The following is a 69,503-nucleotide window of genomic DNA, read 5'->3' on the forward strand; positions in this document are numbered from 1 at the left end:
AGAACCACAGAAGGTCAGATCAGAAGGCAGCTTCTCGTCTTGATAAATCTTTATAGGCCTCGCACGACAATCACAAATCATCCGGATCTTGCTCTTCAGGAAAAGGAATCTAGCAGCCTGGGGAATATCTGTAGCTGGATAATGCAGGCCTTGGTAAGACTCAATCCCGGCTTTTGTGATTTCTCGAAAGACCTCTCCATGGTCATCTTCATGGAACCTATAAACCATTACCCTGTCATAGCCAGTGAGTTCAAAGACTTCTTCAATCACTGTTTCACAAAGTCTCTCTATACTACCACCAGGCAATGATTGCAACCGGGCTATTGCTTTAGCAGCGAGCTTATATGATTGAAGGGCCCCCGCAGCGGTCATGGGCAACTCAGAAGGCTTCACTGGCTCAAAATCAACAATCAAACAAGCAGTCACCCGATGTATGATTGCATAGAAGGGCTTACCAGATGTTTTACAGTGGACTAAAATAGGATTGAGAAGAGAGACCTCCGGGTAACCTAAGGCCTTCTGCAGTGCTGCAGTACTAGGAGAAGTAAAAATGCTCCTCACATCAGTTCCGATACCAAGCGTAAGGTGTTCTCCTACGCTTGGCACAGCATGGCTGACCATGGTGAGCATCTCCGGGGAATTCTCAGAGTAAGCTATGACCTTAAATGTCTTCTCATCAAGGGCTAACAAGCAGCCAAACGGCTGGATTAGCTTCCCTTTCTGAATGTGCTGTAGGTATGCAGTGACTTTCTCCGACTTCTTGGGGTCAGGAGATGATCCCTTGTGTGCCACAATTGACTGGGAATAATCAAACGAGGTGCCGAACTCTTCAAACTCTGCATCAAGTTTGGCATCTACCGTTGTCTGGGCTATGATTCTAGCGCTGTGTCTACTTCTGTTGGAACTAGCAGAAGAATTTGCAGGTCGAGAGGAAGACATTGTTTGTTGAGGACAATCAAAGAAAACTGAAATACTGGAACTAGGAAAGAGATGATGTTTTGAAACAAGTTTTATTTCACACTAAGAAGAAGTGGCAACAGCCGGGATAAACAATAGAATCAGAAAGCTAATGAAGGAAGTTAGCAAGGAGACAATTTGAACAAAAGGCCAAAAGAGGAAGGCTGCAGCTCGAGGAATAGAATAAAAGGAGCAGCAAAGTTAGAATTCATATATTTCACAGGATCAGAGTGCACTGACACAACCAAGCATCATCAACTGCGAATGGTGTACATGAAAATCAGAAATGTTAAGAAGTATACTGAAGCAGAAATTGCAAACATATGATCAATCAAAGGGCTGGCATATAAAAGAAAAAAAAGAGAAGCATGATTAAAAAAACAACAACAACAACTCACCGGTCAGGCAAGATAACGCTCGATCAACGACTGTGGAAGAGCTAATCACAGAAAGGTTAGAGCTTTTTGATGCAAGGGTGTAAGGAACTTCAATCGTTGGAAGACCTGTGCGTCAAAAACCACCTTTTTTTCATCAACAGCGCAAGTACAAGAATGAAAAAGTAGTCTAAATCCCCTAAAACGCAGAAGAAAGCCAAGATGAGAAGAAACACAAATACCTCAAAAAGAGTCCAGTAGAGGCAGAACCGAAGAACGACACAACCCACCACAAGTTCGAAGAGCTTTTTCAAAGGGCAAACAATCTTAAAGAGCCACCTGAAATTCCATTCTAGAAAAAACAAACACTGGTTTTTGCAGCAAAGGCCAAAACAAAGATAGACGGAATGGAGTGGTGGATCAAAGAAAGAGAAAGAGCAGGTGCAAAGCTACGAAACTCTAGTGTATGAGAAAGAGAGTAAAAGAGACAGTTTAGAATGAATCCCGACCCCACTCTTGCCTCCTTGAGAAAATTAAATTAAAAGGGAAATAGGAACCGTGATACTAAGGAAAACAAGATCAAACACCGTCAAAGCCCTCGCAAAGCATTCGATCGGCGAAAAAGGATGTCGGGACCACGGGTATGGCCTGGCGAATTGTGGAAGGTGTGGGTGAGGGGCGCTGGCGCTGGCGCTGGCGCAGAGGAGTGGGCAAACAGGCACCTCCTCCTCCGATGCCCGATGAATTCACTGCCCAGCCGACAAAAATCCATCACAAAACAGCAGTTTTTTATGCCAGCACCACCACCAACACCAACACCAACAATATAATACTCTGCACCAATTAAAAAACAAAGCCCACTTGAGATGCGATTTATTTTCCCAGGCCCTCGCCCTCGATTGATTGATTTTTTAATTATAAATTAATCCACCCACTTCAATTCTTCCGCTATTGCTTCTTTGTACTTGTTGGAGCTGTTGATGACAGCTTGAGAGGGAGAACGGAGAGCTGAAACAAAAGAGAAAGACAGGAGATGAAAGTGAGATCATTGGACATGGTAGCCACACACACACACACACACACACACACACACACAGAGCATACAAGGACGACTGCCATGTTTTTTTTTAATATTTTTACGAACGAAAAAAAGATGGGCCAACGAGACCGACAGGTAGTTCCGAAAAGAAAATCAGGATAACAAGATTAATCCGTTGAGCAACAGTAGTATCCAGGAAACAAAGTTTTTTTTTTTTTAAATATAAAAACAACAATCAAATTGTTAGTATTTCTATTTCGTGTGAATTAATGTATCGAATGAACCTGTCAAGAGAGGTGAATATAATTACTTATGAGTTAATTTTTTTAACAATAATTTGAACCTTCATTATTCTGCATGTACACGAGAAATTCATATTAGTATTTTTAATTAATTATTTATTTATTTATTTATTTTTTTGTCTTTTGATAGGAGAGATTATTAACTGACTGAGAAATTCAGCATGATGCAGGAAAAGGAAGAGGGCCTGGAGGAGGCCCATAAAGGTTAATGATAAAAAGGAACAGGTAGACAGTAGCAGCAGATGGGATCACAAGCATGCCAGGCCATTTAGGGAAAAAAAATAAAAAGGACTGCTGTTCACGTGCAAACCATATGCCCCGTCAGCTCTCTACTCCCATCACTATCATTTCCATCACGACCCCTCCCAAGTACACTACACACATCATCAGACCACCGACTCACACCGCGACACCACTTCCATCTCCATTTTCATTTTCATTTTCATTTTATCTTTCTGCTTAATTATTCTGTTTTCCAAAAACATTTATATTTTTACTGACCTGATGAACATATCACCGCCGTGTCTCCCGCTCATACAATATTGATATATATATATATATATATATATATATATATATATTATCAAGCTTGCGTCCTTTGTATTTACTACCTTTTATATATATATATATATATTGGCAGGAAGATAAGCGCATGTTATCACATTATTATTCCATTAATCCGTCCAAGGTCTCGATTAGACAGCCACCAATTTGAGACTTTCTGTAGGCACTGCCATGAAAGTAGCTGCAAATCCAATCACATGTGGGGTTATCCTTTCCCAAGACCTTTGTTATAGTAAATAAAAATACTACTATATATGGTTGGGAACACCAAAGATGGTCCCCAGCACTTGCAGTAACTGTTCATACTTTATCCAGCACTGAGCACAAACCACCATGCATGATTTTTTTTTTTACTCAAACTAATGACCTGGATTCACTAATAAGACTTAATTTATGAATACTGATATTTAAAAAATAATAATAAAATCATGAATATATTAAAGAAACATCATGCAACACCACTAAAGAAATTTTATTAAACAAAAGAAAAGAAAAGAAAAAACCAGTATTAACTACTAAAAGTTATTAGTTGTAGTTAATTACAGCAGTCACCTTGGTAACAGTTAAGTGGTCAAGACGCTTAACTATAAGGGGGCGTTTGGTTCACAGTAATGATATATTACCATGGTAATGAGATTACCATAGTAATATGATCGGGAATGTTATATGTCTGGGAATGTTATGGTAATGTGAGATTACCATGTTTGGTTGAGAATTTATATTACTCAGTAATCTTTCATTACTTATGTTTGGTTAGTCATAGTAATCACCTCGAGTAATATGTCAAATTTACTAAAAATACCCTTTACATATAAAAATTTTTGAAAAAAATATAATTTAAAAGTATTTAGATAAATAAATAATTAAATTATAATATTAAAAAAATTATTTTTTTCCACATTTTTTTAAAAATACCTTTGTATTTATCAAAAATACCCCTATGTATAAAAATTTTTAAAAAAATATAATTTAAAAGTATTTAAAATAAATAAATAATTTAAATTACAATATCAAAAATTAGTTTTTACAATTTTTTTAAATACCTTTGTATTTACCAAAATACCCCTATGTATAAAAATTTGAACAACTTAATTTCAAGTATTTAGATAAATAAATAATTAAATTATAATATCAAAAAAATTATTTTTTTACAATTTTTTAAAAATACCTTTGTATTTACCAAAAATACCTCTACATATAAAAAAATTTGAAAAACTTAATTTAAAGTATTTAGATAAATAAATAATTAAATTATAATATAAAAAGATAATTTTTCACAATTTTTAAAAATATATTTGTATTTATCAAAATATCCCCTACGTATAAAAAAATTTGAAAAAAACTTAATTTAAAAAGTATTTAGATAAATAAATAATTAAATTATAATATTAAAAAAATAATAAAAGGAAAAATAAAAAAACTATGAGAGTGTAATAAAGGAATTAGATTAAATGAGTGGGGGTATAATTGGAAAATACATGTCGATTACCACCAACTCTGTAATCCTGGATGGACACTGCTTTTAGTGGTAATGCTGATTACTCACCTTACTTTGTAATAATATTTCACTATTGGTAATTTTACATTACTATCAACATTACTACTCGCTACTGATAGCAAACACTAGTATCCGAGCAGATTCTGCAGATTCCGTAATGTTTGCGACATTCACGTGAACCAAACGCCCCCTAAGTTTTTTTTTTTTAATACATGATTTAAACGTAATAATAAAAAATATTTGTGTTGGGGGTAGTTTATCTACATTGTAAAAAACAATATTGAAAGTTACAAATAACAGAGCTTACATGAAAGAATAGTTTAATAAAATCATCTTTCATATCATGGTCATGAACAAATTTCAAATGCTTTCCAATTGGTTACATGATATTTTATTTGTGATTTCAGTGACATTTCACCCACATCAGAACAATAACACTATAAATTTAAACTCTGATATCCATACAAAATCCATTACCTTATTTTTTTATTTTTTTCATATAGCAGCTTAATTAATTATATTAAGCTGAGAGTGGGGAAGGTCACTAGCGATCATTAGGATCATTCTGAGTGATTTGACCAGTAAAATTTACTGCCTTGAACTGCTGTTGCTAGCAAAGACGAAACCTGATTGTTTACAACATAAAAGGAGCCATTAGTTTAATATTTTATTTTTAAAGGATGATTCCAAATAACACTTCATTTGCTTCTGGAGTTTATTGGGAGACAGCTCAATTGAATGAATTAGCCCTCATCACAAATATCTTGTAAACAGGGATGAAAAGAAGAAGAAAAAAGTTCCTGATGGGAATGGTGGTTGCCTGGTTGGTAGGCCTTTCCAGACCCTTGATGAGTGTATTATTAATTATACGTACGGCGTAACATGCATAGAGAGATATTATAATTTGGGCAACAGCATAGCATGGTTTTGAGAGGGTTAATTAAGAAGCGTGCGTGCATGCATGGGGATGGGGAAGTGATGATTGATGGAGGAATTCTCGGATCTGTGTGTGTGTGTGTGTGTATTTATATATTTAATGCTGAATTGGTTCTCGTTCAAAGTTTCAAACTCAATTGATGCGCAGGACAACATGGGTGTCGCTCTTTTGTTGCCTCGGCCAATTTGAAATAGATTCAAGAGAGAGTGACCCCCCGCGGCCCTGAATTGTTGTGCATCTTTTTATGGAGCCCACTGCATGCCTGCTGAGCCCATACATGGCGTCCCCTGCCTGCCGTACACAGCACATATGCTTTAACAAATTAACAAGTCACGCCACGATCAATCAAGTTGCGAATGGCTACTTAAAATAATATATAAATATTTTATTATTATTATTATTAATTTTTTTTTAAAAAAAAAAGTATTAGAAGTAGTGGCCCGGTTTATTCTTTTTTTATTTTTCTTTACATACTATCCTGTCACCAAATATAGTAAGCGGAAGTGACTGAGGGTGTGTCATTGTACTCGCACTTGCAACTGTTCGCCTCTGATGATGCCATTAACAGAAAAATCAAAGTGGGTCTGATAACAAGTGACAAAGATTCTCCTTCAGACATATCATGAATGAATGAATGAATGATGCAGTAGAGCATAACAATTAAGCAACACGCACGATAACATGGGGAATTAAATCTTATCTTTTAATTATAAAAATTACAAAAAATTAGATAATCCTGAATCCTCTGTCGTCCTCCAACGGAACGATGTGATTTGTCAGCATGTATTTAATTATCCCATCATTTCCGTATCACAGCACTGGGTGAAGGATATTTTTAACAAGAAGCAATGACATTAGTACTACAATAAGAGAGAGTTCAGAGTTTGGGTGGGAGATTTGACATCTAGCAAATACTAATTAACCAGCTAGCTAGTGGAGTGGCCCATTTAAAAGACTGTAATGCCTAACCTTTGAAGAAAATGAAAAACCATTTCTCTAATTCATGATGACATACACATGACATGAGATAGTATTTAATGAAATGACGTGGAGATAAAATTGACTAGTTATAAAATGAACAACCCAACCCAACCCAACCCAACCCAACCCGTAGGCAGCACAATAAAACAAAAGGAAGTCTGCATGCACATGAGTGACAAAGCTTCTCCTCGGCTCATGTTTGTTCATTGATACTAAACGTTATAGAGCAGCATTTATTTAGTAAGGTGGAAGTAAGGTGCCAATATATTATATATATATAACATTATATTGATTTTATTTCCATGAAGAAGCTCCTTCCGAGAACCAGAGAGCAGCGATCGTCGAAGTTGGATCATTATTGGTAGGGTAGGCTTTGTTGTATCTATTAAATTAAGATCCAACAGAATTATGGATCACAGGTGGGCTTGGCCCATGACAATAAATGTAGGCGTACAAATAAATAAAAAGAAGTAAACGACGGGCCAACGCCGTACTAGTGGGCCTTTTGAATATGATAGATAAAAAAAGGCCCTGAGTAATCCCAAGTCCACCAAGTCCAAGGGAAGGCGCCTGAAGAGAAGAGAAGATGGCATCGGCGACGTCGGCGTCGTTCCCTCCGCCACCGCCGTACTACCGGCTCTACAAAGACTATATCGACGATCCCAAGTCCGCCCCGGAGCCTCCTCCACCTCTCCAAGAGAGCTTCCCCCTTTTCGGCCAGCACTTCACCGTACGCATCTCTCTCTCTCTCTCACACACATCACACATGCCTCAAATTCTTAGGGTTTTCGTTTGTCTTTGTCTTCTTGATCGCTTCAACTGCATATGGTAATGGTAAACCAGATTGATTTGGTGCTGCCGAGCCTCGAGGATCAAGGGGTTCGCCAGCTCTACCCCAAGAGTCCCATCATCGGTGCGTTGCGTACCCATTCCCTATCACTTCGTCATTTATTTACCTCTTAATGCAAAAAAAAAAAAAAAAACAACTTTTTGGAGGGTCTCATTAATTTGTTGTTTCTTCCTCATAGTCGTTGAAATGAAAACCACAGTGATTTATGGAATGAGGAATTGAGGAATATACAAGTAATAATTATTTTGGCATGCTTTAATCTTGAGATATTGATGATGATTTCTGTACAATTTCAGAACTATCCCTACACCCTGACTTGAACTTTTGCTTTGTATCTTTAAATCAACTGGAAAGATGACATATCCAAATAGAGCATTTAAGTGAGCCTTGCATTGTCCTGCCATTTTCGCAATCTATTTGGTTAGCTATTCCTTTTGTCGAATGGTAACTGCTTATGATTATTATTACTTATTAGTGTACACTGTGCAGCCATAAGTTCAGTTTCTTGTAGTAATAGTGACAAGTTCCTTGTATATATAATGTTCCTGTGTAGATTTCAAGAAGGAGTTGACCTCACTTAATAGGGAGCTACAACTACACATCTTAGAGCTTGCTGATGTCCTTGTGGAAAGACCTTCTCAATATGCTCGAAGAGTGGAAGACATATCTCTTATCTTTAAGAACTTGCATCATCTCCTCAATTCCCTGCGTCCTCACCAGGTTTACAGCATTCTCATCTTTATTGAGTTTCCTCCTATTCCTAAATTTTTTTTTCTTTTATTGAAATGCTTTTGATATTCTTTGTACTCAGGCTAGAGCGACACTTATTCACATACTTGAACGTCAAATTCAGCGTCGAAAAGAGGCTGTTGATGACGTAAAAAGGTACATTCATCATTCAAGTTTCCCTTGAAAAATAGTGGATTATGATGGATTTTAATCAGAACATTTTGAGAGCAATGTGCTATCTGATGAGTAGGCTTTAACTTTTAACAAGTTATATTGCAAAATTTTGGACCAAAGGAACTCGTCTTAACTATGCCCAAAATAATTGCTTCTTAAAGCACCAAAAGATTGGTGTGCTTCTTTTGTAAACCCAAACAGAGTGCCAGGATGCCAAATTATGATCATAGATTATTGCTCCTCCTTAGTTACGTATAGCAAAGTTTATCATTCCGATATCAACTTTTCATTTTCTGCATTAAATGGTTTGATGCATGGCTGTAAACGCTGTAAGCAAATCATGGCCGTTGCTTCGAATTTTCCTGCATTTTTTTTATTTTCTTTTTGGCTATGTGGTGATATTTTGAGTGTGGTCATGGTATATTTTTCTGCTTCAGGAGGAGAGCAGAGGCACAGAGACTTCTGAAGGAATCTCTTTTAGTCTTGGACGGTCAGCTGCCTTGAAGCGTTGTAATTAGTTTCCTGTATCAATGTCGTAAAAGAGAAGAAATTATGTATGAACTTCTATCTGAGCATTAAGCTAGGTATTGATTTATTAGCTAAGAAGTGCCATGTCCTTTGTTGCCTTTTCCTCTATTTCCCTCTGTTGCCTTGTCCTCTATTGCCCTCTGTTGCTCTCAGAATACACGGTAATTATCACCTAAAAAGCGCATCCGCAGGTGGGGTGGAAAATGAATCCTGTACAAGAGTAGGTGCAATTACATTTGGATTATCTTGATTTTGAAGCCAGTGTTAATTATAATTTTCAATATATTTCTGTTTGCATTGTGTGTGAACTAGAGCAGAATCATCTGATTCATAGTGAACGTTGTCACTACATATTTTGCATGCTTGATGGAATTTTTTCTTTGTAATAATCAATATGGGAGTATTTTTGCTTGTCTGCATCTATGCCATGGTAATATGTCCAGTCAATCTTTTATGGGGATGAGGTAGATTTTAGAGCGGTTGGTAAGAAAATTGAGACGTATCTGACATATGACATATTGCTTGTGATGAACATTTTACATGTATCAAGTATAAAATGAAATGAGTGGTGGTGGATTTGTGATTAACATGCATGTATCAGGCATCAAGTGAAATTGAGTAGCAGATGGATGAATCTTGAAGCGACAATATAACAAAGCAGGGAGAGGGAGATAAGAGGCTGGGGTGACTTATATAGTTATTTGGGGTGGAGGCGGTCCTTGATCTTGTCCACCTCATTGGACCCAATCTGAAAGGCCTTCTCCAGCACGTCCTCCGGAACCGCTGGAGAAGCTGTGAAGAGTGTGAGTGCCAGAGACTGGGTCCCAGGGAGCTGGCTGTTGAAAGCCGCCAATGCCGCAGCTGGTGTGGTGCCAGTGTTCCTCTGGAAGTGGACAAGACCTCGAGGGAAGACAAAGACCTCACCTGCAGAGATGGTTTTGGAGATGAGCTTGTTGGCCGTGGTGATGAAGCCTACTTCCAAGGTGCCCTCCAGGACAAATGCAATCCCGGTGGCTCGGGAGTGAGTGTGGGGTGGGTTCACACCCCCGGGGGCGTAGTCCACCCGGGCCATTGAGATTCCGAGCGTGTTGAGACCTGGGATCTTCTCCACTGTGGCTGCGCTTGCCTTGGACCCAACCACGGTGCTGTTGGTGTCCCCTGCTGTTGCTAGTCCTGCGTAGCTGAAGTCAGCTTCGCTCACTGTTGCTGTCGGCTTGCATGCAAACCCATTAACCCTCAGAGCTATGACAAAGTCATGCATGCATGACAAGAGACAAGAGCAGAGTTAGTTAAACAGCCACGATGCATTGTCGTCTTAACGAGATTACAGCCATTTAAAATAAATTAAATATGCATGAATATGAACACACACGCACACACACACAGAGAGGTAATCATATGACGATACTGCTATTGAGATCGGCAACGCAGAGATCTTGGAGCAAGTTAGGATCAGCGGCCACAGAGGCGGTGTCAGAGAAGAGTAGGAAGATGGAAAAGAGGCTTTGGATGAAAGAAGCGTCCTTCATGCTGCTTCTGCTTCTTGTTTTGTTTTCTTTAGTTTTGTTTACACCGGAATAGGAAAATTTTAAAATATATATATATATATGTTTGATGGATGGACGGCGAGGGTGGAGGATGTTATTTATTTATAGGAAGCAGAGGAAGCCTTTCAACACTCTTAAGGTGGTCATGACAATGAGGGAGTGTTTGTTGCTGATGTTTAGGAAACTTGATACGTGAGTGTGCGTCCTTGTCTTTGCCCAACTAACTCTTAAGGTAGGGAAGAGGGCAAGAGAAACTGGCAAGCTAAGCTATGTTCAATTGCATACTTTGACAGGTTCCTTTTACCTTCTTATTTCTTAAGGGCATTTAAAAAAGAAACTTTAGGAAAAATATATAAATATATTAAATAATTCTTTATGAAATCTATTGCCAAGCAGATGCTATGGGATTAGTTTGGTAACTTGCATGACAAGAAGGCAATGCTGAGTCATTTATTTTTAAAAATAAAAATTAAAAACATCAGCTTCATCTTTTTTTTCTTTTTTTCTTTTTTTTTTTGAAAAAATCTCATTATTATTATTTTTTTAAAATCAACCTTTTCCAGTGGTTATTTAAAAAATAAAAATATAATGCGCATTTTAAACACTCGCTTTAGGTTTTATTTTCTAAAAAATATTCCAATAAAAAAAATTAAAATCTACAAATCAAAGACCGGCTCAGACTTAAATAAATAAATAAATAAAAAGCGCCTGTTTGGGTCGGCTCTCAAAAAGACTTTTTTTAAGTTTTAATGAAAGTGCTTCGGAAAAAGTCTTTCCAGGAGTAAATTAAAGACTTTTTTTATATTTTTGTCAGATTAGATAGTTTTTTCGTAGAAAGCGATGTTTAAAAATAGCTTTTTCGTGTTCGTCATCACTACTTCCGAAAAAACTGCTTTTTCACCTTTTTTACACTGCCAGTAAAGCTCAATACAAACAATCTGAACCCGTAGTGCTTAACTTATAAAAAAAGACTTCCGTGTTTCCCAAAAGTTTCATCCAAATGTTCTCAAAAATAAGTAAAAGACCGCATTTCAGGTGGCAGACTTTCTTGTTAATCGTTTCAAAAGAAACTTTTATCATAAAAAAAAAGGGAGATAAACTTTGTTTTTGGGGAAAAGACAAGCCTGCACTCTAACCAACAGATATTAGTGTTGTGTCGGTTTTAAGAAGAAAAAAAAAAAAACAACTTACAACATAAAGCTGGTTTAAGATAACAAAGACAAATCAGACAAGAAACAAAGAAATCCAAGACACTCTTCAGAAGCATCATCTTGACAAATACATTCATGAAAAGGAAATACCATACGGAAGTAGAGAAGTTGAACTTGAAAGGTGGTCACTAAAAACTTTAGCAGCAGCACCTCCACAAGCTTTACAAAAGACTTGAAATAGAATCACAAGGCTGGGACATCAGAATTGTACATAGAGAGGGCCAACTAGCATACAACACCTTGAATGAAGATGGGTGGATTTATATCGAAAAGCAGTTAATAATATCCTTCATCTCCATCTCCAAACTCATAGCGGCTGAAGTGCTTGACCCTGAATTTCCATTCTCCTTTAACAGGGTCGTATGAAACAAACTCGGCACCTTGCTCCTCAGCTTTCTTCTTAAGCATTTCTCTGTATTTCTCAACTTTGGGTCCTTCTGTGTACAGCAGTCCAGTCTTTTTGTTCATACACTTGATGTTGAGGAGTGTCACCTCTGCAGACTTGTTAAGACCCTGACCAACCGGCGGCTTCTTGCTCTCATCCTTGTATACAATCACCTCCCGATTATTGAACTGAATTAATGACTCAAGATCGAGCCTCCTCACATCTGTCTCCCCATCGAAACTTAATGCTACCATACCCATGCCTCCCGACCACAAAGTCCTTAACATGACGGCAAAAACCTGGTTCGGCTCGCTCTTTCGCAGCCAACTCCTGGATCCGTGGTTCCGTGTAGTAATCAGCGTGTCGAAGTTTGGGCATTAGGGCTTCAATATCCGCACCATGCTCATATACAATTGCAGCCTCACCAGCCCTGTGTCCAGATAGTGTGATATAGGATGAGTCCTTCTGGGCATGGTTTTCATGGACCCCATTTGACTTCAGCGAGGGTTTAGGTTGTGTTGAAGGTACCTTATCATGGTTTCCCATGTAAGTGTTCTCTGTTGAATTCTCTGTATCATAGCAACAACAACAGAAGAATTAAATAATAGAAAAACTACTATAACAGATCCCATCAATAATGAATCAGATGAATTTCGAAGTATTTTCATGCAATTTGTTTCTAGGGACATCATTCCATTAGTAATAAAAAAATTTCTAATCCATGTACCATTTAGAACCAGAGGTTATAGCTTTTCCTGCATGGGTGCTGATGAAAAAATAACATAAAATAAAAGTACCTGAAGCACTACACTTAACCCACAATATAATCCTAAGACTAACTCATGAAGATTTAAACAAACGAGTAAGAGTAGCAACAAAAATCATTTAAAACCAAACTAATTCGACTCATGATGATAAATAACTGCCATCCATAGCAAATTATTTAGACCTAGAGAATTTTGCTTTCAATTTGGGAAAAAACCAGTCGATTTTCACTGCATAAGAGTGAGTCTCAAATATAAACCAACCTAAAGAAAAGCATACTTACCAACATGCTTATCATTTCTTGATCCATTGAAAACTGGAGCAGAAGGCATTCCTGAAGAACTACCTGGATAATGAAGGAAAAGGAAGTATAAGAAGCAATCAACAAGCGCTTCCAGACAAACAGAGCAAAAGACGAAGAAAGATTTTAATTTCACAAAAACGCATCCAGAGCTTTTAACAATAAAGATGTAATAGATTTCACGATCGACTCAGCTAGAAAAGGACCATGGCAGGACTTCTAGGTCCTAAAATGCTAACAAAACCAGAAAACAAAATGATATGCCCAAGTTAATTGAGCGACAACAGTTAACAACTACAACATCAAGAAATTCACAAGAGAAGAATGCTTAAGAAAGAAGAGTGACTGCGCCTTAAAAAAGTAGCATGTAATAAAAGGTAAAGGCAAACAAATTAGATGATCACATTACTGCATAACATACCGTTTTCATTAACTGGTGCTGAACTATCTTTTACCACATTTTCACGTTCTGAAATTGTTCTAGGGGGCCACTGTTCAATCGGCCGAATAACCAGTGCCCTTGGGTTTTCCCTAGGGATGAAAAGGGCATCAGCTTTTGGTGTTGATGGTGTTTCTTCATCATCCATAAAAAATGGAACCTGAACATAACCGATTCTTATCAAGTAAATTTTCACTGAAATTTTTGTCTCAATTGGCAAATGGGAAAAAGGGAAAAACAAATTGACCATCAGGATGCTAAAAGACTAGTTAATTTAGTTGCCTCAAAGAAAATGTCACCTTTGGACCATCATTTTTTGGATGATATTTCCTAGCTGGTAACCTTATTCTTCTTTGAGATAAGTGTCTGGGAACCACCAGTGATGAAAGTCTAGTCTGAAGAGGTTTTTCAGCAACCTGCTATGGCAAAAATAATCAGATAGCTATAACAAAGTTCATGCACACAACATATAAAATGGAAGCTTTATATATAATTGACTCCAAATAAAAAACTCAAAAAACGGAATTCATTGATCAATCTATGAAAAAAATGCAGAGAGGCAAAGACAAAAACATAATGACCTAAATTAAAAACCTTCATATATTCATTATTCATAAAAAAAAACCTTCATATATTCAGAGGCTAAATGAAGGTAAGACTTACAGGCATGGTAGAAATTCCGTACTGAACAGAAGGGGAAGAACCAGCACGGCCAATAGACATTTGAGGCATTGCTGGTAGTGTTCCAAATGGATTTGTAACAGGAGCTGGTTGCATGACCATACTGGAGTGAGTGGCAGAACCGCTGCATGAAAATTATGGTGGACAGAAAAACAGAGAAATTTAAAGATAGGAATCCATGACTGCACAAGGACGAGATAATAGAAGCCATTATTCATCAAAGCTATGAGACACCCAGAAAAGTTAATAATCTTATGTAGAGAACTAAATTCTGCAACACTTTCGAATAGAAGAAAGATGAAAATTTTAAACAATGACAAAGAAATATTCAGTGAAGATGAAGTCAAATTTCCAGATTACAACATATTGGTTTAATCTTCATGATAAAGGGGGAAAAGCATCTATTAACTATTTCTGGTAAAGAAAACATAAATCTACAGATAAATACAATTGCATCTTCCTAGATCAAAAGATTTACACCAACTCAATTTTCATAATTTAGAGCCACATGAAAAGAGATAATTAGAAATTCTAGTTCAATAAATTGTAATTTGTGACTCTACTATATTGTTTGAAATCAGAATATAGTCATCTACATAGTTTTAACTTTTGAGACACTTGTCAACTGCTGTTGTTCTTTACACTATAGAATTAACCTCACAAAAATAAAGAGCTAACAGGAAAGGTTACTCACGACTGCCCAAATGCTCCCTGACTGAACATATTTGACATGCTGCCAAAACCACTGGATGGTGCTGAAAGGCAACGATCAAATAACAAACATGACAAATGCACTTTTTGAGGTGCAGGAGTAAGTAGGAAAAATGCAACATAATTAACACTTACCAGGTTGTGGCTGGGCAAAGTTGCCAAAGGAGAAGGTACTTGATGAAGCAGGAGCCACAGGTTGAAAAGCAGAAGAAAGAGAAGGCTGCAGATAATAGGCAGAAAAAGATCATTGCTAAAGAAAAAAAAAATTAAATGAAAGAACCAGGTGACCATTGAACTAATGGAGACTTACAGTTGTTTGACCAAAGATTGAAGGATTGCTCATCGGAAGAAGTGAAGGAGTTGAGCTGCCGAACAAAATCCCCCCAAACCCAGTGGATGGTGTGCTAAGCAAGCTCGAACCAAATGCAGGTGTAGATTGCTGAAAACCTGCTGTTGGCTGTCCAAAAGGGGATGGTGTCTGGGCAAGTGATGGAGTTGATTGAAATAGGCCAGATGATTGAGTGTTACCAAAGTTCAGGCTAGAACCAAATGAGGAACTTGACCCAGATGCAGGAGTGCCAAAAATAGAGGGTGAAGAACCAAAAGCAGGTGTGGTAGTTCCGCCAAGGATTGAAGGTGAAGTACTCGAACCAAATCCAGGGACACTAGAGCCCCCAAAGAGTGAAGTGGAAGTGGTAGTTGAACCAAAGGGGCTTGATGACGCCGCGCTAAATGGTGGGTTGAAAATTGTAGATGAAGAACCAAAGCCAGACGAACCAAAAGAAGGAGTTTTAGGAGCAAATGGATTTGACGCTGAAGAGGAAGAGAAGGGATTTGAAGCAGTCTGGCCAAATGTGCTAGTTGAACCAAAAGGGTTTGGTTGGGTGGTAGAAAAGTTGACGCCAGGAGCAGTCTGTCCAGCAGCATTTGGTCCCCCTGGAATTAGATGTTACAAGTACAAACAAAGAAATCAGTAATATAGAAAACTAGTAGAAAAAAATCAGCAGCTATCTGACATAATGGTTGCCAATACAGTGCAAAACAGCAAACAACATGGGAAGCTTGTTTGTCTAAAGCATTCAATATATAATTTACAAGGACCATAAGTGAAATCCATAAATGTTAGGCAACTGAGGATAAAATTGAAAACTATTGCACAGAAAGGCATCAATTCTTCCAAGCCCCACAAATTATGTTCACCTTCAATTTGGACCCTAGAAATATTCATTCAAGTTGAAATATGGTCTATTTCACGGGAGCATAATTTACTTGCCATATTCTGACATCAATCCATCAAATGATCATACAAGTAATCCCCCCGTTTCAAGAATACCAATTAAACATTTAGTTAAAAAAAAAAAAATCTCCAAAGCTTTGCAAGCCTAGAAACCATATAATCTCTTATCTCGATGCTTCAAATAATAATGACAGGTTTAATACAAACAAAAAAACATGTAGCATCCCCCAAAACTGGTCCTTACCTTTATCTCCAAGTTGATAGTCCTCCCACCTCAACTCCTCATGACTCTTATCTTTGTACACAGGCATAGCTGATATTGACTCCAGTTTTCCAGCAGGCTGTGTGCCAGTTCCGCCATCAACCTCAGGTGTTGGGGTAAAAGATGCAAATCTAGTTCCCCCACGTTGAGCCCCAAATGCTTGTTGTCCAAAACCCGGGCTACCAAATGTAGGTGTTGTTGCCTGAGCACCTGCATGACATTGAAATTTACAAATTAATATACAAAAGGAACAACAAGAGCTAGAGCAGGAGAGGGGCTACTCTATACATAACAAATCCCATGAAACATTATCTTCTACCAAAATCAAGCTTCAATGTGTCCATGTCCTTGTAACGAAATAGCATTGTCATCTAGACATATAAGAATTGATGACAATCAACTGGCCTTCTTATAAGAATGAAAAGAAATACTAACCAAATGGGGAGCTCTGAGCACCAAATGGTGATGGTGTTGAGCCAAAAGGCGTGCTACCAAATGTTGATGTTGACTGGCCAAAGGAAGGAGTGGAGCCAAAGCTGAATGATGGTGTGCTTGAGGCACCAAAGGCAGGGGCTGAAGAAGAACCAAATGTTGGAGTGCTGGCAGCACCAAATGCTGGAGTGCTTGAAGATCCAAATAGGGATGTGCTTGGAGCGCCAAAAGCGGTTGTAGATGATGCACCAAATGCTGGAGTGCTTGAGGCCCCAAAAGCTGTTCCTGTGCTACCAAATAATGGACTTGCTGCTGATCCAAATGCTGGAGTAGTTGATGAGCCAAATGATGGTGCACTTGTGGCACCAAAGGCAGGGGCATTTGTTGCACCAAAAGCTGGAGTACTTGAAGCACCAAAAGCAGGAGTGGTAGAAGAGCCAAATGTTAATGTGCTTGTAGCTCCAAATGCTGGTTGACTGGATGCACCAAAAGTGGGGGTAGAACCAAAAGGATTGCTACCAAATGCAGGTTGCGTTTGTTGAAAGCCACCACCAAATGGATTAGTCTGACCAGGAGTTGACCCAAATCCTCCAAAGGGGGGTTTCTGCCCAAATAAAGACGATCCTGAACATGATAGAGCCAACTCAGTGCAAGCAATATTAAAGATAAATGGATGACAGTTCAAATAATCATCGCAGAACCAAGGAACCAATGCAAGGAACATTTTAGATATTCCTCATTGAAGTGAAGGCAGCTCTTTTCAAATTTGAGGCACAAAAAACAAATGTAGGATGGGACTAACACAAGCATTGAAGATACGGCTCAAGCTTCCGAATCTTTGTCTACAATTCTAGTTTTGGCCAATTGAATTAGTTCCATTTTAGTCAAAATTTTATTTCTACAAATTTGAAACCGCTGAAGTTTCAAAAGCCTATGAATGTAAGCAACGGGCGCTATTATTTCCACCGTGACGCATTTCATTATGAAAAGTGTACCAAGGTGGATTTTATGCATCCAATATTCCAGTAAAGACAATTCCCTTCCAGTTTTTTTTGCAAACAACCAATACAGTGTGCGACTAAGTAACACAGGCATTGAGGATAATGTTCAAGACTCAGATTTTTGTTTACAAATCTAGTTTTGGTCCATCAAGCTTGTTCTACTTGAATAAATATTTAATTTACAGAATTCAAAAAAACAGAGAAATTTTTAAAGCCTGCGAATGTAAGCACTGAATAGCATTTCCAAAATGATATTTTTCATTGACCAAAGGGTTTCAAGGTGAGGATTATTGTGGCAAGAAACAAGGACTGAAGTTCACAAAATCATGAGACTTAATTGAAATGAATTCATAAATAGAAACCAAATGGCAATAGCATGCCTCTTATTGACATCAATGATCATTGATTCTTACCACCAAAAGAGGATGAAGAACTACCAAACGCAGGAGTTGATGATGCTCCAAATGCAGGTGTGGAGCTTCCAAAAGCTGGTGAGGATGAAGCACCAAATGCTGGAGTTGAAGGCTGCCCAAAGACACCAGTGGACGTACCACCGAATAATGAGCTCCCTGTCTGAGAACCAAAAGGATTTGGGCTTCCAAAGGGCTTAGGAGCAAAGGGATTATTGTTAGGACTGCTTGTTTGCCCAAACACAGAGGATCCGAATGGGCTACTTGAGGACTGGCCAAAGGCTGCATTCGAAAAGGGAATTCATCAGAAACGGGAATAATAAAACTGCATATCAAGGAAAAATCAACAGCCAAATAACAAGAAAACGTTCCCTTGGTGTCCATCAAAAGATCACACCTTGCCCGAAGATGCAAACTTGAACATCAAAAAAGTAAGTTCCTAATCGAATAACATGCCTTCTTAAAATGCCATAGAGAGCAAACCATCATAAACAGTGAAAAAGTTCATCTACTGTTCACAAAGCGGAAGATTGACGAGCTGGATATAGATTCCGATTTGCGTGATTACAGGGGAAAAAACAACGATAAGAATAGATCATACTAACACAAAAGAAAAAGATCCAAAAGAGCGAAGGACATTGAAGAGCAAGGAAGCTATCAATCGGAAGAAGTCGACAGTACAACATCGCAATGCGAAACAAACAAATGAAAAACAACAACCAAGACGGGAAGAAGAATGGGAATGATTCAAGGAAACGAAATTTAGGATCCCCAGGAGAGGAATCCATCGAGAAAAGCTGAAAAAGAAAATATAATATTCCGCGAATCAAAATCATGAAGCGACGAATCGAGGGATGAGGCTTACGGTTAGTGGAGCCGAACATGGCTGCAGGTTTGTCTCTGATCGGAGATCAGCAGGAGGGACGGAGTGATCGAATAGAAGCGATTCGGCGACGAGACGAGGGTTTTTCTCTCCCTCTCTCTCTCTCTCTCTCTCCGCCGTTAACTGGCTGTGGAGCCTGGAGGGAGAAAAGGCTTGGCTTGATAAGAACGCTGATAGACTGCCCTTAGGCTTATATAATGTTTTAATGTTTACGGGGTTGTTTGGATTAACTTCTAAGAAGCCCAAAAAAAACATTTTTCTTTTATAAATTAAATATTTTTGGATAAATAAAAGTGTTTTTTTGATGCTTTTCGTAGAAAAAAAGTTAAGCATTTTTTTATTTTTTGTGTTAAATTAGTTTTTCTCAAAAAGCAAGTTCGTAAAAAAATAACCTAAAAATAGCTTTTTTCATAAGTTAATCATGACTAACTCGAAAGAAAAAAAGCTATTTTTTTAGTTTTTTTATAAACTCGCTTTTATAAAAACTAATACAAACAACTTTTTTTAAATTCAGAAGTGTTTAATTTATAAAAAAAGTATTTCTGGGCTTTTCCAAAAACTAATCCAAACAAGTCCACATCGATTGAGGCCTGGCCCGATCCCATTTATGAATAACAAGTATTCATTGGTTTTTAGGGCAGCATTACCCCATAAATTCATCATTTTTATAGAGAATTTTATACTATGCCAGACACACTAATAATCAATTATTATAATTATATCTATTTGAAATCAATAAATTAATAATAGTAATAATTAATTTAATAAAAATTTATTTATATATTGACATATTTTTTTGCATATATATATATATATATATATAACCAGAAGAGTTGTAGGCTTGAACTGGAAAGGAAGTATATTTATCTTATGGTATGTTATGCTAGGCATATTATTTAAAACAAAATGGTATTATCCAGTTTGGCGCTGTTAGCTTTTGATACCATTATCAATTGTAATACTGAAATCCTTTGGTTATTGTTTGCTTTTAATATGATTTGCACCAAAGACAAAATTTTTTTTTTAAAAAAAAAAGGAAATATAATCTGCTGATTACTGACAATCAAGTGAGTCCCGAATATGGCAACAGACTCAAGCTTTAATTGAACTTGAATATGCGCTTTATTCCCAGAATAACACAAGTGCTTCAAATTCCAAAGAGAAGTGGAATTTTCTTCAAGAGACGAGGTTCATCTCCTTGGTTGGGGGTATGGCATGAGTTTGTTGCATAATAATAATAATAATAATAATAATAATAATAATAAAGTGGATTGGCGCAGACAAGTTAGTTGATAATAGAGGATGAAATCATCATCACAGTAACTTCCAACTATACATTCAAGATTTCAACATGATGCAATCTAATAGATCAGAGAAAAGCTGTGTCCTTCTAGATACGGGCCAGGCCAGAAGAAATGCCAATGGAAAACATCTACAAGCTCCAAAAAAAAAAACCAAACATCTCATTCCTTCGTTCATATTCATTCATAGGCAACGCAAACATTGACAAATAACAAGACTAACTGTTCAACTTCAAGAAGACACAGCCTGACTCATTAACATGTATTGCACAAAGAGAAGGCCTGAACTAGAATCACATTCTAACTGGTCAGCATATGTCACGCGCACCTTGACATCTATTTTTTCTTCCCACCACCGGTCTTTGGCTTCTTGTTTGCACCCTTACCATTGTGTGCAGTTCCTTTTGCTGCCTTGTCTTCTGTTTCCTGATTCAAACATAGCATAAGCCCATAAAAGTCAGTGCTGAGTAAGAGGCTCACTTACAGAATAATGATTCAGGATTTTCTCATCATTATGCCATTTACAGCATATTATAAGGAATGGCGGATACCTTCACAACATCCACTAAGCAGGAAAAAACAATGACCAATTCAGACACATCAAAGCGAACTATATGCCTGCCTCCAATAATATTTAGCAAGCAACTTATGTTAAAAGCACAACTTCTTACACTTTCTCACCCAGATAAATCAATTTCATTTTATACATTACATTTAATATCCACTAATTAGTGCAAAAACCAGTGTCTAAACCTCTCTGGGTGATTAGGAATTTAGCCACACCATCATCACAATTAAATGTAAATGTAACGCAAGGCAAACAATAAGCAACTCTACTTTGGCAACTACAGGCTTGTGGATGATATTCACTACAATTAACAAACTCACAAAATGACCTGTCATGTCCATAAAATTTCACTACAATTTTTGGCTTAACACAGAGCAAATTAGACAATGAAGAGTCATGACAGGTACTCAAAAACTCCTTGCATACATCTGGTGGGATCTGATGTCCATTACTGGCGAAGGTAATTTTAAGTTGCCTACTCTGGAACTTTGGCAAAGACAAACTTGCAGAGTGAACGCCTTAGGCCCAAGTACTGATCTGGGACTGCCTAAAATGCATTTACTTTCCTGCCATTCAGTGATTACAAAATTGATGGAGAGGATCAGGATCCTGATGGGATTTCATTTAACAAATTCTATTTCATAAAGTAAAGAAATTCTTTTATTATTATAATTTGTTAAATGTTATGATGAAACTCCTTTGTCAAGCCAAACTAATTAGTTATAAGGACCTCCAGTAATCTACGCATATCAATGACCCATCACTCAAAAAAAAAAAAGTATTTCTAAAAGAAAAGAAAAAAAAAAATCCACATTGGTGATAAAAATGCAGGCAGACAAAAGTGAAAATGATGAAAGATTGCATTCAAGTCTGGTTTATTGCCTGAAAATTTCAGCTATCCTGCATATTGTTGTCATTCTCCTTTCAATACAAGTGTCAAAATTTTTGAGAAATGTTTATAATTCTCTAATCAACATAAAGATACTTTCCCGCATAAATGTAAGATGACTTCTCCCTTGTGGCCTAAAAAATGGCGACCAGATAAGCACATGTGAGCATTAAGCTATAGTACTCATACAGCAAGTTAACACAATTTTCTCAAATTGGAAGTGGTAGTAGTCTTCTGTGGTAAATAGCAAGCGAATGGTACAAGAAAATCATGGCCAGAATTGATGGTCATACCTTCCGTTTAATAGGCATAGAGGAACTCGCCGATGGTTTGAAAAAGGACTCCAATCTATAATATGCAAGAGGAAATCAAGCTCCCATAAAAAGTAATACTACATACCTAAAGACTTAGTACTTACCGGCCTTGGGAGGATTTATTCTTGGCTGCTTTGATCTTTTCTATTGCCTATATGATAACCACAAAAAATGAATTCTAATTTTGAGTCCAGAAGACTAAACAAATGAGAAAATGCAACGGCAGAATTCATTGCATTGATTAAGAACATACCTTTGTCACTCGATCATTGTTAAAACCATTCTCATTCACTAGAAAGTTCACAATGCCCTAAAAGATAGAATTCAATCAGTATGCATAGTTAAAGCAATACCAGTAACAGAAATTAATAAGATAGTAATGGCTACCTCTTCTTCAGGTGCAGACCACTTGAGTTCTGGTGGTTCTGTAGACACAAGAGGTTCTTTAAATAATCGCCTTGCCTCTTGATATGGCCAATCCTCAGGTATTGGGTATCTGTTTTGGATAGAGGATTTATCTCATAATTAGAAATACAAAGAATAATGTGTGAACTGCCTTCGGTACATAGCTTTGCAAAATATTTTCAAGTTACCTTTCTTTGTTTATGTTCTCCAACATAGTTTCTATAGAACCATGCTGGCGAATAAGCTTCAGTGCTGTTTGTCCACCGATACCTATTTGCAACAACAAAAAGATAAGACAAATGCAGTTGATGAATAAACCCACTTGCATTCTGTATAATGTTGTGGAACCTTTATAAACAAAAATAAAGCATGGAAACACACACATATTGGCAGGCATTGATATATCATATCCTTTTTACAAAATGAAGCTTCCTTGAATGTAATTTAATACATTAACAAATCATATCCATTGAAACCTTTTCACCATCATTCACATTTTGTTACGGAATGGCAGAAGGCCAACTTCTATAGGCAAACACATCAATCTGAGAGAGAAATTAATCATGACAAAATTATCATACATCTTAAATCACAATTTGATATAATGCAAAGACAAGGTAACCCTACCAAAACTAGGAACCATAAAAAACTGATTGTCTGGGTGGAACAATATGATACAAATCCACTTATCCTAGTCACTCATTAAGCGCTAAAAGCATCTTTGTCAGCACATGAGTTTGAATCCAGGAACTTGTGCACATTAACATTTGTCTTTAGCAAGCCACCATAATAAGGTTAGCGTACCTTTAATACTGTCACAGTAGTCACATCCAGAAAGAATGCACAAGTCAATAAATTGATCCATGGTGAGATTTAGCTCCTCCAGCACCTAAACCCAAACAAGAATTAAACAATCACTGAATGTAATAATAATTACAAGTAGCACAGTCAACATTGAGACAAGAGCAATAATACAAACTTTCAAAACTTCGAATTCCATAACAGGGATTTTTCTTGAGCTTGGATCCATTAAATGACGAAGAAATTTTGGGGCTCCAAAGGTTAGTGAATCCATATCTTCTGACGCAACAGCATATACCTAAGCAATTAAAAAAGTATAAATATTCACATACTTCATGCCCTTGATGAAAAAACATAATGGAATTCAAACAAATTTGAACAATAAAACATAGTAAGATGGAAAGCACATTGATCACCATGCCTTTTCATTTTTACATAATGCTGCACACTCTGCTTCTGCTTCACCAGGAGCCTATGTGTCCAAAAAAAAAACACATTGTTGATGAGATAAGCACATCAAGAGATAAGACATCAACTCCGATGTGGATAAAAGATAATCTTATCTTAATTTTGGCAGTAAACCACACAACCTAAGAATTATTGTGATGAGCAATCATAATATTATTGAGGAATGGGATATGCTAGTATGTCATCAATAAGATAGACAATTCAATCATACTAACAAAAAAAGCATGCACACTGCTAAAAACAGTAGAGTAATGAAATGAAACCACATTATTGGCCAACCTCAATTACAGGCACACCCATTAGTCTTAGAAGTCGTTTGCAGTCTTCATTATGTTGCCTTGTGACCTGGGAGAAATATGACGTGAAGCGAAAGTAATATTTTACCATCAGAGCAGTGTAATAGAAAGTGGTGTTGTCATTAAATAAGTCATTGGTTTCAAGATGCACTAGAGGAAGAAAATAAACCTTCACAGTCCTTTTGCTGTACTTCTCAATACCCTCCTTATCTCCATCCTGCAATATCAGAGTTACATATCTTAAATTAACAAACAACCGACAGGATTGTGAAAACCAAGGGCATAGCACATTTGCTCTACTTTAGAAAGCTACCTCTATAGCTGCTGTCAACTCCTTGCTAGCATCTTCCCTCTTTGAGTACCTAAAGGATGAAAAAGTGATAGGATGAAAATACTGCACTTATTGGTTTATTCTGAGCTTGGACAAATCAAATTAAACTTTCATAAAGAGAGTCACTTAGGGAGAACCTCTTTGCTAGTTCTTGCTTCTTAAGATCAGGTGGCTGACCATCAAAAACATACCTGAATCAAAACAGAAACCTTAAGATTAAGAAGAAGAATAGAAAACAACAGAAGATAATAAGAATAGAAGTGTTGTCAAGGTTAAGTTTACACTGGTTTGATTCCAGCCTCTAACAATCTTATTGTCCTGTTGAACATACCCTGCAGATGACTATACAGTAAACAGCAATGAGAGATAAATGACAACAGAGAAAACACAATCACATAGAATTACAACAGCTTAGTTAGTTTGGCAAGTATAAAAGGAGTTCTTTATAAACCTTGTGACTTCGCCAGCCTCGTTGGTGAGTGTTTCAGTGCCAATTCTCCCCACTACAATCTACATAACAAAAAAAAGGCCAAAAAAGAAAAGAAAAGATGATTATACAAAAGGAAGTTCCTGATGTCATAAAGATGAGAGTTGGAGACTCTAATAGATTGATCAAAACAAAAACAAGAACCCTTTCCCACATTAAGCAGGGACAAAGACAGGTTCTTCTATCAAAAAAACCCTGACTCTACTGAGAAATATGGAGCCGCCAGATTCTAGTAAAAGAACTTTTCAACAGTAAATGAGACAGGGAAAAAAAATTTGTTAATTGGGCGGCATAATCTAAAATCCTTTAAGAGATTAGCTGCTTCGAGAAACAAACAATGGTTCTTAAGGGAAAAAAAAAAGGAGCAAGATATATACGAGAAACTGGTAGATGCTCATGCTGGCATCAATGGCGATCTTGCGACCGAAATAACTTTCGAACTTCTGCTCCTTCATGGCTTTGGGCGCATTATCCGCCAACAGCTTCGTCAAACCCTAGCATTAAAGAGAATCCAGTTAAAAGAGTAAGAAAAGCGGAAGAAATCAAGAAGAAAAAAAAAATCAGAAGGTCCAAAACCCTAACCTTGATACCCATGCTGACACAGAGATGAAACTCAGAAACAGAGAAAAGAGAGCGCGAGAATGGCCGAGAAAGAGAGAGGGAATCAATACTCAATAGAGAAAAACTTGGTTATGGGCTGGGCCACATAGACATACAGAAGCAACCCGAACCCGTATTAGCGTTGGTACTGTTTACATAGACTCATCCGGGTTTGGGGTCGGAATGGAGTAGTTGCTTTCTTTCTATAGTGTATTTGATTAAGGAGATATTTAGAATGTCAAAACTGTCATGATATTCATTCTTTAATTTATGCATATATAAAAGAATATCTATTTATAAAAATTATAAATAATATATAATTAAGAAATAAAGCATTTCAAAGTTATAAATAAAATCAGGGTAATCAATTTTTTTATGTTGTTTTTTAATCAATAATTAATTAATATGGATGAATCACATGAAATGAAATGATGGTTTCCTAAGTGTAAAATCCTCCATTGCTCAAATATAATAGTCCCTATAAATGATGTTTTTTTTTTTACTTCAATTAACTAACCGGAATATTAGGGTTTTTTTTTATATATTGGTTTTCTATATCAATATCTTCAATAGTCAAAAACCAAACCATAAGATTAATGTCTTCAACTGGCTAGCGTGGAATGATCGAATTCTCACCCTTGAGAATTTAGAAAAGCGTAGATGCAACAAACTCCCTACGGCTACTTGCGTTTTATGTCATGCTGGCGTGGAAACGGTTGATCATCTCTTCCTGCATTGTGAATTTACAAAGCAAGTGTGGAGTCATTATGTGGAGATTCTGCGACTCCCGGAACCCCCCAGTTCCATGAGTTTGGTCTGGGGTTCTTGGAGGTATTCAATTAGACCTGCATGTAGGGATATGGGGGATCTTGTGGTTAAGGCTGTTGTGTGGAATATTTGGATTGCTAAAAATGATTGCATTTTCAATTCTACTTGCTTGTCTGCACATGCTCTTATGCTTAAAATTGATCGTATCTCTGTTGGCGTGGTTCTCTGCATTGCAGGAGGGACCTAGAGCGAAGTTGATGGAGTCTTGTGATGCCATCAGTCGCGATCTGGACTTTCTTTCGGCTCGCGGTGAGGTAGCTAGCAGGATTCTTCCCCCTAACGAGAATGGAGGAGATATTCCTTCTGAGGAGACACAGATGCAATCCACGGGCTAGTTGGCTGCTCTCTCCAGGCGCGTTGTGTCGGCCTGTTTTTTTCGTTGTGTTGTCCTGATTTCTCTTTTGGTTCTGTCCTATATTGGTTTCTTGTGCCACTTCTTGTGGTTTGTTCGGTTTCGTTTTTGTCCTACAGTTGTATGTATGACGCTGTGGGGTGCTTTTTTTGTACTTGCTTCTGCTTCTTTTTAATTGAAGTGGTTTATCCACCTTTTCAAAAACCAAACCATAATCTCACTTGTGTGTGTATATGTATACATAGAGGATGTTTGGATAATTTCCGTCTTGTATGGGACGCATTTAGTTAGCATATTAGTCTTTATTAATTTAAATAATTATAATAATAGCTATCAATAAATTATAATTTTAATATAAAAATTAAAAATTATTTATATGTAAGATCTTATGGGATAATAAACATATTTGTCATGCGCTACAGTATCCACTCCATGTGCATTACCTTCTAGGTTTTTATAATTGCAATAAACATTACCTCACAAAGAGATGTCAAAAGATTAAGGATTTAATAACCGGATCGATCGGTGAACCGATTCGCAGTTCAATCGCCGCCCGGTTCAATAATTTTTATTATTTTTTATTTTTTAAAATAAATAAAAATTATAAAAAATCATTAAATTATAAGGTAGTATTTGTTTCAAAGGATTTGGAGTTACATGTAACTCCAAATCCCTTACCTTTTTAAAATCCGGTGTTTGTTTTGATGTATTTCATTTTTCATGTGTTTTTGAAATCACATCATTAAGGGATTTTGGTTTACGGCCAAAATGACCGTAAAACTAAATCCCAGGAGTTCAAAACCATTATATATGCATATGTATATATACATACATATATATACATATACAAAAATCTATACATATACACATACACATATATACACATACACATATACATATACACATACACATACATATATATATATTTATATATACATACATGTATATACATTCCCTAGATATATCTATATATAGTATGTTTACATGTATAAATACACATACATATACATACATGTATGTATATACATTCCCTAGATATACCTATATATTGTATGTTTACATATATAAAAACACATATATAGGTATATATATAAATATATATGTATATACACACAAATATACACATATACTTATACTTATACATGTATATATACTCATATACATATATGTATATATATGCATATATGCATATACACAGACATATACATACACTTATACACATGTTTTCCAATTTCAGATTTACAAATTCTTCCAAACAAACATAAAATCTTATAATACAGTAATTCCAGTTACATCCAACCAAACACAAGATTTAACTGCACTGTATTTTGAAAGCGAAGTATTTCCAGTTACATTGTAACTAGAAATCCACTGCATTTAGAATTACATCCAACCAAACGCTACCTAAGAAAAATTCAGAAAAATAAGAAAAAATGGGAAAATAAATATAAATTTAATAAATGTATCTATGAAATTATAATTTTATTATTTTTAAAAACTCATTTGCCAAGTATTTTTGTTTCCAAAAAAAATTCTAGAGCATTGTTTTATCTCTTGATTTATGTTTATGTAGAAAAAAAGAGAAAAATTTTAATTTTAATAAAAGCTTGATCCTATTCTACTCGGATTAAAAATTTAAATTTAAGTTTAAATAAAATTTGATTTTTTATGGATAATGATCCCTGTTTATCTATATATAAAAAAAAGTTAATTAAAAGTTAGAGCTTATCCCTCGGATAAAAATGTTGGGTATTGGGCTCCCGTCCTATGTGGAGAAAAGCCCAAATGGTCCAAGCCCATTAGGGTTCACTTTATTAAGTGTTTTCCATCATATTAGGGTTAAGAGAGTGAAGAATCGGGGATATAGCCGCAGCAGATAAAACAGCGATTTTCGCAGGGGTTCGGATTTGGCGAGGCGAAAGAAATTCAAGTCTGGTGTTTGGAGGGTCAAACGATGTCCGATTGAGCTGAAATTTGGTGGGCACGTTCGGGACTTGCAGAGCTTGATTTCCACCGAGACGGTTTTGTGATTTGGCTTCTCCTAGCTCAAGATATGAGGGTCGAATGAAGGCTATAAAATATTGCTTTTGTTTCTAATATAAACTTGTTTTAGCTATTGTTTTGGTCAAGTTGTATTTTTTTATTTATGCTCATTCTTGAGACTCTCTTGTACTCGAATTTGATCATAGTGGAGCTTTGGATTGGTCAAGATTGACCCGTGGTTTTTCACCCTTGATTAAAGGGTTTTTCACGTAAAATTTGGTGTCTTGTGTGATTGCAATTTTGAGTCTTCTTAGGTTGCTCTCCTTCATCTACAGAAAGCTTGGGGATTGTTTATTTGTTTACAATCTATTGAGATTGTTGCTTAATTCCCATAAAAAAAAATATTAAAATTGAGTTTTATATAAAAATTTGATTCTATTCTAATTGATAATGATGCTGAAAGAAAAAAATATTTTTAAAAAATATGTATATAAAAGCCCTGTACCGGATATAAAGATAAAAAAAATATATATTTTAAATTTTTAAATAAAAATCATGAGAAAAAAAGCTGGATCATAAGAAGAAAAAAAACAAAAGGCTGGAGAATAAAGGGATCTATGTGCATCTTGTTCTTTGATGGTGGGACCGGGGGGAGAGAATGGATGCTCGTGATTTATCCTTCATGTGCATCTCTGCATCTCCTTTCCTTGATGGTGGGACCCGGAAATTTTTTTTCATATAAAAAAATCATGATAAATAGGCCGGTCAAACCGGTTCAAATTATATGAGTGAATCGGACTGGCGGCAGATTCTCGATTGAACCGGTCGGTCCGATCCAATTTTTAAAACCTTGCAAAAGACATAAATATGATGGTGCTCTAGTTAGTATGGATTAACGACCATTAAAATTTTATTAACATTGTTTTATTATATTAAATATAAATATAATAATTTATGCTTTATATTATAAAAATACTTTTAAAATTCACTAGCGGAATTCTATCCAAAAACATATGAAACACAATCCAGAAATTTTATCTTCTAAAAAAAAGTGATTCTACAAAAGTGATAGATGACAACCACAAACCTTTGTCTATGCATTATATAATCCAACATATTCATATAAGTAATATAACTCCTATCAAGCATCATTAGTTAACAACATTAAAATAATATAGTTATGTGTTACACATAAATTTAATAACACATTATATAATAAGAGCCTTTCGTAGCAAAATAAAAAATTTCAATTATATATACTTGGAATAAGAGTTTAGTAGTGGTCCATTCAATAATTACCAACTACAAATACCCATCACCAAGGGTGTGTATGATATACAAACAAGATTGGATTATAGTATAAATTGGTTTTTTTTATTGAAAGCAATAGAAAAACCATATGTTCAGTGCAAAACAGGTAAACCAAGTACAAAAAACCAAAACAAACAACTAACAAAAATACAACAAAGAAAGGGATCGGGTCATCAGAAACAGAGTTGTTTATCCTAAATGGGCACCATCAAGGGAAGGGACGTCTAGCTCACTTGCCGAAACTAGCAGTCCATGGGGATCGAGAATCCTTGAACACACAAAAACAAGACTGTGCTTCATCTTAGGGAGGGGCTCCTCGAGATGGGATCTGACCGATTCAGAGGCTGCAATAAACTAAGTAATGAGCATGTGGTCAATTTTACAAATAATAGAGAGCTCATCTAAATATTCAAAAAAAAAAATGTGTCTATTGCGCTCAGCCCAAATAGCCCAACAAATAGCTCTAATAAGGAGAAACCCTAGGAGTTTAGAAGTAAGAGCCCCTTTCACTCCCCAAGAAGTCCAAGCCTCCATCAAGGAGTTAGGAATCGCTCACAGAAAAAAAGTGCTACATAGTGTGCCCAGATCTAAGGGTGGTAATGAGGCGGGGTCCACGATCCCCACGGGGACCCAACCGGACAAGGATGGGGATTCCCCGAATCCTTCCCCCATGGGGGCGGGGACCAATCCATCCCCGTTTCCTAAATGGGGATGGGGACGGGGAATGCTCTCCTCGCCCCGTGGGGATCCCGACCCGATTAATATATATATATATATATATATATATATATATATATATATTGTGTGTATGCATGTATAATTTTTCCAACATTAAAAAATTCAATGGCCTAGGTAATAATATAAAAAACTCTAATTTTAATTTAATTGTACTAATCACATAAACTATTTAATTTTAACTAATAACAATTAAAATTAGATATAATAGCCCTATGTTAAGTAGTTTTGATCTTATCATAATTTTATGTATATATTTATGTAAAGTTGTTTTTATGTTCCAATATGTAATAATTTTTTTACAAAATCCCCGTGGGGATCTCCGCAGGGAGGGAATCCCCGCGGGGATGTGGTTGGGGATGGGGAAGAGAATTCCCCTCGTTAGGGAATTGGGGACGGGGACGGGGAGGGGCATCCCCGCCTCCGCCCTGCCCCGTTACCACCCCTACCCAGATCCTACCAGAAAATAGATAACTCAATAAGAGATGTATTGTCCCTTCCTCAACATCATTGCAGATAGAGATGGGCACGGGCCGGTTAGCAGGCCCGACGAGCCCGACCAGCCCGGGTTGCGGTTCACCCGACCCATCGACCCGGACCCGGCCCGGTGGGTATAGAACCCGTCGGGCCGGGTGGCCCTTTCCGACCCGGCGGGTCCAGGTCACGAAAGCCGGGCCCGGAACGGCCCGGCTTCCATGTTCGACCCGACGGGCTGGCCCACTCAATAAAAATTTAAAAAAATTCGAGAAAAAATAAAAATTCAAAAAGGGTTGGGCCGTGGCACGGGCCGGATCTAGCTCGGGTCACGAGTTGGGCTACCCAGTGATCGGCCCGTCTCTATGACAGGGCGGGAGTTACGGGTTGTTGGCTCGGCCCTCCGGGTCAGTGACCCGGCGGGCCTGGTTGCCGGACGGCCCGTGCCCACCTCTAATTGCAGAGGGCGTAGGTGCTAGTGGAGATTCTATTACATCTTCGCCTAGCCAAGTTTTTGTGAGTTAAAATCTTATTGTGTAGGGCCAGCTAGACTTTCACTTTGAGAGGATAGGGCCATTCCATAGGGTTTTACCGATGGCGCAACAAGTCCAACTATCTTTGAGAAAAGAGTAAAAATTTAACAGAGAAACCCTTGTGATTCCATCTCCAGGTCTTGACATCCCTACCTTGTGATAATTCATTAAACAAAGATAACCACAACGGTAAAAGCTATGAGAGGATCGAGTTAGAAGTAGATTGTAAAAAATTCTCTACCTATCTAAGAGGATCATGACGTCTAGCTTAGAGGTCAGGCCATTTATCTTTTAACATGCAACCTTCCAACCAACGGTCTGACCAAAACGAGATATCTTCCCCATCCTTGATAGTAGACTCAATGCTAGCAACGAAAGCAGCTCTGCACTTAAACAAGCTTTTCCAGAAGAAAGATTTTTTCTTAGGAGTTGAGTGCAATAATGTAATCAAACCACCGCTAGGCATATAGTTGAAAACAATGATTTCGGACCAAACAGGGTTGTTATAGCTCTAGAATTTCCACCACCATTTACCCAAAAGAGTTAGATTGAAATCTGCTAGATTAAGAATACCCCAACCTCCTTGATCTTTGGACTTGCAAATATGGGACTAAGCCGATAACCGGCATTTGGGTTTGAGGATATCACAACTACTCTAGAGAAAATCACACCGAACTATATCAATCTCCCTTTGCACCCATTTGGGTAACTCAAACACAAACATCTAGGAAGTGGGCAATGCAAATAAAACAAAGTTGATCAAAACAATGCATCCCCCCAGTGATAGAATTAGAGTTTTCCAGGTGAAGAGGCGATTGCTAATAGCAAGAGTAAGCTTGGTCCAATCTTGTTTTCTAGGTTGATTGCCTAAGAGCAGGACACCAAGATAGATCAATAGTAGTTGGCTCGCCAAACAGTTTAGCATAGAGGTTTCCACCTCTGTAGGGGGAATACCTTGGGATGCCCAGTAAAGACAGACTTTTTTTAAAAAAAAATTAACCGCCAATCCCGATAATCCTTCAAAGTTAAGCAGAATATACTTTAGGATTCTCATGTTTTCCAATCCCCCGGTTGTGATCAGCAAAAAGGTCGTCTTCATATTAAAGGTGACACATATTGCAAATGAACCTAGGGGAGCCTTGAAAGGATTAGAAGAAAGCATAGCACAATCAAATACACGTAAAATGGTTTTTAAGTAAAGCATAGCGCCATGATTTTTTTAACCAAATACATGGTTAAAGTTGTTAAACAAATTCCATGAGGCACAGAACAATAAAAACAAAATTTAATTGCTTCAACTTAAAATTAAAAAAATTACAATACTACCTTGCAGTGTTTTTAAGAATAAAATTATATAGTTTATATATAAACAAACAAATTTTGTGAAATTTTTTTATGGAAAAATCAGATTTCTTATTTTAAAATTTTTAGTAATTAAACATCAATCAATATATTTTGACAATTAAAAAACATAATTATGAATTAATAATCTTATTAACCGTTGAAAAAAAATCCGTGAATATAAAATGGCAAAAAATTTATAAAATATTTTATTTGAATTTTTAATATGAAACAAATATTGAACAGTATAAAGTATAAGGGTTTTCTAGTTATTTCATAACTTTTGTAAAATTTTTATCCAATTCTTGTAAGAATATTATGAGAAACAACAAATAAAAAAATACTGAATATCAAATATAAAACAGTTTAAGGACTTGCTTTGTACCTTAACCACTTTGTAGTGTATTGCATTGCTTATGTTATATTTATATACAAATCAAATGGACCATAAACATTTCCACTCTAGCAGAGATGACACCAAACTCTATATGTAACAATATAATAAGTGACAACCAACAATAAACATGAAATTATATTTTATATGGTAAATTATGAATTATTTTAAAATTAAAATTTGAAAGATCAAAAAATTATGTTTTACTTTAGTTTAATGTTCCATATCATTAATTTCATTTTTTTATCCAATGGAATCCAAAAATTAAATTTGCTATCATGAATTCTATTCGAATAATATAACACCCATAACTATAGACATAATTAAATAAATTTTATTTTATTATTAAATAATAATCAAAACTAGTTTGCAGGACGTGTTAGTTTTTCGTAAATATGCCTTTCCATCACAGGTTGAAACATAAATTTAACATTGGCCTTAATGACGTTGATGATGGGATTTCCCTATGTCCGTTGGCATTTGAAGGGTCAATATTTGATATGGATAGATTTTCTAGTTAAATTGTTATTAGTTGCTATGTTCACAGCTGCTAAGACGAAATTGTTAATTTTTTTTAAATTTTTATTGAATAAAAAAACTTTTAATCATGTTGATTTTTTTTTCAAGTAACATGCATACACAATTTAAGAGAAGTTAGGTACATGTACAAACATATGTTATCTTTAAAATAAACACCACATACAAAAGATCTTAATACCAGTCAATTATATTAATTTTTAATTCAATTTTTGTTTGATTATATTCAGAAAGTAAAAAGAAAAAATCATAAAAGTTCAATTCTTGAAAAGAACATAGAATTTTAACTGAAAAAAAAAAGAATTAGAAGAACCCATAGATAAAATTCAGACTTTCGAAACTAAAAGAGAATTTAAAATAGATGTATAATCTACTCCGAGAGCATTTCAAGGAACAATTTTTAATTTTTTTAAATATTTAAGTTTTTATTTATATTTATATAATATTGATAATTAAAAAATATTAATTACACATAATTATTTATGATAGGAGTTGCCTAATAGCTAGTATTAATTTATTATTTAGTAATTTTTTATTAAATTCAAAAAGTAAAAAATAAAAAATAAAAAATTGGTGTTCAAATTATAAAAGAACATGAAATTTAACTGAAAAAAACATAGAATTAGGAGAACCATGGGTAAAAACCGTAAAATTCGGACTTATGAAACTAATTAAAAGAGAATTTAATGAAGACGTTCATCTCTGATTTCCCAGCCATTGCTTATTTTCTTGTGAAACAAAAATACCACCATTCACGGCGCTTCTCGAGGCACTTATATGAGCATTTTGTTTTGTGTTTTTTTGCAATGGCGTCATTGCATATCGTCTTATTTTGGCTTTAGCTTTGGCAATGAACTCGCTGCCATAAAAGATAAAACAAGCACTTCGCTTGAGTATTTATTTATAATACTACATTTATTTATGTTCGTAGAACATATAATTAATTTTATCTTTAATGTGTGACATGGGAAAACGTGAGAACTTCGTAGTCAAGCGTGAGATTGTGAGAAAGACTATGGGCATGGATACAAATGAACCATGCCAGTAGTCAGAAGGGTAGAGGGGCTATCCATCGTTAGATCCAATGCTTTTGACGGTCGCAACGATGCCACACCCTCTACCTCTAATTAAGGACCCCCACCTTTGGTTCCCCATGATCCTCATTTGTATATAAACCCTCCTCATTGGACAGGGCCAGCCTCCCCAGTACACATTCACTTTGCATTGGATTCTGAATCCTGATAAAGTGTTCCAAGGACTTGATTTCATATATAGATCTCGTATTAATTAATGGAGACTTGTGAAGCAGTTGGACCCAGTTTGAATTACATGTCAGATGGCAGGAAGAAGGGAGGCTATAGAGCAGCTAGCTTCGTCTTTGGTAAAAACAGTCATCATCGATCGTCATATATACATGGCGCACCCTGGGTTAATTATGCATATTAATTGAGTGAGCATGCATTTATATATATATATGTATATATTTATATTATATATTCATGCATGCAGCCATGGCGACACTGGACAACTCGGGATTTATCGCCAACATGGTGAGCTTAGTGATGTACTTCATGACCGTATTACACTTTGATCTCTCTGGTTCTTCAAACACTCTCACCAACTTCATGGGCTCAACTTTCATGGTCACGGTTCTTGGAGGATTCATCTCAGACACGTACCTCACGAGGCTCAACACCGTACTTCTATTTGGCGTCTTGGAGATACTGGTATATATATATATATATGTTAATTATTTGGTTAATACCAATTGTAATCAGCTAATTAATTAATTAATTAATTAATTAAGAATGAGTGAGTTATAAATAATATATATATGTTGTGGTCACTGGTCAGGGATACATACTTATAACAATCCAAGCTTACAAGAAGAGTTTACGGCCGGACATGAATTGTTTGACGTGCCACCTGGAGGGCCGGAACGCTCACATGTTCTATGCCTCGTTGTCTTTGCTAGCATTGGGCTATGGAGGTATGAGAGGTTCTCTCCCTGCCTTGGGAGCAGAGCAATTCGATAAGAAGCATCCAAAAGAAAGGGAACAACTGGCCAGCTTCTTCAACTGGCTCTTGTTCAGCACCACACTCGGTGGATCCATTGGTGTCACTGTCCTCGTCTGGGTTAGCTCCGAAAAGAGTTGGTCTTTGGGTTTCATGCTTGACCTGCTGCTTTCTTTGCTCGGCTTCGCCTTCCTTGTGGCTGGTACTCGCTTCTATCGTCTTCGTCCACCTGGCAATAGCCCTCTAAACAGTGTCTCTCAGGTCTCTCTATATATCGATCTCATTAATTCTACAGCCATAATTAACTCATTACAACTGTACGTGATTTGAATAACAAGCATGGATGCTGATGGTGATCTTTAAAATTCGGAATTTTGTACAGGTTATCAGGGTCGCCATTCGAAACAGGAAGTTAACATTGCCTAAAAGCTCTGATGAATTGTACTACGAGACCATTGATGATGATGATGATGATGATGATGATGCAGAGAAAATCCAACTCCAACACACAGACCAGTTTAGATGGCTGGACTAAAGCTGCGATATTGCAACCACAAGAATCAGATAAGCCTCTAACAGCAGAAAAAGCAGAGAAGGTTTGTTCGGTGACCCAAGTGGAAGAGGTGAAAATCCTGATTAGAATGCTGCCCATCCTGGGCAGCACCATCCTGATGAACACGTGCTTGGCTCAACTTCAGACCTTTTCAATCCAGCAGGGCTACATCATGAACCTATACCTGGGCAACTTCCGCATCCCACCATCCTCAATCCCAGTCATCCCTCTTCTCTTCATGGCCATCCTCATTCCGACCTACGAGTTCATCTTCGTTCCCTTTGTCCGGCGTTTCACAGGCCATCCTTCGGGCATCACCCATCTTCAGAGAGTGGGTGTTGGGCTGGTCCTCTCCGCCATCTCCATGGCGGTGGCCGGCCTCGTGGAAGTGAAGCGCAAGAACGCCTTCAACAAAGAACACAAACAACTGAGCGTCTTCTGGCTGTCATACCAGTATGGAATATTCGGGATAGCTGACATGTTTACGCTCGTGGGCCTCCTGGAGTTCTTCTACAGCGAGGCACCGGTGGGCATGAGGTCACTCTCGACTTCCTTCACCTTCCTATCCCTCTCCTTTGGCTACTTCTTGAGCACAGTCTTCGTGGATGTCATCAACTCCGTCACCAGCAGCTTGAGCTCAAACAAACAAGGCTGGCTGGTTGGCCTTGACCTTAACAGCAATCACTTGGAACGTTTCTATTGGTTCTTGTCCATTTTGAGCTGCCTTAACTTTGTCATCTACCTCCTCTGTGCCACATGGTACAAATACCGCAAAGAGGCTGCTCCCGCTCCTGCCATGACTAACACCAAGACCACAAAGACCGATGCCTCCTCCTCGGTAGAACACATGAACGATGATCAGATCAATGAGAGCAGCAGCAGCAGCAGCAGCAGCAGCTCCAGCTGCGGAGAACGACAGGTCCAGGTGTGGTGAAAATACGGAGCTAATCAAGGTGACAGAGGAGACCAGGAAACCGGTGGCACAGTACTCTGTTGATAATACTGATGAGGTGAAGGTGGAAGAGGACTACCCCGGGTGTGGTAATGACATTGAACAAGTTGAACTGATAAAAAGAAGGTGTTGATGATCATCAAAACTTATGTGTAAATGGTATAAGCAACCCTTCCAACATTTCCCATTTTTGATGATAAGTCTGCAGGCCAGTGAGATGAGACCTGAAGATTCAGATATATATATATATCCAGATATGTGTTTAAGATGTAACCATACATAGTAAGAAATGAAGTTTATTCACAACTTCAATTAAAAAGGAGCCGGTTGTGTCGTTGAGGTTAATCTCATGGCAGCAAACCTGCTTGTTTCTCATTTTTCAGAGTAATTCCTTGGTTAATTACAGCGAAATTATTTTTTATTAATTGGATCTAAATTCCAACTTACAGTGGATTGTCATTGGTGTTATATTTGTTGGTCACCCACCTAGTCTACTAGCTAGGTTGGAAATTGGATGTACTATTCATGCGTCCATTGCATTTATTGGCCCCACGTCTCTTTTTTATCAGAGGCTTTTTGCAGCTGATTTGTTCCGTGTTGGGTAATAATAGCATTAATAGATATGGAATTTCATTAGCAGTATTGTTATTTATTGAAAAGAAGTTTATTATTACTTTTTAGGGGCGTTTGGTTTATGATAATGACACATTACCATATAATAAAATTACTATATTTAAGGGTCGTTTAGTTAATGATAATGACATATTATCACTTACCGAGATTACCATGATAATATGAGTGGGAATGTTATATGGTTAGAAATATTGCGATAATTTAATATAACCATGTTTGGTTGGGAACTCTTATTACCGGGAATAATTCAATACCGTATTTGGTGGTCATGGTAATTAATTTGTTAAAATATAAAAAGTTATAAAATTACTATGGTAATCCAAAATAGACACCAAATTTGGTGATAATAGGATTACCACTTTCTTAGTAATATTTATAAATTAGTAATGTGATATTACCATTCAGCATTCTAGCGGTCAATCGTCAGACGTGGTAATATTTTTTGAGATTATCACGTAACGACGTGGTAATCTTTCTACATTCTGCGAGCGGAATCGAGTTCATTCACGGTGTTTGGTTGTCATAATAATAAATTTGTTAAAATATAAAAAGTTATAAGATTACCATGGTAATCCAAGATAGACATCAAATTTGATAGTAATAGGATTACTATTTTTTTGGTAATATTTATAAATTGGTAATGTAATATTACCATCCACATTAGCATCGGTGCAATGCCAAACGTGATAATATTTTCAGATTACCATGTAACACGTGGTAATATTTTTTTTAATGCGATTTATCTATTTTTAAAATTTTTATTATTATTATTTATATTTTATTCATATCTATTTTATTATGGAATTATAATTGTTTTTAATTTATTTATTTTTTTCCCAGGCCTCATATGGTTGGTCCCATTACCGAGTCCGACCAAAAAGAAGGTTGTCGCATCACCTTTATGTTTTTCATAAATAAAATAAGATATAATAAACTTCACGTGATATCTGCCATGTCCAATGGCGGGTAAACTCAAGGTTTTCTGATTCATTACTGAGTCTGTTTAATTATGTAACAATGAGAAAATAAATAAAAAATAACCTTCAGATTAATTGCCAAATGAATTTTTTTTTTCATAAACTTGTGATTGGGCCCAGTCATGTGTGGGGGTGCATGGTAATCATAGTACATGCACTCTCTGGTCCAATTTAACAAGGACAATCTGTCGGCAATTCTCTAAACACAATTATCAATCATCATAATCCCATCTGGTCTGGAAAAGTTAATTTGGATATATAGGCGCATGTGGTTTTATTATATGGTACACTGGGACTCAGTTGTTTTATTCCTTTACTGGTACTCGTGATAGCAAACGCATGATCAATTTCAATAGTCAAGAACCATCTTGTACTAATTATTAATTAAAGTAACTGGACGTGAAAACAATTACCCTGAATTGATTAATCTACAGAGACTAATTTGTTGGTTTATGTGAGGGGTTTGGGCGGGAAGTCATTTTCACAACCTAGCTCAAATAATTTGGTTTATAAACTGGTCCACCATAGATAGCTATGCATTCTTATCACCTATCTCCTTCAATTCAAACATTGATTTAAAATTTTTTTCTTGTTCCACTCAAATACATCAATTTGCAAGCTGCCTAGCCCAGTTGGCTCTCTTGGGCTTGGGGCAGCTCTATTTAATTCGATGGACCTTCTTAATATCAATAACCAACCAAAAGCATTTGAATCCTGTAGCATGTTGAGCAGTGTGTGTGTGTGTTAACTACATTTGCATGGACAATCATACCAACGCTCATTTACATGTACAGAAGAAGCATTAAAATCACTGACATGGTGTGGATTAAATCTTTAGTTAATATTTGTGACCACTACTGATCCGCTCCAGAATAACAAGCAAGGACATGGAATTTGGTATGACCACTCAAGGTCAAGGGGAAGTCCAGAATCCTTTTCTTGTTCAGATCTACCTAACAAGAGATCCATACTGTCATGGGAAAGTAAAGAATCATTAACTTTGCATCATCCGTTCTCATTCACAGCGCAGCAATTCAAGAAAGAAAGAATGAATTAGATTAGATGCAATCTAGCCTTCTCCCATTAATACACATATATATATATATATATATTAAAATTAAAGAATCCTTGAGATAAACAAATAAAGAAGAAGTAGAAGAAGAGCATGTCTCGCATCCCAATACGACAAGAGTCTTCACAGCAACCGCTGCAGACATTAATGCTAAGAAAGCAACCTTCCAGTTGTGACAAAATTGCACAAGTATCAGCATTTTGGCTTCTCAGATGGAAGAAGCCTCAGGAATAGAATACCCATAGTTTTGTTTCTTATTTAGTTTGCACTTTTGCATTAACATTTCCCCACCAAATCCCTTCCTTCCTCTGTTCTCTTTTCACTCTTTGGAGACGAACCAGTGAAGGGTAGAGGCAGTAATAGAACAGAGGAAGAGCTCATGAAGATTTCATGGCTTCTTGGTGTTGTTGCCTTGGTTCTCATCATGAGCTGGGTTCATGGCTTTGAGGTGACTGCCGCTCCTTCCGTTAATCCTCTGCTCGTGGGTCTCACCCTCATCCCCTCTGCTGCCGACAAGGGAGCTGGTATTTCTCTTTTTTTTCTCTATGTTCTACGTCTCTTCTATCTTCTTACTTCTGGTGCCATAGCTGGTTGCTGTTTTTATCAAAGATCCTGTTTTTATGCGTCCTATAAACTCCAGTTCGTTGATATATCTACTAGTTCTTATCAATATTCATCTTTGGATGAATATGTTATTTATATTGTGCTATGTCTGATCTCTTCTCTGCTTGCTAGTAGTGTCTTTTCTTTTTTCTGGCTCTATCTTCAATTCTCATGGCTTCACAGTGAGTTTTAATTTTTGTAAGCTTTGGTTCAGTTCAACAGTCTAAAGTCTTTATATCATGTCAAAACATAAAAAGTGGATACTGCTCTCACCTTTCTAAGATTATCTATAAGATCTGATCTTTAGAATTAAAGACAAGGAAATAGAGAAACCATTTCTGCCATTACTGTTAGATTGGATTTTTTTCTTTTTCTTCTTCTTAATGGCAAAAAGGTTTCCCTTTCAATTAAATACATAGTTTATGAGTATGGCTGTACTGATAAAGAAAAAATTGGAATGCAGAGTTGTTAAAACATCAGCTTTTATTTATTTATTTATTTATTTATTTTGAAGTTTTAGAGCTTCTAATGTGACTTGCATTGGATTACTTCCATGTTTCATAATTCTTCATGTCACAAGGTTGTAAAATGTTTAACAAGCTTTGCACAAGTATTCCTTGTTGCAGAGCAAGAACTGGTCATTCCCTGTTGATTAATTCCTTCTGAATCTTTTTCGCAGTCTGTTTGGATGGAACCTTGCCAGGTTACCATTTACACCGTGGTTCTGGATCAGGCGTTAACAGTTGGCTCATCCAATTAGAGGTGAGATTAGCAGAACTCATTTATATTTAATAAGGCACCTGTATCAGCTAAATTGTTATGAGTGAGGATTTTAATTTTGTCTACTTTTGTAGGGCGGAGGCTGGTGTAATGACATAAGCACATGCGTATTCCGCAAAAAAACTCGCCGTGGATCTTCAAACCTCATGGAGAAGGTGGTAGAGTTCACCGGGATATTGAGCAACAAACCAGAAGAAAATCCTGGTTTTCCTCAAACTGGACCCTCATTTTAGTCATACTATAGTTCAGTTATATTAATATTTGTAAAAGTAGCATGTGTCAGCTTACTCTTTTGTTGTTTTTATTTTCTCATATTTCCCTTTGATTTAACAATACAGGCTTTTACAACTGGAACAGAGTCAAGGTTCGATATTGTGATGGTGCATCATTTAGCGGTGAAGGCTACAATCAGGTTTGCTATTATTGACCTTTACTTATGTATGACTTTGCAGAAAAATAAACTCTTTGGAACAGTACCTAGATTCTTGACACCATAATTTTCCTCTTCTACAATTTGGCAAGAATTGATCACATGCACCCATTGTATATGGTTTTTTGTTGACTTGTTCAAGATTTTCCTCTTTGGTATATTATTTCTTATGCTACTATTTTATGTATTGATTTATTTATTTCTGTCTGATGGCATTTCTTACATATTTCAGCTTGGTTACTCATGGGCAATGGTTTCTCTCAGACCAATTTCTAAAAACTACTTCCAGTATACCTTTGTTTCCAAGAGATAAACCTCACTTTAGCCTTAACTCTTAGTCGATTAATCATCACAAAAACTGTTTGTTTAGAGCTATCAATTGAATTGAACTTGTTTAAGGCTTTTCTTATGGAATACTACCCACTTTAAATCATGAGATATCTTTTTTTGCATGTAGGCTGCTGGTCTTTTTTTCCGTGGGCAACGCATTTGGACAGCTGCCATGGAAGACCTTATGTCAATAGGGATGCGCAATGCCGACCAGGTTTCACTTTAGTCCTTCAGTATCTTATTCTTAACTCTGATTGCAAATTCATTTGGTCCTTCACCATGGATTATTGCAGGCTCTTCTTTCTGGCTGCTCTGCTGGTGGTCTAGCATCCATGCTACACTGTGATGAATTTCGATCATTGCTACCGGGGACCAAAGTCAAGTGCCTAGCTGATGCTGGCTTGTTTCTTGATGCGTATGATCTACTTGTTGGAGTTTTAACAATTTAATTTGCTTTGATTTGGGGGAAAAAATTCCCCTTCTCTTGACATTGTTATACAAATCTCTTTGGATAGGTTTTCCCTCCATTTTTCCTCATATATGTTCTTATCTGTTTTCTCTGAATTACAGTGTTGATGTGGCTGGTGGGCATACTCTAAGATCCTTTTTTGAAGGTGTAGTCAATTTACAGGTGATCTTATTATATAGATCTTTTTGTGGTTTACTAGAAATCGATTTTGCATCTGTCTTTTAGCTATATTCTGTGATTTTTATCATTAAATTCTGCACGCATCTGATCTGCAAATTTTTTTTTTTTTTGGAGCAAATGATATGCAATTAATTGCTGATAATATTTATCTGTTAAATCTCCTTATGGTAAACTCCAATGTGCACAGGGGGTGTCTGTAAACCTGCCTGCAGCTTGTATGAACCACATGGATGCAACATCGGTAACTGTCTCATCTAAAATAAAGGAAGAATAGTCAGAAAGTTTAATATAGGAACATGCCAAATGACGGGTTCATTCTTCCTTTTTTTTTTAATTTTTTTTATTGCAGTGCTTTTTTCCAGAAAACTTGTTGGCATATATTCAGACTCCACTTTTTCTGTTGAATGCAGCATATGATGTGTGGCAGGTATTGCATTCATCAGAATTCATTAATTTCAATCACGGCAGTTATCTTATTCCTAAAGATTGCATTTGAGTGTGTAAAGAGATAATGAAAATTATATTTTCAATGTGTGTAAAGAGATAATGAACATCTTCTAGATATACTGTGAAATAACCAAGCCAAATTATTGTTGTTATTTTGGTTTTTATTTATCTATTTAATCTCAGCTCCAAGAAAGCCTTGCCACTAAAAGAGCTGATCCTCATGGCTATTGGCAAGAATGCAAGTTAAATAATGCAAATTGCAACTCCAGCCAGATTCAATTTTTGAATGGTATTACGTGAAATCCTTTTTTCTATGGAAGAACATTTCCTGCAACTTCCATAATATATATGCACATTTACTTTCATAACGCAGGGTTCAGGAACCAAATGCTTAATTCTGTGAAGGAGTTTTCATCGTCCAAAGAGAATGGGTTATTTATTAACTCATGTTTTGCTCATTGTCAAACTGAGAGGCAAGATACATGGTTTGCAAAAGATTCTCCTCGTCTTGCTAACAAGGTAAGATTTCAAACTCTGTTGATATAGGAATTTGTTGTGTTTGCTTGCAGTGTAGCGCATTGTGGTGTATGTCTATGTGGGTGTTCTTTATAGTTTACTTTCGGAATTTTGACTTGCAGTGAATAGTATGACTGATTTTGTGCGGCTACTGTCATAAATACATTTAGAAATGGAAATCTTCTGATAATCCCTATCCTCTCCCTCTGTGTGTGTGTGTGTGTGTTCTTCTAGTTCACATCTTGCTTTGTTGCCTTAACGGTGTAAATTTGAAAAACAAGAAAATTCTTGTCGTTTATATGTTCTCAGTAGGAGCATTGAAACTTTAAAAATTTTCTATTGGTTATAAATATGAGTTCTTTTTTTCTTTGTAAGCATTGATTTGGTTACTTGTCAATGGTTTCAAGCATGCTATCATGTGCAGGAGATAGCCACATCAGTTGGTGAATGGTACTTCGACCAAGCTGGAGTTCAGGCAATAGACTGTCAATATCCTTGTGACAAGACATGCCACAACCTGGTATTTAGTCGAAATCATCATTAATGTCGCCCAAAATCTCCATTTATGAACATTCAGTGATCACTTGGCAACATTACTGATTGGTATTCCTTGAAATTACTCATTCTTCAGAACGTTGGGAAATAAGGTGTCTTCCGTAAGGTCCTAATCTGCTATTATTCCAAGTTCAGAAATTTGAACTGATTATTGTTGTGAAAGACATAACCATTGTATGCCTGATTGTACAATTTTATTGAATTGATTTTAAAGAACAATATTCCCTGTTTTTCTGCTATCATAATTATGTTCCTTGATTGGGCACATGATAAACTTTCTACCTTCAATATGCATAATCTTTTTCCTTGGTATAGAAATATGCATCTCTCCGTAGCAAAGAAAACATATTGGTGGATTATTGTTGTTCTCCTGGTCACCATCATGGCCTTCTGGTCATCAGATTATCATATACAAAATTTACTAGGAAAAATTTCATGGACTTTTGTTGCAAAATCAATGATGTGTCATATGACTGCAGGGAGGCATTCTTTGAAAGTTTAGATGTTTGAAATGATGATGCCTTTGTTTGGCCTGTGTTTTTTATAATGAAAATTACCAGATCAGTATCTTTGGTAGATGAAAGCATCCTTGGAGCAATCATTTATCAGGGAATTTCTCTGTAATATTTATTTCCTATGACCATTATTCAAGAAGTATCTCATATTGATTGACATACTAAAGAAAAATGCCATGATGTTCTTCGTTAGCTTTCTCTTTGGGTTGTTTAATCAACATCATGTGAAAAGAAAAGAAAAAAAGGGGACAAGGACAATATTTGTCCTAGGAGAACAAATAAATACGTCTTATTCAGCATTGTTCATTTCCACTTTTCTTGATTATTCATCTTGACCAGCTTGGTGACATCTGCCAGCCAACCTGATTAAACTACAAAATTTGAAGAGCAAGTAATACATGAATCATCCATTCAAGTTCAAGTTCAAGTTCAAGTTCATAGAGGAGGTGTTAGATGCGGTGGTTGTTAGATGCCTAACGGATAAAACGTGGGTCAGTTTTGTGTTGTTTTTTAGCTGTGATCTTGATGCTTTGAATGTCCTGATGATTGTAGCGGTTGAAGGGTCATTCCCCATGACATGATCTTGCAACAGAGCTTTCAAGGTGTGTCCAAATCAAAGAAAGATGGAGGTCAAACCCATTTGTTCCATTGAGTTCCTTTCTTCTTTCGGGCAAAAGAATCCAATAATACAGAGATCACATGCAATGGATCACTCATTACTGAGAAGCTGTAATTTATTGTTCTGCAAGGAAAACATGACTTGCCCTTTACTCTGCTTGCAAATAATGCAATTTTGACATGAGAGATGACAAGTCAATGCTTTCTATTCATACTTTTAATCTGCGGTCGTCTTCTTCTTGTGTTTCTTAATTGTTGGGAATGGTCCCTCGCCTTCAGCTCAGCAGAAGTGGTACCATGTTCAGAAAAGTATAGCTGGTGTGGTGGATGCCGCGCTATTGTTTGTTTCCAGTGTACTTCAACTGTTTTGCCTGTCCTCTGAATCATGTGATTTTATCAGTTATTTTTGTTACTTACCAATCAACAATCATCATCTTCTTCTTGCTATTACCAAGCTAAGCTACCGTCGTCGATCCCAGTCATACAGATATATAAGTAACATATGATTTTATTTTGTTTTTCCTTCTATTTCAGCTAATGTAACAGTATTTAATTAATCAGATCTGACAATTAGGATAGAAGGTGGGAAAACAACATGTAGATCTGTGTGTGTGTGTGTGGTTGATAAATAAATGGTGGTGAAAATGGGATCAAGTGTCGCATTCATTGTAGTGACTTGAATGGATTCTGTTGTTGCTGGTGAGATCCGCTTGGTTTTTGTTATGTTGGAACTTGCTAGTGTCATCTCATCCTGAGAATAGAAACCGACCAGTGATTGCTCAGCCTTGCAAATGAAGTCTTGGCCTAATTTTGAGTAGCTAGCTAGCTAGCTAGCTAGCTAGCAGCAGCAGCAAAAAGTTGCTGACTGATGATTAATCCAGATGCAGACAGCCATGACCAAATCACAATCCACACAAAAATATGCATAAAAGTAGCCTTCAGTGGCAGTAATTACAAAACATTGACCGCCATCCATCCATCCATCCATCCATCCAAGTTATATACAAGTGAAAAGTAAACACATCCCTTTTTTATTAATTATTCCTCACGGAAAGTGATGCTATTACTGGCTCATCAAAAAGCCCAGACAAAAAGAAGCAATAGTATCGAAAGCAGAGATTTTGATTGTTTACAAGAGAGCCAGAGATAGAGAGATGTTTAGAGAAACAACAAAAGTCTTTGTGAGGTGCAAAGCAAAGTAGCGACCACTAATTAAATGCATCAAAAGTGTAAAAGAGGAAAATAAATATATAAATAAAAAGAAAGGCAAAAGAGAAAAAAAAGAAAAAGAAAAAAAAAGAAAAGGTAAGAGACACTGGAACAAGCTTTTATTCTGCACCGAACTCCCCACCTTGGAAGATCCATGGTGGAATGTAATGCTCAAACATAATACAAGAAAGCTCATGTTTTTTTACTCATAAGTAAGAACCTATCTATATACACGAGAAGAAGAAAATCTATCTATATTTATGAAACACACATACATTTGTGAAAAGAATTCAGAAACTAATTAATGTGAGCATGTCAGGGCTGCATGCATGTCCCTAGCTAGCTTGTCTGTTTATGGGATCAGATGAGAAGCCGTGGAATGCTGTTGAAATTGTTCAAGTTTAGAGATGCTTACCATAATAGCCCGGATGCCAAGGACCCAAGCCGCCATCATTCCCAAAGTAGCCCTCTGCCTTAACTTGTTGTTGTCCTCCAGAGAAAAGCTGTTGGCTTTGGTTGTAGTTGTTGTTGCTGTTGTTGATCAACGCTGCAGAGACAGGGAATGAGCCTTGAAGGTACTCTGACCATTTAAGTTCTTCAGATTCTCCGTCTGACCATGAGAAGATGCCACTGTCCACTAACGAGCTATTATTGCTTTGCAGGCCATCAATCCCCCCGCTGCCGCTGCCGCCACCTCCGATACCGCTGCTGGCACTACTGTTGCTGGAATCATGACATACCTCCCAGTATTGATTCCCAGTCCCATGAGCATTTGTGCAGGCTGGAGCAAGAGCAATGGACTTTAGATCCACAGGAGTTGAGAACATTGGGCCAGCACACGTTATGGGCGGCATGACACTATACATATTGGAGTTACTACAGTTCAAGTCGGGATTGATGTTGAATTGCCTAGAGTTCTGGTTGAACCAGAAGAGTGAGTTGGTGCTGTAGTTCAATCCTGGGGGAAAGGATAAGCAGTCCATTGGGTTGGATGTCTGGGTCTGGTTCTGGCTGCAGCTCGATGAGCTCTCATGTCTGACCAAGAACTGGTGGTGATCCATGCATGAATCCCTGCAGCAGCTGGAGCTCTCTGTTCCTAATGGTAACAGTACTGCTGGTATTGGATTTGAAGTTGTCAGGGAGTGGGAGCTTCACTTCACTACTGACTTGTGGCTTTGATATCTTCTCAGCGTCTCCTTCGGCGGTGGCCTTTGCAACCATCTTCTCTGGCATCTGTTTGGGTCTCTGTCTCTGAGAGCGGCTTGTGTGTGACAGGGTCAATCCCCCTCTGCCTCAGCTTCTTCTTAATGCACGAGTTCCAGAGGTTCTTTATCTCATTGTCTGTTCTTCCTGGCAACTGTGCTGCAATCTGAGACCACCTGCTTCATTGATCATATTAAGGAAATCCAATATGAGCAGAAATCAAATTTAGAGTTTGAAGTTTTTAAAAGGAATTATGAGAAAGCACCTGTTGCCTAAGACCGCATGCAGCTCAATGATGAGGTTCTCCTCCTGGTCTGAGAATGTGCCTCTCTTCAGGTCAGGTCTCAAGTAGTTTATCCACCTCAATCTGCAACTCTTCCCACACCTCTGGAGACCTGAACCAAGTGCATGCCAACAATTAATGTTGCATGATTACAACTAATCAAGCTCAAGCTCAAGCTCAAGCTTAAGCTGGTCAAATATATGCAATATTCTTTTTTTCTTTTCCTCATTTTTTTTTTTTGATAAAAGTGGATAAACCCAGTTAATATATATATATATATATATATATGTAATAATATTGTTCATTGTTAATATATCTTGGCCTCAAGTAGCTAGCTAGTACGTTGATATGTGTGGAAGAAAAAAGAGCAACATATAGAAAGGTTTTACCAGCAAGTTTAGGTACTGAGCTCCAGCATCCATGGCCGTACTTGGTGATATGCTTCATGAGCTTCTCATCTTCCTCTGGAGACCAGAGTCCTTTCCTGAGCTTCTGTTTATAACAGCAAGAATGCCTACCCATTCTTGTACTAATTAATATATATATATATATATATATATATATATATATATATATATCCACAGGAAGTAGGCTAATAATTAGGCTAAGCTCAACCACAATCTGGTTGTAGGGAGTGCAATGCTCTCAGCTGCTGTGATCGATCGAATGAATCAAATTGTTTTTGGTCAGTTAGTTGTCGGCAAGAGACCCAATTGTTGTGGTTTGATTCAAAATACTAATGTCATCAGCCTTTGAAGGTGGGTGAGTGAATCAGAATGTGTGGGAAAGGGATGGTGGTGGAATGATGAAAAGAAGAGAAGAGAAGCTGGTCCAGGAGAAGAAGGAATGGAATCAGGAGTCAGGACTGATCCAGAAGAAGAGGGGAAGGCTCAAGGCCTCTGCTTCTGCTAAAAAAAAGGAGGAAGGAAGGTCACACTGTCACAGTCAAGTGGGTCTCATTTGAACCTCAGGTTCCTTTTTCTCTCTCTCTTCTCCAATATTATATATATCTTATATATATTTTACTCCCTCCTCTCCACATTCACTACTATTGTTTAAATTTAACTCTCTCTCTCTCTCTCTCTTTACTTGTTTATTCAATCCCTTCATTAATTTCCATGTCTGAAAGCTCATGTCTCTACTCTCTATTAGATAAATCATAAATGGTGGGGACGAAGTCTTTGATTTTTAAATGAAGACACAACACCATCACGGATCAAATTAAACTTGAATGAAAGAACAGCCAGAGTACTTCCTTCCAATATATACATGTACGTCAAAGTTAACTTTTTTTTTTTTCCTTTCAGATGTAGACTCTTGTCTTCCTTACATTAGATGTGAAGCAACCCACTAAATTTTGTCTTCTGTTTAAGTGCTACGTACTTCCATATATGTTAACTTAAAATTAATAATTACATCTACTTACTATATATTAATATATATATATATTATAAAAATGAATAAACCACAACTCTATACTATATATTAATTCACTAGCTAACAAGTGTATAAATACATAAGCATAAATGGATATATATATATATATTATTGTAAAAAATTAATATTATGCTGATGCTTTTAATCAATCTTTGCGACATAAGGAATTGAACATGACTCTTTTTTGCTTTTAGGCAGATATCATCAAATCTGTTATCATATTATTGGGAAAAATTGTATCATTCATTAGGTGGAATCAATTAAGGCACCTTATATATCAACCTTCCTCAATATGGGACTAATTAGCTTCCACAATGTGCATCTTGTTGATTTCTTTTTTGTTTCCTTCATGCATGTAAATAAATTGCCTTGGCTCCAAATTTACTTTTATTCTGAGTGTCATCAATCATCACAGTGCAAGCTTAATTGGTTGGATGAATTACCCAATCTGATAACTTAATTTGTAATTGATCATATATATTGAGTAGAATATTATTGTTGAACACCTATAAAAATATAATTAACATGGCATACATATATATATTGAGTGTTTATTGAATTGGCCAAATGGTGGCATATGGTGTGATAGTCAATAATAATATTTTTGATGAACATTTTGCAATTTGCTGACAAGAAAATCTTGGAAAATCAGGGAGGGGGATATAACAATATCAAGTCAATACAGTATCTTCATAGTTAATTTGGTTTGCAATCAATGATTAGAAGTGTAAAGAGGCATGATTGAGTGCATGTGAGCCTATGTGATTCTAAATTAAAGAGAATGGGTGGAGAAACATGATGATAAGAGTATCATAACCCCATCTTTAATGTGTGATTTCTGTTTCATTGGGACCCAATTATTAAAAAAAAAGGAAGGGATATTTTCTTTATAGCCCCCCCACCACCACTATCTTCCTAATTCCTTGCTGTTTCCAGCTTTACTTTCTATAACATTAAGGTCCCATGACAGACTTTGTGATCAAACTCCAAAAAAAAAAAATAATAATAATTCCTAATAACAAACAAATTCAAACTAGGTGTAATTGGCTGTCTCCGCCGCCTTGTGGAAGGTACATGTATTTCCCTTATTTGCAGCTAAATAAACAATTAATTAGAAATCATGGATACAGGCATATATTATTTATTTAATTAATTGGAATCGAAAAGGGGTCATGAGTTTCTTTCTAATTCTTCCAAATCATGAACAAGGAGGCCCCTTCAAGAATCAAAATTAATCATCTCTTGAACATTAATAAAATACAATGTTCTCTCTTAATTTCCTCTTAATTACCTCCTGTTATCTATAAATAAACATCTAAACATATTTATTATATAATGAACATCACCACCCAGTCAGAGATAGTTGAATGATAGTTGCCTTACCCTGACATGATCATGTTTGATTAATCTTTTGTTACAAATTAAGACTTAACTAGTCCATAAAGTTGATTATATATATTGTTATATTGATGGGGGATTTTTTCCCCTTCAATTATCATCATCAAATTAAAAGTCTTCATTAATCAATTCAGTGGTGCATGAGAAAGGTACGTCGGGTCGGTGGGTGGGTTATGTTATTAAACAAAAAGAGTTTAGAGCAAGCGAGTAGGAATTAAGCAGTCATGCATGCATACTTTTCCCCTAGGATATATAATATAGATCTTTGGATATACAAAAAGGGTTCTTTTTATAAGAGTTGGCTATGTATCTTTACAGAGTTTTATTTTACCTATTCCTAATTAAGCAAAGATGGGGAACGCATTAGCATTAATAAAGCTGGTTCTAGCTATTTAAATTGTCAATATATAGATACACGCATATATTTATGGCAAATTAAACCACCTAAAGCTGCATCTCGCAGGTCTAAAGCAGAGACAATAATGAAGAGAGATTGGAAAGACTTTCTCATGGTGAATGAATGGACATGCATGCATGTTTATCAAACTCACACTTTTAGCTTTTAAAATGATCTATATATTTTGTGCAGATCTCTCTCTCTCTCTCTCTATATATCTCTATCTATATATATATATACATGATAGGATCATAGATATATATATATATATATATATTAATTTATATATCAAAATTTATCAACTAATGTTTTATACGTACGTTGTAGTTGGGAAGTTGCAATCTGTGGGTCTAAAACACAAGAAGGATGGAAGACCACGTAACGGTGCACCATGTATTGACGTGAAATAGCACCAATCAGTCAGCTCCGGATCGACCAATAGAAGCAAAATGGTTCTCTGTCAGTCCAATCTCTAGCTAGCTAGCAACGTCCATGTTTTCAACATTATAGTTACACATCTACGTTCTAAATTACGACGTGACCAAACCGGCATGCATGCATGCAGAGCACTCTCAATCTCATGCACACTGGGGTAGTTGGCTGGACTGCTGTCAACCTTTCATCACTTCATTGCATGGCTTAACATCAATTTAATGCTGATAACTGTCACAGCTTTAATTATTTTTATTGCAGAGAGGTTCGTGGGTCAATGTACTTGAATGCTATGCAGACGCATGCATGCATGTCTTCATCCATCCCAATTCCCAAACACCACTGCAGCCTGCTAGCCTTCATTCCATTGCGTTATATATATCCACCTCTGATTCTTCAGTAAATACTACTCCAATAGATATACTTCACACTTTTATAATAACCGCATTATTATAAATTAATGTGCAACTCTGCCAGTAGTCCATCAGTCATATTGCAAGGTATATATATATAAGTTTACATATATACGTACGTAAGCACTTATAGATTGGGGTTTCAGAAGTTACTATTAAGAAAGAAAGCGAGAATTTATTAAAAAAAAAATAAGGAGAGAATAAAAAAAAGTATATAAATACAAACAAGTACCATATATATATATGCCATCATAATCCCTATATGTAGGGCGTGCAGGACAGTGCGTGAGATATATATCTTCTTCATTTTGTAAAATTGTATACTTATCCAATCTCCACCGACAGATTGCATGGAAAGGAAAGAATGCTCATGATACCCCATTTATAATATAATTGACTAGATACAAGTAGCTGAGAGCCATGCACACACACACACATACACATATCTATATATATATATTCATAGGTGATAAGTATGAAACTATCAAATCAACGATGGACGAACTACTGTGGATCAAGGGGTGCCAACTATTTCATGATATTGGGCATACCACAGCAATGGGTTGGGAATTTCCGGAGTTCTCCATGGTAATATATAGGAGATATTTTAATGATAGATAATTGATATATTTATTGAAAATTATATAATTCCTGCATGCCGTTCATTTCATTTTATATATTATGCTGGTTAATTTGACGCAACCTGAAAAACTAATTAAGCACTTCGAAGTTTGTTGAAACAAAATCCTTGGCAAAGTGAAAGTTTGCCTTTATCTGGGAAAGCCTTTTTTGTGCCTCTTGCTAAAAGAAGAATTAATGCAATTTCTTTGAGAATAGCTTAATTTCTTGCTTGATGTTTTTGACTTTTCTAGTTTGTGTTTCTGGCACATATGCCTGATCAATAGTTCTGAAATAGATCAAATTATATATTGTGTTTTCTTTCTTTCTAATTAATTAGTATAGTTAGAGACAATATTATTGAAAGTGTTTATATATATATATATATATATATATTGTCAGTTCCCCTGTAGATTGGAAGTGATGGGCATGAGAGTGATAGAAGAATTAGTCATCTATGAGGCCTTTCACTAATTGAAAGCAGATTGGTCCACCAAAATAAATCTGAGACATAAAATCAATGTTACATGGGAGTGCGCCATTAGAGGTCCCTTTCCATGTCCACTTTGATCATGCACAGCCACAGGGCCAAGCCATGATCAGTTTCAACCAATTAAGTAATTAAGAGAACCTTAGATGGATGTAGGCCTGAGCCTTATCTCTGGACACAGATAGCAGCAGGCCATATCTAGCTATAGCCCTTGTGCATGGCTCTTTATATATTATTGCGCTGCCATTGGACCCCATTTTATGCTCTACTGGGGAACCGACGTTTAATGACTTCACTATGCACTATATATATATATATATCTGCAAAGAAGATACATATAGTGGCCAAAGAGAAGCAATGAGGTGTCAGTTAAGGACATCATGAGGAACTCCCAGCTGAGCTTTCAAGGATATAGTTAAGAAGTCTGAGCCTCCAGTAAACTAGTACTGACCCATGCATGCACGCCACGAGAATACCAAATGATATGGAGGTCATTGTCCTAAAGTTCTCACAATTATAGGGTAGGTCCTTTATCCTTCTTCAACACACATGGGGTACTCTCCCATGCATGTATAGACAAGCAGATAATTGATCATTAAAAAAAAGTAGAAAGTAAATAAAAAATTAAATATATATAGGAGGATCTACCAAATCAATGTTGATTATTTACCCCTTATATATATATATATATATATATATTTTTTTTTTATGAGATCAGCATGATATATGCGATAGCACCTGACAAGTGACAAATAACACTTGCTCTGTCTAAAATAATTAATCACTTTAACTCTTAATTATATATAGTTAAGGGCCTCAAATAATTAAGCCCATACCCACCGCGAGTTAATTTTATTTGCAAGGTTACTTATTTATGGACGACCTATATCTAATTCATTTGCTTCACCTCGATCTTAATTTGCCAACGCTATATATATGATCTGATAATTATGATGATGAGACTGCTGGACTTTTCTTTTCATCAACTTGCTTTAACGGCAAAATAATGTGAGTTTGTCTATCCATATGAATTAGCTGACTTTTCATTATCTGTTTAACGTACGCCCTAAAACAATTTTGATTACTCAACTCAACTTTACTTTTGGAAGCCATTAATTATATGAGAAGGACAACGGTTTGTAATTACTCTTTAATAACTGATCATACACAAAAGCCAAACAATCACATGGAAAGCATACCCCAAAACGGGACATGAGTAGCATTGTCTTGAAGAGTCTTTTGATAGACTAATTAAACAAGATTCAGTTGTCAAATCCCTCTCTCAATCTCAAACAGATCAAAAGAAATATGCATGATCCTGAATAATCAGTCATCGTACTGTTTGGTGTTATGTTGCAAACTCAATTTAGTCCCACATCACCTAATTGAGGAGAAGTCCATATACATATATGTGGGGGCTGGGAGCCCCCACCCTTCTAAGATTATGGGTCCTCCGCCAAATCTGATTTAGTTCTACACCCTCTAATCAAGGAAGAGTCTATGTGCATGTATTATAAAAGTTCTAGAAGAGTTTAATTAATTAAAAAAAGACTAATTACTTCCGACCACCAAAATACAGATTCTAGTGTTTCCTCAGGTTTAAGCATACGCGTCTTCGTATTTAATATTAAAGATAATCGGAGAGCATGGACTAAGAGAGAATTAATGAGAAAGATGTTGGGCTTGGGTTCCCTTCCTATGTGGAGAAAGCCCAAATCTTTTGTGAGGCCCATGTTATGATAACGCATTAGGGTTTTAATAATATTTTTCAGCAATTTTCTTTGAATATAGGTCACGGTTTTTTGCAGCCTCTTTGAGAAAATAAAGAAAGGGATAGTTTGTGAGATATTCTATTCTATAGCCAATTTCATCAACTTAACAATCGGATAATCATTTGTAGGCTAATCGAGCTGAGTTTAGGGAGGCATGTTCGCATATCAATGTTCTTCACAATGAACAATATAGATTTGATTTTAATGGATGATTTTCTGATTAGAGCTCTATGAATATAAAGATGTTCTTGGTTGCTGCTCCGTGAGTTTGATCTAACTTTATGATCGATGAGAGCATCCAGTGAGTACGATTTGGGCTGTTTTTCGGTTTTAGAAGACATTTAAAGGTTTAATCTTAATGGTGGAGATCATTGTTTGAGGTCAGGAAGGTTTTGCAATAACTGCAGTCCTAGTTTATCTCTTCATAGTCTTGTGTTTCTCATTTATGATGGTTGATCATGTTTTGGCATGATGTGCTAGTGAACATATTTAATTGCTATAGACATTATTGATTCATAGTGGAAGCTTTGCATTTGGACTGGAAAAGGTTTTTTTTTTATTATTATTATTATTATCTTGAAGGAGTTTTTCACGTTAAAAATTGTTATGGTTTGTGTGAAGTTTTGTGATCTCTATTGTATTTTTGGACAAATAACTATTGCTCCTCTTATTCATTCAAGCATGAAAAGATTTGGTGTCCTATGTTTCCCCTTTTAAAAAAAAAATACATAATCACACAATTTATCTTCAATCTTCATCATGATCTAATTCATGGAGAGCTAAGAGTGCATGTCATATATATATATATATATATATGCACGAACAAACACATATACACATACATACTCACGACACCAAGTGTTAGTCATCTTTTTTTTAAAAAAAAAAATTGAAAAAAGGGGATTTGATTAAAATATAAAGGTGCACAACATATGGTCAATATTTTCTTTTCATATTGAACAAACAATCTCACCATGGATCTTAAAATCCATGGGGATTCCTAATGCAAGATTGAATTACAAAAGCAGATGAGTACAGATGGCATTGGTCAATCAAATACTGAAACCATCCCACCTAAATCACAGTACTAATTTACAAATCAATTCATTGGCTAAAACCAAGGGGACACACAAGTTCACTCATGCATGAATATCCATTATAAATGTGAAACATATATATCACAGGATGATTCATGATCAGAAAGAAAGTCTGGCAGCTTTCAGATTATGGGCTTCATTGGTTGACTTTGATTTATCCAGGATCGACCACATAACATGAACATCCTCATAAGCACACGCCATCACCTCACAATGAAGCTTCATCCCCTGATGATCATGCCCTGCTTCACATTAACATGAACTTATATATATATATATATATATATATATGAAAGCCATTGCTATTACAATTTGAGCATATGTATATATACAGTTAGCACATGTATAATGAGTGCTAGAAATTGATATATATACCTATCTGAGAATTCTCTCTTGGTGGGTTGAAGAGATTGCAAGCCTTTCTAAAAGGAGAGGTGATGGTCTTTACCCAAGAACCCATGAACTTAATTATACTTTTGAAAAGATTGATTTGTTGATGTGATGATACTGGTCTTAAAGATCACTTAATTCATTGTATGTGTGTATATATATATATATGTAATTAATCTATGTGGAGAGAGGAGTTGTGGGGAGGCAAGATCCGTGGGATGAGGTCTCTTAAGTTCTCAAGCACATGGATTCGTATTATATATATATCCTCAATGTGATGAGAGTAGAGACTGTCTTAACATTGTTGCTCGCATGCCTAATTAATTGTTTTAGAATTTAATGTGTACTAATTCAGACAATGCTTGTGCACTTGCAACTTGCAGCTGCAGGACAGATTTTAATTCAAATATGTTCCCTTTGATCGAGCCTTTGTTTTCACTTTATAATATATATATACTCATGAACTAACCAGAAGCTTAATTTTCAGTTAATGAGGCTTTAAAAAATCACTTGAAGGCATGAGTTTAGATTTAAGAGACTGGTTTAATAAATATGTCGGTTCAAGTTAATGAGATTGGGGGATGCCTTAATTAGAAAATGTCTTAATTAATTTGCGTCCAAGTTCACCTAATTACTCCTAAGTAATTAATGATGAGCAATTGTTTATAACCTTGGTTCCAAAGAAGACATGTTCTATCCACGTTAAATATTCTTAAGCATGCTTCTCCCTATGAATTAATTTAGGGTCGACATATATCCCGTGCCAATGTGATGCATCCTCTTTCATTAATTAGTAACATTCAACAACACCCCATAGTTTGTGTAGCAAATTACTTTTTGTGTGTGTGTGTGTGATCAATCTATATGTATATGCTAATATATATATATATATATACAGGAAGATATATATATATACATATTTCTTCTTAATATATATGTGTTTATATGATTACATATTATGGAGGCATTAACCTTCATGAAATTCATATACCTAGCTAATTAAGCTGCTGGCTTAGGTATATAATGAAATTCATATAAAGAAATTTATATGCTTACATAGTTATATGAAATTCATATAACTTAATGATCAATGAACGGGCAATTAATTAAAGTCAACATATTATGATTTAAGCCATTGATAAAGATATAAAGAAGGCTAGAAAGTAGAGGGAAAGGCCTTAGTTGCGTGAAACTCATGCGATGACTAATGTAGATATGGTTCCATTTGAGACCCGGGTCAGCTGCATGCCATATATTAATTAGGTAGTGGTTAAGTAAAGCCACTAATGCTAATATATATTCCAGTGTGAATCCTCAACTAGCTAGCTACCTAGAGCTAGGCCGCTTATTCCTCTCCTGACTTTGATCCACAAAAACGGCATGAGATGCATGCATTGATGGAACAATTAGCATTATTGTACGTACGTAGCACCCTAGCTAGCTCTCCAAAGACCACTCTTTAATCGGTGCTGAATTATTTTTTATACGTAAATACTTGAGTCATTTTCTATGTTCAGATATGTACACGTATGTGGTTTTTTTTTAATGAATATGATTAAAAAAAGAAAAAAACATGTACACGTACATGTACCCTTAACCTCAACTCACACACATATATATATCATATATGTACTCTTATTATTATTATTATTATTATTTTTTTAATGTTGTTATTATATGTCATGACCCCCAAAAAGAGGGAAATGTTTAATAACATGAACATATATAGTTATTATCATGAATATAATTTGTACGGTGATTTGAAATCAATGGCTCGATCGTCTAGGGTAAATTTTTCTAGAAAATTAATATCCTTCATAATATGAAAAGCCTAGTTTTTATTTTTTTTTTTAATTTGTAAAAGTTTGTGTTTATTTTAATATATGAACTATTAAAAAAAAAAAATTATGATAGAGGTGGAGTAAAAAAGAGATCAGGGAAATAACCAAAAATATTTGACTTAAACCAACGGAGTGAAAGAAGAGATGTTCTGATGAGGTGGTTGCTGTGCTTGAGCATCCTTCTTGCGGCCCCTTTACCCAACCTACAAAACTATCAGTGTTCTTCTTTATATATCACCAAAGGAATGATATGATCTAGATAGGGTTAATAATTAAAAGGCAGAGATGCTTGGAGGAATTATAGTACCAAATCTCCATTAATATTCCAATATTATGTTTAATTGTAAACACCACACAAGAATACAATATGTGCACATACATGGTCCCTACTGTTGTCCTCATTTTACGTCAGCATCTCAATGGATCACACCTCATGAGTACTAGAGTGCTCCTCTCGAAAAAATGATCCTTGTTCTCCTTGCCTTCAAACAATCACTTCTCTCTTGATTTCAGTTAAGGAAGCAGCACTTACTGACTGCATAGTATAGTAAATAAAGTGAAGCATATAGCATTGGGATCGAACAGCAGCATGACTTAAATTAATGTTCTATTTTTTAAAAAAAAAGAAAAAATGAATAACTCATAATGCATAAAAAAAAATAAAATAGAAATAAGGAATACAAAGACCGTGAGAAGAGAATAAAAAAAAAAAAATCGGTCCTATCTGCGATCCCTACTTATTGGATGTCGCTGTTTCGTTTACCTGGTTGGGTTATCAAGGAGATCAACAGAATTAGAAGGGATTTTCTTTGGTCTGGACCAGACATTGAGCACCCACGGTGGAGGCTGGTGAGTTGGGATAATCTTTGTCGTCCAAGGGAACAAGGTGGATGGGGTATTCTTGAATTATCAAACTTTAATCTTGCGCTCTTGGGCAAATGGTGGTGGAAGTTAATGACGGATGCTACTTGGTGTGGTGCTGATATCTTACAGTTCAATTACGGCGTTCTTCGTTGGAATATGTTCCCCAGGCAAACGGGTAGGATTTCCTACTTCTGGAAAGGTGTTCTGAGCTGCCTGCCGGCTTTTAGGGGATGCGTGTTGCATGAGGTCAGTTCTGGAACTGAAACATTATTCTGGAAGGATAGTTGGTTTGCGGGGCAGGCACCTATGTTCATTTGGCCGGAGGAATTCAAAAGGGCTAGGGAGCCCAATGGAACGGTGCGCGAGATGGGTTACATCCTAAACCAGGCCCCTTTTTCTGGTGAGGAGGAGAGTCGGTACTACAAGGATAGGTTAACGAATTTTGATGAGGCGGTAGGAGATAGAAAGAGGTGGAGGTTGAACGGAAATGGTATTTTCACGGTGAAGTCTTTCTACTCGTTTCTCATTGATGGTGGTGTGCGTTGCCCTCTTACTCGGTTCTTCTGGAGAAAGCCATGCTCGAAGAAAGTTAGTCTGTTTAACTGGTTAGCTGAGAAGAATAAGATTCTCACCATGGATGTTCTTGCGAGAAGAAGTTGCAATCGCCTCCCTACGACGACCTGCGTCCTGTGTAATTCGGCCTTAGAGTCGCCTGACCACCTCTTCTTACATTGTTTAGTTGCTAATAAGGTGTGGGGGTACTTCGTGCAGTTACTGCATCTTCCAGACCCTCCTGGGTCTATGCAGGAGATCTGGCGGGGTTGGCGAACCTCGATTCGGGCTAATTTTAGGGAGATTGGGGGCTTAGTTGCTAAGGCTATTGTGTGGAATATTTGGCTTGTTAGAAATGATTGCATCTTTAATGCCAACTATTTGTCTACGCATGCCCTTGTTTTGAAGATTGCCCGTATGTTGATTTATTGGCTCTCTTCAGTTGTTGAAGGTTCGCGAGAGACGACAGAGGATACTATTGCCAGGCTTCGGCAGAGCACGGAAGCCCTTGGGACCAGTGGAGTGGAGTCTGGCCGAGACCCTCTCGCCGGGGTAGATCATGATCTTCTATTAGACTAGTCTGGTTCTGTATTCTGGGGGGATGAGAATCCTTTGCTGATTCTCATCCGGCGCTGTTCTGATATGCCACTTCTCGTGGTGTTTTGTTTTGTCTTTTGTTGACACTTGCGTTCAGTTTGTATCCCTTCTCTTTATTTAATTAATGGTAGTGGTTTATCCACCTTTTCAAAAATAAAAAAAAAAAAATAAAAAATAAAAATAAAATAAAATCACTAATAATAACAAAACCACAAAAACAACAATTGCAATCAATCACCGAGTGTGAAATGAGAATAATGAACAAAATCACTCCACAAGATGTGTGGTAGCTAAAGATGACCAACTAATATTTCATGGAGCAAGCAATATACCCTGTTAAATACATATATTTATATATAAAGACACACATGTTGATTCTTGTGCGTTAATTTTTGTTGTTTGTATTTTTGTGTGCTTATTGCAATAAAATTTGTGGTTTATCCACTCCAAAAACAAAAATAAACACACGCACACAGATACATATTGAAGTTGGTCATAACAGACAGGGTATGAACAAAAAACAGCAATTTAATTAAACTTGAGATTTAATTAATAAACTCATGAAATATAATTCACTCAGAAAACAAACTCTGCTTCACTAGATTTTACACAAACATAGAGAGCAACAACACACACAGACTTGCTATCTCAAGGTCATATAGTGTATATAGTTGTAGTAGCAGCATTATAGTACACAAACAAACCTATTAATTGTTAACAGAGAGGGCGAGAAATCATATGGCAGTGAATTTAATCCATGAATGATCTAAAGATGAATAGTATGCCACTTAGTCCTCATTTCACGATGAAATTCAGCAATGAACTTGGTAGTTTTGCTGTCTATATTGGGATCAGCATCCATCGGCCCTGTTTCTTCTTCAGTTGGCCTGACCTTATTGGGACCTGCTGCTGCTGCTGCTGTTGATGCTTGCAGCTTGTTGTTTGGAGTGGAAGTTTTCTTGGAGATATTGAACACCGAAAACAGTGACTTCTTCGCTGCTGCCATCTGATTTCTTGATCTGCTGTTAATTTCCCTTCAGTGGTACTTTTCTCTGAAACAAGACTAAAGGGAATCAATTAACTCCAAATGAAGCCTGTATGGAAGAAGCTGAGAGGACCTGACTGAATTTATAGGCTCAGGTTACTTAGTGGCCAAGAGAAACAACAATCTTGTAAGATGGTTCCAGACAATTTTTTTATTTTTTTATTTTTTTATTTTTTATTTTTTATTTTCATGTGAACGGTCTAAAGAAAATGGAAACAAGTTTTTTTCAAAAAACATCTGGAAACAAGTTAACAAAAAGTGAGATGCTAAGGAGATTCCATAAATAAAGGAAAACCATGCCTCTGTGTTTTGTGTGTGTGTGTGTGTGTGTGAGAGAGAGAGAGAGAGAGAAGAATATTGTAGAATGAAAAGATGTAATCAACATGTGATTAACATGGATGTCTGGAATTAATAATAATAATAATAATAATAATAATAATAATAATAATAATAATCAAATGGATGGTTGGAATTCAATAAGCCAAACAGCTAGCTTTAGAACAATAATCCAGAAAGCACTTAGCAAGTATTGTTGCTGGATTCTTTCTTTAGACTTTGCTCTTTTCTTAATGAATAATTTGTGTTAATTTTCCACTTTTACACAAAAAAAAGGTGTTAATTTCCTCTCAGGAGATAATAAAAAAGTTGATGAAGTTTGTGTTTGAAGCTAATTAAATTTCCTCTAGTGCATTCACATGTCAGTAAATACATGGATAGTTAATTAATTTAGTGATGATGTATGCAAATGTTCGCATGTCTTATTATTTCTTTTCGGTGAAGATTTTATACTTTCACATCCACTCACCATGCACATAAGAGTTAAATATTACTAAGGGGTTGTTTGTTTGCAAGGCTTGGATTGAGAATGGATTGGAAATGGACCCAATGTTTTGTTAGGTTGGCAGGCTTGGGAATGTGGGAGGAATCTATGAGGAATGAGATGAGGGAGAGGGTTGATTGGCATTCACCCCAATTGGTTGAGGAATGCCCAATCCGGATATAGTGAAATGTCCATTTTACAATTGATTTTAAAACTTTATCTATATATATAAGAAAAATGTTGAGAACATTGTAAACAAATAATAATGATAACGTATTACAAATAAATTAATACTATAAAAATACAACAACAACAATAACAATAAATTAAATTAATTCTAAAATAATAAAAATAAAATGATAATATTGTAACAAAACAACAATATTAATAATGAAGATTGATTATAAAAATTAATTATAAAAATAATTATGACAATAATGACAACATATTACAAATAAAATAATATTATTGGCCAATGTATTTATTTATTTAATATTTACTCTATAAGGGCATAAAAGACATTTTGCACATTTTTTCTATTTACTTTTCTCATTCCCAATGAATTACTCTCACATGTCCTCCAACCAAACACAGTTTTTCTTCCATTCTTAATCCATTCCCCCTTATTCTCATTCCTATCTCATTCCTCCTCAACTCCATTCCTTGCAAACAAACAACCCCTAAGTCTAATCAATAAATATAGGGAAAAACAAAAAAAGTAAGAAGAAGAAAATGCTTGTCCCAATCTTTAGCCTAGTCTATTGCCCAACCTTGGAATACTGGAGATCTAATCTATTCTGCCCATGGCTTATGCTATAATTTTTTTTTAGTTAAATATGGATAAACCACAAATTTATTGAAATAAAAACAGAAGTACAGGGGTAGAGTCATCTCTCACCAGTGGTGAGGAAGTACGAAGAAACTGTAAAAGAGAAACAGAAATTACAGAGAAATAACAAAAAATACTAAGGAGACGGAAGATGTCGTCTGACATCTCAGGCCTGCTTAGATGGACGTAAGGAACACCTACTCCTACGAGGCACCGTAGTCGGGATCACCAGCTGTGGTAGATTCTCTGGCGCTAAGGAAGTTGAGAGAGCGCTTAATTTTCTGCGAGGCTTCATTGAGAGATTGCTGGTGCCTATCAGTAGCTGTTAAGAACCAAGACAGAAGCATGTTAATAATTTTAGAAATGATATTGTAAGGGCGATAAAGCATTCATTTGAAAAATACGAGTATTTCGTTCAATCCAGATGTTCCACAGGACAACTCGGGAGATGAGATCCTAGAGAGTTCGGTGCTGAGAGATAAGGGATGGTAACCAAGAGGTCCAAAGTGAAGGAACTGACTGTGGTGGGGGATTGAGATTTAAGGTATGAGTAAAGAAATCCCAGATTCATTTAGAAAAAGCGCAGTTGAGGAAAAGGTGATTCAGATTTTCGGTGGCATTGTGACAGAGAACACAAGTGTTTGAGGTGTTATGAGATAAGCATCCTTTCTTGAAAAGATTTGCAAGAGTAAGGATCTTATCCTTCCCGGTGAGCCAGCAAAAAAGGATAATTTTATTAGGGCAACGGATTTTCCAGAAATAAGGGTAGAGCGGGCTTCGCAAGCCACCATCAATAAGGAATTTGTAGAATGATTTGACAGTGAAAGTTCCGCTTTTTTCTGGGGTCCAAGAAGTAAAGTTGTCCTGGTTAAGAGAACAATCAGGAATGATCTCAAGAAGAGAAGATAACATATTCTTATGCTATAATTTGGTACATATTGCTTGACCAAAATGAACGAAATCGCTCCCATTAAATTTGATATTACAAAAAATTGACTATATATATTTATCTTTCTTGATGAAATGTAATACCCGATATAAAAAGAATAAAGATGAAAAACTCTATCACATCAGTCAAGAGTTTGGAGTTCTTGTGGTCTCATGCAGAGGGAGCTAGTGACTGTGGAGATTTGATAGCCTTATAAAATTCCAACTACTTGTTGAGTTTTCATAGTTTATCTAGGAAGATTTGTCTCCTCCCATTCCAGGATGTTGTCATCTTTTATTACTGTTGTATCAGGTTCAGTCTACTGTTGATTTTTCAATGTTAGTGGAATTTCTTTCAAAAATATATATATATATATATATCTATATATATATTTATTTTGTTTTTATACTTTTATCCGTTGTGTCTTCTTTTCTAATCTAATCTAATGAAAGTGGATTATTGATTTAAAAAAGAAAGAAAGAAAGAAAGAAAGAAAGAACAATGCTTGTCTTTGGGGTCATGCCATGAAAAGCTGAAAATATAAAAAACTGAAATATCGATGGCGGGTGATTATAAAATATATGTTGCTTGTGACTCAACATCAAATTAATTTGGCAATGGACAAGACATTGATTGAAAGGATTATCAGATGAGACTGATTGTATTGATGACATTGGTCATGATATTCTCCACAAACAATACACACACACACACACACACACACATTTATAATGAGAAGCCAACTGTACGTGTGGGCCCACGTAACCACCTCAACGCGCGTCCGATGTACGCAATCACAGATTCACAAATGGCCCTTTCCTTCACCTGCAGCCTTTTTTGAAACAGTGCCTCATTATCAATATCAAAATAAAATATATATATTGTTTGTAATGAAACCAGATAAGCTTCCCATTTTCTCCTCCATAACATTATCACATCACATCCTTATATTATTTTTAAAATTGATTATATATTTATTACTGTATTTTTAATACAGCTCCAGAATAAAAAAATTAAATAAATAAATAACACTTGAGAAATCACTTTGATAATCAAATAGAGTTGATGATCATCTGCACTCAGTTATGTCATAATACCTATTTTCTGATTCTTTTATAGTATTCATGTAACTATGCCTATCCATCTCTAGTGGAAGTGGTTTTTTTTTCTTGTTATTTTTTTTTACCTGTTTGCTTTCAAAAAATTATGATTTATCAACAAAATAAAAAAAATAAAAAAATAAAGCTGATGTATATTTGTGTGGCTCGTTCACATTGTCTGGTGAGTCTCAAAGATAAATCTCTAAGTACAACTTAACTCATTTAAAATACATGAGTTTTGGGCACTAAAGTGTATCCATATATGGGAAGTGTAAAAATAATTAAGAAATAAATGATTAACATATTCAATTGCTTCCTGCGATAATGCACGCAAGTTGCAATTACAATATGTTGCTTCCCCTAATTGACAAGATTATTTAGAATAATAATAATAATAATAATAATAATAATAATAATAATAATAATAATAATCTTTTCATCTTAGATAAAAGCCAACTTATAAATATTTATTTTATTTTATAGGGCAAGGCAGAACATAGGGAAGGCTACACTCCGCATTGATTGTTTGAAGGGTTAGCACTAGCAGACTAGCAGTCACCGTGAGAATATCTACAATAAAAGTATTCAGCATGGCTGACAAGGTGGGAAGAAGGTTCCGACCTGTACCCATATGGTGGCCCAAATATTTGGGCCAGTCCAATTGACGCAATAGCAATCTGGGCCGTTCAGGATATACATAATATGGTGGGCCTGGAAGTCCTGAAATATTTCTTCGTCTCTTCATCATGAGTCATGACAACATGCTAGTCTGTTAATTTATCTATTTTGTTGATTTTATTCATTGATTTATTTGTTACGAATACGAATACGAATATGCATATGATGATAAATTAATGGCACTCCAAAGTTATGGAGGTCTTTATCATTGCTGCAGAGTGCTGAGGGTGAATGGAAATGCCTCTCTGTTGATGTGATTGAGAACCCCTGAAGAGTGAAGAAACTGGTCTTTCTAAGAGGGGTTCAAGTAATAAGAAAATTTCCCTTATTAGCTAGCTGCATTATTTTTGCTAAATAAAAGAGTTGGATAAAATTTGTCCTAAATTATCAATGAGAAGGTGGAATTTCCGCATGCTCCATTCCCCCACCTTCCGAGTTCCGACCACACCTGGAACGTTATAAATCACAGTGGCGTCGGTACAAAACTCGCCGGAGGAGCACGTCTCGCGTGCTGCTACTGACTACTGTGAAGATGAAGAAGCTCCTCCCTTCTTGCATCCTCTGCTTCCAACCTCCCAATTAGCCAGCCATCTTGTCATATATATATATATACACATCACTTTTTTTACCCAATAACTATAAATAAATCGCCATCAAAACTCAGAACATGTTCAAATGAAACGGGTTTCAAGAGCATTACAAAGAGAAGAAGGTAAGATTGGAAACAACAATAATATACAGAAGAAAGTGAGAAATTATTAAAAAGCAGAGAAAGCATTCTTTTAAAAAACTAAACTAAACTAAACTAAACTAAACTGAAACTTTTTTTTTTCTGATTCTAACTATAATAATCCCACTCTAATTCAAATTCAAAATTCTAACCCAAGAGAAGCTCTCAATCATAAACACTATCACCAATAATAATCACAAACGATAAAGATTTTTTTTGTTTTTTTTTTTTTTTAATAATAAATAAAAAGTTTTCATTTCTATTTTCTTTGATTTAATGGAGGCCATTAATGGTCGTGGAGGGAAACACGCCGCCAAACCTGAGCATCATCATCATCATCATCATCATCATCATCCTCTCTTGTTGGATTTGAGCTCCACCAGCTTCAATTCGATCTGCTCCTTCACCAGCTCCATCCGCTTCGCCAAAACCTCCAGCTCCATGATCTGCTGTTTTCTTAGCTTCTCATCCATCCCTGCCGCCCCTCCGCCGGACACCAAACTAAAAGGTAAGGGATTCAACCACGCCGCCAGAGACCCACTGCCGCCGGAGATTCTCGGCCCCAAAATCGCCGTATTGAGCAGCTCTTTTAACAACGGACTGAGACAGCTCCTCATCGTCTCCTCGATCATTTGGTTGTTCGACATCGCCGGCGTCGCCAAACCCTCGACGGCGACCTCCACAGGGCCCGATCTCTCCCTTTGGCGTTTTCTTGATTGTAACGCACTCTGATCGGGAGCTTCGAAACCAGCCGCGGAGTCGATCGGATCAACGGGGTTAGGGTTAGGCGTGTTTGGATCACCGTTGCTATTCTCGGCCTCGGCGCGCTGGTCGCGGGGGCGCTTGAAGGTAGGGCTCCAGATCTGGCGGGATAACTCAAAGGCGGCGCGATCATGGGGGCTCTTAAAGGGGGATCCGCCGCGGCCAGACCCGATCCGCGCCACGGCGGTGCGGTACTTCTTCTTGAGCCGCCGCAGCTTCTCGACGAGCTGGTTCTTGGAGAACTCCAGTTGCAGCTTCGCCTTTATCTGGTCGTAGAACGGTCCCGTATCGTACTGGTACGAAGCGTGGGTAGTGCCTCGTTGGGTGACGAACTCCAGAAACCCCTTCAAGATTGCAATCTCGTCCTCATCGCTGAAAAGACGCTGAAATAGCCTCCGCGGATCATCAGGGCCTGCCGGCGCCACCGACGTAGAGCGGATCTCTCCGAGTTCAGAGATGTGGCGGCGCTTGAGCTCTGGAGAGGAGGTATCTACGTCACCGTTCTGGGGATCAGCAGCGGTGAAGGCAACGCTAGGATTAGGGTTTGGGGGTGGTTCAACGGCATCGGCACCGCCGGGAGCGAAGGAACTGTCATCGTCTGAGTCGGTGTCATCGGAGGCGCCGGATTCGAAGCCGGTGCGCTGGCGGTGCAGGTCGTCGTCGGCGGCGGAAGCCATCGGCGGAGGAATTGGGTCAGGATCAGTGAATCAGGGTTTGTCCGGGTGGGTCTCAAAATCTATGTTAGGGTTAGGGTTGAGATTGCGGATAGGGTTCGGGGACTGGCTGGACTCGTTCTTTGGGTGTGAAACGCTTGCATCACGATGATGACGCCTTGTAAAGGCAACTCCTGATCGTTGGATGGGAGATGGACGGACGATTTGAATGCAATGACCAAATTTTAGGTTTGGAATTGGTGGTGGTATTATTATAATTTTAATATAATATATTTAGGTTTGTTGGTCTTGACGGTGGTGATGGCCCAAAGTCAATTGGTCCCGTGCAAAGCGTGAGTCAGAGTCAAAATCCAAATTAAGTAAGGAATTGGCACCATCTTCTTTTTCTTCTTCTTATTGCGTATATTATTTATTATAGACATAATTTTTGATAGTTTCAAGGAAGGGGGCCGCGGCTGCAAAACACCCCACCCCAACAAGCAAAAGGATTTGAAATTCAAAACTGCCAACCGACCGTTGGTGGGAATGGGATGTTCATTTTCATGTTTTGAGAAGGGGAAAGAAAAACTTCAGGGAGTAGTAGTAGGCTTTAAAAAAAACAAAAAAGAGACTTTTTTTTTTTGTTGGCAGCTCCAGAGCTTGAAAATTATTGATGGAATGAATAGCTAAGAAAAGAGAAAGGTAAAATCTTCAAGAGCAAGTGGGGGCGGCAATGAGACGCCATGGATGGCAGCTCCCTCTCCATCCTCTTCAGGTAATGTAATTAGTATTGTTATAGCTCAAGCACTGGCTCTCTCTCTCTCTCTCTCTCACAAACACACACTCACTCACTCACTCATTGGTTGCAGATGGTGGGCGTGGTGGTCTTCAGTTTCCTTGTCATTTGCTTCTATGTGTTCCTCGGACCATTTCTCGGTAATCGGATCGTCATCAACACAGTCCTCACCCTCTTCTCATTCATAGTGAGTAAGCAAGCTCACATCTTTCCTTTCCGTGTCTTTATTATTATTATTGTTATAATTATTATTATGGTTGCTGATCAGTGTTCTTGCAGGCATTCTCAGCTGCCCTTCTGTTTGTGCGCTGCACTGCAATTGACCCATCCGACAGGACATACAGGGACAAGAAGAGGAAAGCGGGCAAGAATGGAGG

At 36.6% G+C, this 69,503-nt stretch overlaps 10 protein-coding genes and 1 pseudogene across 15 annotated transcripts in view; 4 read left to right on the forward strand and 7 right to left on the reverse strand.

Annotated features, from left to right (window-relative positions):
- The window catches only part of LOC120249626, a 5,111-nt pseudogene extending 3,655 nt beyond the window's left edge, over positions 1-1,456 (reverse strand).
- A 5,754-nt stretch (positions 1,457-7,210) lies between these two features.
- Positions 7,211-9,034, forward strand: LOC120250209 (mediator of RNA polymerase II transcription subunit 7a-like). The gene is made up of 5 exons (XM_039259002.1): positions 7,211-7,382; positions 7,496-7,565; positions 8,056-8,222; positions 8,314-8,387; positions 8,843-9,034. Exons 1-5 carry the CDS (start codon positions 7,239-7,241, stop codon positions 8,907-8,909), a joined length of 522 nt encoding a protein of 173 aa, XP_039114936.1. The 5' UTR covers positions 7,211-7,238; the 3' UTR covers positions 8,910-9,034.
- Positions 9,035-9,197: 163 nt separating this feature from the next.
- Positions 9,198-10,558, reverse strand: LOC120250207 (germin-like protein 5-1). Of its 2 annotated transcripts, none has more exons than XM_039259000.1 (2): positions 10,342-10,558; positions 9,198-10,175 (listed from the first exon to the last, which is right to left on the reverse strand). In XM_039259000.1, the coding sequence occupies exons 1-2, from the start codon at positions 10,460-10,462 to the stop codon at positions 9,631-9,633; spliced, it is 666 nt and encodes a 221-aa protein (XP_039114934.1). In that variant the 5' UTR covers positions 10,463-10,558; the 3' UTR covers positions 9,198-9,630. The 2 variants fall into 2 exon arrangements, with proteins under 2 accessions (XP_039114934.1, XP_039114935.1); XM_039259001.1 differs by having other exon boundaries at positions 10,310-10,484.
- A 1,109-nt stretch (positions 10,559-11,667) lies between these two features.
- On the reverse strand, positions 11,668-19,366 carry LOC120250206 (nuclear pore complex protein NUP98A-like). The gene is given in 13 exon segments (XM_039258999.1): positions 11,668-12,309; positions 12,311-12,645; positions 13,125-13,187; positions 13,564-13,741; positions 13,881-13,997; positions 14,245-14,386; positions 14,957-15,017; positions 15,109-15,193; positions 15,284-15,909; positions 16,455-16,682; positions 16,908-17,528; positions 18,319-18,597; positions 19,181-19,366. Coding segments are annotated over 13 exon segments (3,096 nt in total). The 5' UTR covers positions 19,200-19,366; the 3' UTR covers positions 11,668-11,967.
- A 1,272-nt stretch (positions 19,367-20,638) lies between these two features.
- Positions 20,639-25,780, reverse strand: LOC120250340 (flap endonuclease 1). 2 transcript variants are annotated; one of them, XM_039259145.1, is made up of 17 exons: positions 25,641-25,779; positions 25,436-25,552; positions 25,023-25,081; positions 24,854-24,913; positions 24,709-24,762; positions 24,554-24,602; positions 24,410-24,457; positions 24,224-24,289; positions 23,898-23,948; positions 23,655-23,774; positions 23,480-23,564; positions 22,864-22,945; positions 22,658-22,766; positions 22,524-22,580; positions 22,375-22,421; positions 22,250-22,304; positions 20,639-20,925 (listed from the first exon to the last, which is right to left on the reverse strand). In XM_039259145.1, exons 1-17 carry the CDS (start codon positions 25,650-25,652, stop codon positions 20,836-20,838), a joined length of 1,161 nt encoding a protein of 386 aa, XP_039115079.1. In that variant the 5' UTR covers positions 25,653-25,779; the 3' UTR covers positions 20,639-20,835. The 2 variants fall into 2 exon arrangements, with proteins under 2 accessions (XP_039115079.1, XP_039115078.1); XM_039259144.1 differs by lacking the exon at positions 20,639-20,925 and adding an exon at positions 21,394-21,633 and having other exon boundaries at positions 25,641-25,780.
- A 9,608-nt stretch (positions 25,781-35,388) lies between these two features.
- Positions 35,389-38,055, forward strand: LOC120250186 (protein NRT1/ PTR FAMILY 4.5-like). Its single transcript, XM_039258979.1, is given in 5 exon segments — positions 35,389-35,527; positions 35,656-35,873; positions 36,001-36,423; positions 36,545-36,694; positions 36,696-38,055. Coding segments are annotated over 5 exon segments (1,836 nt in total). The 5' UTR covers positions 35,389-35,436; the 3' UTR covers positions 37,650-38,055.
- Positions 38,056-40,432: 2,377 nt separating this feature from the next.
- LOC120249497 (pectin acetylesterase 10-like) lies at positions 40,433-44,901 on the forward strand. 2 transcript variants are annotated; one of them, XM_039258024.1, is made up of 12 exons: positions 40,433-40,873; positions 41,632-41,714; positions 41,807-41,936; positions 42,071-42,144; positions 42,620-42,706; positions 42,786-42,907; positions 43,063-43,123; positions 43,329-43,382; positions 43,491-43,568; positions 43,772-43,877; positions 43,962-44,107; positions 44,529-44,901. In XM_039258024.1, the coding sequence occupies exons 1-12, from the start codon at positions 40,729-40,731 to the stop codon at positions 44,646-44,648; spliced, it is 1,206 nt and encodes a 401-aa protein (XP_039113958.1). In that variant the 5' UTR covers positions 40,433-40,728; the 3' UTR covers positions 44,649-44,901. The 2 variants fall into 2 exon arrangements, with proteins under 2 accessions (XP_039113958.1, XP_039113959.1); XM_039258025.1 differs by having other exon boundaries at positions 41,656-41,714.
- Positions 44,902-47,207: 2,306 nt separating this feature from the next.
- On the reverse strand, positions 47,208-49,044 carry LOC120249498 (transcription factor MYB61-like). Its single transcript, XM_039258026.1, has 3 exons — positions 48,877-49,044; positions 48,470-48,599; positions 47,208-48,380 (listed from the first exon to the last, which is right to left on the reverse strand). Exons 1-3 carry the CDS (start codon positions 49,007-49,009, stop codon positions 48,188-48,190), a joined length of 456 nt encoding a protein of 151 aa, XP_039113960.1. The 5' UTR covers positions 49,010-49,044; the 3' UTR covers positions 47,208-48,187.
- LOC120249401 lies at positions 47,403-48,062 on the reverse strand. The gene has a single exon (XM_039257887.1). It carries the CDS (start codon positions 48,060-48,062, stop codon positions 47,403-47,405), a length of 660 nt encoding a protein of 219 aa, XP_039113821.1.
- A 17,963-nt stretch (positions 49,045-67,007) lies between the features above and the next one.
- Positions 67,008-68,388, reverse strand: LOC120249787 (probable transcription factor At3g04930). Its single transcript, XM_039258431.1, has one exon. The coding sequence runs from the start codon at positions 68,352-68,354 to the stop codon at positions 67,266-67,268; it is 1,089 nt and encodes a 362-aa protein (XP_039114365.1). The 5' UTR covers positions 68,355-68,388; the 3' UTR covers positions 67,008-67,265.
- A 584-nt stretch (positions 68,389-68,972) lies between these two features.
- Positions 68,973-69,503, forward strand: part of LOC120249785 (protein S-acyltransferase 18) — a 2,666-nt gene continuing 2,135 nt past the window's right edge. Inside the window, exons 1-3 of one of the 3 annotated variants that reach the window (XM_039258428.1) lie at positions 68,973-69,105; positions 69,200-69,313; positions 69,406-69,503. The exon at positions 69,406-69,503 is cut by the window's right edge and continues 244 nt beyond it. In XM_039258428.1, coding sequence (XP_039114362.1) covers positions 69,064-69,105; positions 69,200-69,313; positions 69,406-69,503 — 254 coding nt within the window. In that variant the 5' untranslated portion in view covers positions 68,973-69,063. Of the gene's footprint in view, positions 69,106-69,199; positions 69,318-69,394 lie in introns of those variants that run through there. The other 2 variants (XM_039258430.1, XM_039258429.1) reach the window with 2 other exon arrangements.

This window comes from Dioscorea cayenensis, chromosome 19, assembly GCF_009730915.1.
Source record: "Dioscorea cayenensis subsp. rotundata cultivar TDr96_F1 chromosome 19, TDr96_F1_v2_PseudoChromosome.rev07_lg8_w22 25.fasta, whole genome shotgun sequence".
Taxonomy (NCBI): Eukaryota; Viridiplantae; Streptophyta; class Magnoliopsida; order Dioscoreales; family Dioscoreaceae; genus Dioscorea; species Dioscorea cayenensis.

Coding starts and splice junctions, on each gene's coding strand:
- LOC120250209 (XM_039259002.1), top strand. CDS start 7,239: ATGGCATCGGCGACGTCGGCGTCGTTCCCTCCGCCACCGCCGTACTAC. Junction 7,383..7,495: donor TTTTCGGCCAGCACTTCACC/GTACGCATCTCT, acceptor ATGGTAAACCAG/ATTGATTTGGTGCTGCCGAG. Junction 7,566..8,055: donor CCCCAAGAGTCCCATCATCG/GTGCGTTGCGTA, acceptor GTTCCTGTGTAG/ATTTCAAGAAGGAGTTGACC.
- LOC120250207 (XM_039259000.1), bottom strand. CDS start 10,462: ATGAAGGACGCTTCTTTCATCCAAAGCCTCTTTTCCATCTTCCTACTC. Junction 10,176..10,341: donor CGTTGCCGATCTCAATAGCA/GTATCGTCATAT, acceptor ACTTTGTCATAG/CTCTGAGGGTTAATGGGTTT.
- LOC120250340 (XM_039259144.1), bottom strand. Junction 24,914..25,022: donor GAGGCTGGCGAAGTCACAAG/GTTTATAAAGAA, acceptor TTTACTGTATAG/TCATCTGCAGGGTATGTTCA. Junction 22,946..23,479: donor CTACTGTGACAGTATTAAAG/GTACGCTAACCT, acceptor TGTTGCAAATAG/GTATCGGTGGACAAACAGCA.
- LOC120249497 (XM_039258024.1), top strand. CDS start 40,729: ATGAAGATTTCATGGCTTCTTGGTGTTGTTGCCTTGGTTCTCATCATG. Junction 42,145..42,619: donor GCGGTGAAGGCTACAATCAG/GTTTGCTATTAT, acceptor TTTTGCATGTAG/GCTGCTGGTCTTTTTTTCCG. Junction 43,878..43,961: donor CCAGATTCAATTTTTGAATG/GTATTACGTGAA, acceptor TTCATAACGCAG/GGTTCAGGAACCAAATGCTT.
- LOC120249401 (XM_039257887.1), bottom strand. CDS start 48,062: ATGGATCACCACCAGTTCTTGGTCAGACATGAGAGCTCATCGAGCTGC.
- LOC120249498 (XM_039258026.1), bottom strand. CDS start 49,009: ATGGGTAGGCATTCTTGCTGTTATAAACAGAAGCTCAGGAAAGGACTC. Junction 48,600..48,876: donor CTCAGTACCTAAACTTGCTG/GTAAAACCTTTC, acceptor CACTTGGTTCAG/GTCTCCAGAGGTGTGGGAAG. Junction 48,381..48,469: donor CATGCGGTCTTAGGCAACAG/GTGCTTTCTCAT, acceptor TCAATGAAGCAG/GTGGTCTCAGATTGCAGCAC.
- LOC120249787 (XM_039258431.1), bottom strand. CDS start 68,354: ATGGCTTCCGCCGCCGACGACGACCTGCACCGCCAGCGCACCGGCTTC.